At 42.9% G+C, this 71966-nt stretch overlaps 1 protein-coding gene across 3 annotated transcripts; it reads left to right on the top strand.

The window, feature by feature from the left end:
• Positions 1-5236: 5236 nt before the first annotated feature.
• Positions 5237-55332, top strand: KCNJ16 (potassium inwardly rectifying channel subfamily J member 16). Of its 3 annotated transcripts, none has more exons than XM_079965573.1 (2): positions 5237-5317; positions 53479-55332. In XM_079965573.1, the coding sequence occupies exon 2, from the start codon at positions 53573-53575 to the stop codon at positions 54875-54877; it is 1305 nt and encodes a 434-aa protein (XP_079821699.1). In that variant the 5' UTR covers positions 5237-5317; positions 53479-53572; the 3' UTR covers positions 54878-55332. The 3 variants fall into 3 exon arrangements, with proteins under 3 accessions (XP_079821699.1, XP_079821700.1, XP_079821698.1); XM_079965574.1 differs by lacking the exon at positions 5237-5317 and adding an exon at positions 20711-20777; XM_079965572.1 differs by lacking the exon at positions 5237-5317 and adding an exon at positions 38918-39044.
• Positions 55333-71966: the final 16634 nt, after the last annotated feature.

Below are 71966 nucleotides of genomic sequence, written 5' to 3' on the forward strand. Positions count from 1 at the left end.
AAGCTGCTAATTAGTGAAACAGAAACTTCAGGAGCACCTAATTGTGAGTCTCCTCCATCTTGACTGGTTAGGTGGCTCTCCGTATGAGGCAGATATTCCCATATGCTCCATGAGGGGAATGGAAACCAGGTGTAAAGATCTGGAAAGGGGCTGGTTCAGAACTATAATGAGAAAGATAGAGCAGGGAGGGGAGAGACATGAGACAGATAGCCAATAGCGCAAGTAGCTGTTTTAATTTCCAGTCAGTGTGTTATGCACATGCTGTGTAACTCCAGCTTACAAAATGAGAATGCTCATCTGTAATATCCCCCCCATTTCCCCTTTTCCAATACGATTTTCTTTTCTTTTTATATCTTGCGTGCGTCGTCGTTAGCGCTGCCTTTGTAGTGGTACGGGCTCGTCTTTCCTACAGGCGCGACGTTGCCAGGGAGAGGCACCCGGCACTGCGTGGTAATTAAAGCCTTTGTAGATCATGCATATTTTAATTATGACTTGTTTTAATGTTGAAAGTATTGACTCAAGCTGCCCACATGAGACACAGCCACACATTCCATGAGGGCCGGCAGTGACGGCCAACACATTCCTCAAGATCCCCAAATATTAAACAGACATTCGCTCGTTTTTGAGCCTTGTCTGTTTCTAAGCATCTATAAATCAAGCTGTGTAATGGGTGTGCGGAGAGAATAGCCTCCCATATGTTGGAAAGTTGAACCAAAGCACTAAGAGTGGCAAAAAGCGGTGGCGACACTAGAAGAGGGGGAGAAAACCCACAGGCTGTTTTGTTCAGAATATGAGCGCACCTTGTCTTTATTAAGGGACAAGCAGAGGCTGGCTTTCCACTAGCATAGCCTCCAACTTCCAGCCCGATTCCCCACAGGGATCCAAAAAGTTCTCGAGTTTCGACCTGCACAATGGCAATGTTCTAAGCTCTGTTGAGGTTGGGGAAGGTTTGGTGTTTTTTTGGTCAGTGAAAGGGGTGTCAAATAACACAGAAGTGCCCTAGACAAAACAAGATGTGTAGACAGGATGGAAACATCTCAATCTGACAATTACCTGATAGAGAAGGAATATGTGTCTACATAATAATAATAATAATACAAAAGTTCCAGGAATGGAAAATTCCCTGCCTATGCTTCCTGCTCTTTTTTTGTTATGCTGACCAAGGTAGGAAGGATTAGATTTCAGCTGCCAAAAGAAATATCGTCTGTATGCTTCTCATTCTCGAGAAGGAGAACGCAGACACACAGACCTTTTCCAGTTCCCGTCTTTTGTATTTTTCTCTCACGTAATGCCAGTCAGCCAACGGTGGGCACCACAAACCGGGGCTGCCAACTGAGTGAAATATTGCGGGGGCCCAGGTAATTATTCGCATGACACAGTGCATCCACAACATTTGAGTGGCATCAACTTTGAGAGGTCCTGGCCCCCTCAAATATTTTATCATTCATCATTAATCAACAGAAAGTGAAAGCAAATAAGGTGCCTTGCATAATGGCTTTGGCAAAGCCAGCTACTTTTTTCAAACTCTGAGTAAGAATTATTCTTTACATATTTTAGGGAGAATTCAAAATATTTTATTAGAAATTGCAAAAGAAAATTCTGAGAAAGCCTAAATCCCCCATAGAAAAATCTAGCTTTTTTAAAGAAATAAACTAAAATGTGAAGTGGTTTTACTAACTTCTCTTTGTACAATCAGAAGAGATATGGGCTTAGGGTACACTTGGCAAATAGACTACCAAGCTATGCTGCAGCACACAAATCAATTATTTTGCAATTCTTTCTTTAAAAAAATATTTAATCGTTTTTTCGATACAAACTACAACCGCAAAAGACACTACAACAAAAACCATAATACAATGGTACCTTGGGTAACATACACTTCATGTTACTTACGCTTCAGGTTACAGATTCCGCTAACCCAGAAATATTACCTCGGGTTAAGAACTTTGCTTCAGGATGAGAACAGAAATTGTGCTCCAGCGGCGTGGCAGCAGCAGGAGGCCCCATTAGCTAAAGTGGTGCTTCAGGTTAAGAACAGTTTCAGGTTAAGAACAGACCTCCAGAGCGAATTAAGTTCTTAACCCGAGGTACCACTGTAACAATAACACAATTTGACAATTCAGCTTTAAATAAACTGATATACCTATGACTGCACCCTTTTAACAATATTTTCCCACCTCTCTCTCCTCCCCCCACTTCCCCCCACTATCCAAGGTACCACTGTATCTCCCTCAATCAATTCCAGGTGAGTGGCCTGTCAGTTGAATCTTAACTTCAACTCTGGGGATATCAAAGCATCTTCCATTGCACCTGAGTGGAGCTTAGAGGATCCCACAAGCTCAGAGGGTGCATGAAAGGCTGTGTGGCACACAGTGTTCTCAAACCCAACAAAGTTGAAATGACAGGAGGCTCAGAGACTGAGATTTCATCACCATCAATTTATTTGTATGCTGCCTTTCCATAGTTGAAACTGTGCTCAAGGCGGCTTACAACATGACAAGATTTACATAAGTACAAACATAACAGAATTCATAAACAATAAATAAAACACATCAAAAAATACACAACCTAATGGAAACAATTTCCTCATAAATCATAAGATCTAAAACTAAAGATACAACAATAATATCAATAATGGCAACAGCTCTCTCAACAATACTAAACAATACTCCAGCCCAAGAATCTGTTCAACAACCTCAGCTTTTGTAGCTGGAGTCAGTCAGCACTCCACTTTCCCAGGCCAGATGGGAAAGGGCCAGTAAGGCAGGGTGCAGGTCTTCCAGGGCTCACAGTCAAGATGGTCTCTTTTAAAACAACACAGATAAAAATTAAAAACAATTTAAAAGCAGCAGCCGCAGTCCTTGTGAAGCCTGCTAAGCCCCGCCCCAAGCCAGGTGGAATGAGGCAAGGGCGGGGTCCTTTCATGGTGTGTTGAAGGTCAATGAAGCTGACCAGAAGCATTTGTTTGTTTGATTATTTTATGCTACTTTTTCATTAAAAATGATGATTAGAGTGGCTCAAAACAGAATAACAAACAATGGCAATTAATACATCCCCCCCTAACATTCAAATGCTAAATCATCTCAAAACATAGCCATTTAATTTTGTTTTGTTTTGTTTATATACCACCTGTATCTTACAAGGATCTCAATGTGGTGTACCTGGTTCTCCTCCTCCCCATTTCATCCTCACAACAACAATCCAACATATAACTCGGTCTGATTATTATCATAATGTTTTAAAGTCATCACAAAATTACTGGTCATTAAAACAGATCAGTTAATGACAAATAGAATACACATTCTAATAGGGCTATCATAGGCATAATCATAGGCATGTTTTATAATTTATGTTTTGGAATTTGGTGGGAGGGCAGTGCCTTGAAGCTACACTGATTTGTCAGCTTTTTGCTTTAATCAACTAATGATGAAATCCATTCCACCACCATCCTTCCCTTCAGTGTAAGGTCCCAGGGTAGACATGAGAAAGAGCATGAATGGGGGTTTGTGCGTTATGTGCAATTTGGAGCAAAGAAGTAACTAGGAGGTCAAGAGAGGGTTGGGAAAAATGTGATGCACACCAAGAGTTTTGCCATGTCAGGAAACATATACAGTAGTAACAAGAACCTACAAAAGCAATGGGGACGCGGGTGGCACTGTGGTCTAAACCACTGAGCCTAGGACTTGCCGATCGGAAGGTCAGTGGTTCGAATCCCCGCGATGGGGTGACCTCCCATTGCTCGGTCCCAGCTTCTGCCAACCTAGCAGTTCAAAAGCACACCAAAAGTGCAAGTAGATAAATAGGTACTGCTCTGGTGGGAAGGTAAACAGTGTTTCTGTGTGCTGCTCTGGTTCGCCAGAAGCGGCTTAGTCATGCTGGCCACAGGACCTGGAAAAACTGTCTGCGGACAAACGTCGGCTCCCTCAGCCAGTAAAGCAAGATGAGCGCCGCAACCCCAGAGTAGTTCGCAACTGGATTTAACTGTCAGGGGTCCTTTTTACATTTACCTTTATTTGCAAAAGCAATGTAAAATATTATTCTGCTTTTCCATAAATCCATCAGTAGGCATGGCTGGGATCAGCTGTCTGGGAATGTCTGTCTGGATAAAAAAAAATCTCTATAAGCATATGTTTTAAAACCTGTTTGGTGGAAATATTGTAAATACTTTTATGAGTTTCTAATTATGTTATTTTTTTATTTACAGTCAAACCTCGGTACCTAAATGCGTCCATTTTGGACCATTGTGGCTCCTGAACACTGAAAACCTGGAAGTAAGTGTTCCGGTTTTTAAACATTTTTTGGAAGTTGAACATCCGACGCAGCTCCTGCAGGAAGCTCCTGCAGCCAATTGGAAGCCGTCCCTCATTTGTCAAACATTTCGGAAGCTGAATGGGCTTACAGTACGTTCGACAGCCAAGGTTTGACTGTATTTTGAAGATTTATATATCACTTCACACCATAGCTGTGGTTCACCATTAATGAGCCATAAACACAAAACGTGCTTAAAATGCTCTTAGCATGTTGGGAAAAAAAATTTTTTTTAGCAGGTATGCAGTGCTTTTTTTAAATGTTTAGGGGTACTCTCATTTTGACTCAAGGAAATCACCATTTTATAGTTAAAGTCGGGGGAAATAAATACAATTAATGGACAAAAGTACAAAGGTTCACAAAATGTTTAGCGGTATGCATACCCCTGCGTACCCCCCAGAAAAAAAAGCACTGGAGGTATGTATGGAGTGTCTGAAGGTTATTGTGTTCCCCCTTCTGGAGCCGCCCTGGCACTGATTAACTGTTCCATTTAATGCACCACCCACCTCCTTAATAGTAGCTTAACCCCTTCCTTTTGCCTGCTCTGGAAATTTCCACTCCAACTTAGGGCAAACAGAGGAAAGAAAGAGGATCAAAAAGAGAGCTCTTTTGCGATGACTTTTCCCTTTAGTGACTTTTCAATAGGTAACACCAAACCAGGTATTTGTATTATGAATGGTGGTTGGATTTTTGTTTTTCTTGACCCAGGAAATCTTTCTCTTTTTCAGAGTTGTTGAAATCCTAGCCTGAATGTGCTCCAGTGACTTTTGTGAATATTTCAGCACACTTTTTTTTAATGGGGTGGGCATGGCGGCCTGTCACCTGATTCTCAAGATGCCAGGAGCGACCTAAGCAGATTCCTGGAGCTAGATTACAGCTGCAAATTGGGGTAAATGTTTAACTGGGGACTTTGGAGGCTGTGGCTTTGGAGATGTCTGATCCTTAATGCAACCCTTGTTTTCTTTTACAGTTTCGTGATTGCAGGCATGGAGGTAGCAAAGGGACAATGGTAAGTGGCTTCATATTTGATATCACTGTTCCCGTTACATCTATAAATTTGACGCCGATACTAGTGTTTTCCTGAGTGGCATTCTCTACAAAGAAACAGTAGAACATCAAAACTGTGCCAATATTCTCCCAGGGAAACGAAGGCAATGTTTTAGAGCAGAGAAAAGGGCAAGCACCTTGACTGACATGAAAAGGTTTTGGAGGGTGTTGTTGATTTGATTTACTTGGCATCTGTAGTGATTTGTCTCTTGGAGCAAGCTGGTTGAAAGCTCTGAAGTTGAGCTCTTGCCATTAGGAGGATCTCTCTCACCTGCAAATCGACTTTGCTCTCACAAGGAAGTTGTTGTAATCGTGGACATTTTATGGTGGGAAACAGACGCATACTGAAAACATGCCTCTTAAATACATAGGATTGATTCTGAAGGAATGTGTTTCCTCTATGCACAGATACTCTTGGAGTAAATCAGTTGAGAACTGCTTGAATATGAAATCCACATGGGTTTTTGAAAGGTTCATAATCAGGAGCAAGCAGGAAATCTAATCTAATGCAATGAAAGCAATCATAGAGAATGTGATGTGATGTTAAAACAAGGGCTTCAAGTGAGTGAGATCCTAATGGCAATGATAACATTTTCCATATGTGTTCCTCTGTAGGTATTTTTCCATGGGGAAAAATGTTCCATTGCAATGGGCGCCTAATGTTTTCTTTCTTTCTTTCTTTCTTTCTTTCTTTCTTTCTTTCTTTCTTTCTCACTGAGGAGTGGACAGGACAGTTAACAAAGCCACACAGGCAAGCCTCAGAGCAGAAACTCTCCTCGAGAAATATTTGTGGAGAGTTAGTGGAGATCCCTATTCCTCAGAGTTACAATTCTTGATTCTCCATCCCTCTTCCCAGAGAAGTCTGAGAATTGTAACTGTGAGAGGAATAAGGGCTCCTCATGACACTCAGCACTATTAACAAACCATAGTTCCCGGGATACTTAACAGGGAGGAGCAATGTCTCTTTAAAGTGGTATGATACTACTTTATAGTGCAGATGAGGCCTAATTCTAATTTTGCCTGCCTTCTCCTGCCTTCTATGAATGGCTGGCCAGAGGTCTTTTGTCACCTGAGCAAGGCCAGTCCTACCATGAGGCAAAGTGATGCAGCTTCCTCAGACGGCAAATTCTGAGGCATGGACAATGACTAGAAAGGTGTACCATGTGGCCTGCCCTGCAGCCCCTAGGCCAGCTTGCTGCCATAACATTGCTGGTGTACCAGTGAAGTGACCTGAGGTGACCCATCTTGGGTGGCCACAGGGAGCAGGAGATCACAATCTGGCCTCAGCGTCGGCGGCTTCCAACTTGGCTTTGGGTCAGCCAAAGACACAGCCAAAACCAAAGCTAGGGAGAGCAGTAACAACGCCTCCTGGAACATCCAATTTTCACATATGCTCTCAGTGAAAAAGGGAAGTTCCTACAAAGCAGATGCATTGCTACTGGTCTCCTTCCAACCTGGATCTGTGTTGGGAGCCATTAGTGGGACATATTACCTCAGGCACAGGGCCAGCTTAATATATTTTGGCACCTGAGGCAAACCACAAAATGGCATCCTCTCTCCACCAGGGAAGGGGTGAGTGAAGATCTACCTCAGGAACAAAGGGGCGGGGAGTAAAGCTATACACTGGAATCTGATGCCTCTGTGGATCCTGCTGCCTGAGTTGGTCTCCTCACCTTTCCTCATGGGTGGACCATCCCTGCTGCCGGTGGTGTGGTGGTTGGGGCTTCTGGGTTATAGAGGAAAGGGTTTTTGGACAGGCCTTAGCCTCAGCACCTCTCTTCTTAAACATGCATTTCAAACTTGAATAGCTCTGTAGGTCAGAAGGAGGGGAAAACTGAACAAAAAGCTATCTGCCCATTTAAAGCAATGTCTTCAACAGTTGTTGTTAAGTTTGAAAAGCCCATTAGGTTTCAGGATTTTCACTCCCATTTGTTCCCTCCTGGGTAATTACTGTTGGTGTGGGAAAATAAGAAAAGTTCTTTGTAGGTCATCACTTGGCAGCTAAGGAGGTCAAGTACAACTACAAGCTAACATGGTAATCAGCATGATTTTGGGCAAAGTGGGGCAAAAACGCCTTTCTCCTCGTGCATTCTTTCTGTTTTGAGCGTGAGCAACACAGAAGATGAGTTCTACTGATAAGAACTTGCCTGCTGTGACAATGACGGCTGAAGCTTTATGCCAAGGATGGATTTGGATAAATCTACTATGAATTCACAAATAAAACCCACAGGGGTAATTTTGAAAGTAATTTTTCCATCAAAATTAAAGTAACTGTTAACAGCGAGCTTTTCTCCAACTCTTTAGAACTCTTAAAAGTCAATTAATATAGCTCAACCATCAATCTGTATTCTAGGTGAGTTGTTGGATAAATTAAACGTGACTTAAGTTAAAGATGGTATCATACTCCTATCATTCATTAGTGCCTTAGATGGGTTCCTATTCTACTCTTTTATGACTGTTAGCACTCCACTTTCTATGAAAAGATTCAGGGCAGCAGTGAAAATCATTTCTCTTCTACCTACTTTTCTGAAAGAAAATATTTAAAGCCAATTCTGTGCATGCTTAGAGCTACTATACAGTGTGACTCTGTCCTGGGCGTGGGGAGGACACCATTCTCTGCAGTGCTTCAGGCTGCAAAATGGCTTAGAGCAGCCCTGCTTTGAAGCTAGAGACTTTTAGGTAGGCTTGACCTTCTAAGTCCTTTTTGTTTCTTCATGGACAATCTCTTTCCTGGGCCACCACAGTTTCACTTCATTCACATTTTCCACTGCAGACAGGGCAAGCTTATAGAAATCTCCTCAGAAGCAGATTGCACTGGTTTCAGTGGTGCTTACTTCCAGAAAATGGGTTTGGGCCAACTTAACATTTTCTGCTGTTGACCTTTCCTCTTTTTCCTATCCGTGATCTGGGATTTACATTCAGCAGAATGAGGTGCTAATTGAGTGGCGAAATAAGAGTGCTGAGGTGATAAAATTGACTGGATCAGTTCAGGTAGTGGTGGTGGTGGGGGGTGGAATCACTTTTTAACATTCTTCATTTTTTTTAAAGGGAAAAAATAAGAAACTAGTGCAGCAAAAGAACAAACTGGGATAGGACATTTCTCCCTGATTGGTTGGCCTCCTCCTCTCCCATCTTGTAGCAAGCCGAATAGTGGGAAAGTAATAAAAACAACTTTCTCCATCTGTACTCCAGTCCACTCTATCATCTCAGGAGTCTGCATAGACTAGACTGGTTTCACCTCCCAAGTGATCTGAGCAGAGATTGTGTCACATTTGTGATCTCCTCTGGGTTAAAGTTCACACTTTGGATGCGAACAGAAATGTTTAAAAGCAGTTTCAACTGTCCCATCCTTTTCATCAACATGCACCATAGACCACATTTCTGAACCCAGTTAGGTGGAACCCATTGAATTCAGTGGGTCTTACTTTTGAGGATGTGTCTCTAGGGCTGTTGAGATCCGTAGCAATGTCACTTCCAAGAAGTATCTAGGTGAAAGTGCTTTGACCAGCTGTTAACCCAAAGTCTATAAAAACCAGTGATTGTCAATAAAAAGTAGCCTCTGGAGCACTTCTTAATAGATGAGCCGTAGGCGGAACAGTCCATGCCAAAAGAGTGGGATTTCACACTTGCTTGTCTGCCTGGGGGTATATTTAGCAATTTGAATGCTCGTGATTTGATGAACAGTTGCTGCCTCATGAAACAGATGGCTTGCGAAATGATCTCTAGGAAGGCTATATAAGGTCAAACACCAAACGTCCTTTCTCACATTTAATAGCACCGACATGAATGCTGAGTTTGGAAAATGGTGCTTGTAAGGCTGAGGTGCCAAAACGTTCTCAGTTTTGGAAACAATGCAGTCCCGCTCTGGCCTTTTATTTTCAATAGCTTGTTGCCATGTTTTTATCACACTGTGGTAAGTAGGCTGGATCTGGCATGTAGGTAAGAGATTACCACTTGACCAGACCTGATCTGGGATGCCATTTGTATACAGAAGCTTCTTTTAGGGGGTGAATTCTCTTCTCTGGACTTAGATGTGGGAGTCTGCCATATGTCTTCATTCTCTGGTGAAGAACAATTCCCCACCATGTGTTCTGGTGAATATGAGAAAACGAAACTATCTTGATATTATTTTTCAAGTTTTAAACTCTTTCTTGCCCTCTTCAAATGAAGCTTTCCTGACAAGATGCTCAACTTAAAACAGTCATCTTGATGTAGTCACAAGCAATCTTTCCTCTAGAGGAAATAATCATTCTTGATCAAAAATGTCATTTTTTGAGGGAGGGGGAAAAGTAGAAGGCTCCATCACATAATTTATGAACAGAATCATCTGACACTTGATAGTAACAGAGAATTCTAACTTCTAGTGAAATTACTGGCTGCCAGTAAAAGATAATTCTTATGCAACCATTCCAGCAAAAGAAAAAAGAGAGGGGGGTGCAGGGAGAAAAATGAAATGAAATATTTGGCGTGTTATCTATTAGTCTATTGTACTTACTTGCTTTCTTTCAAAGTAATTGTGCAATAATGATAGTTCAGTAGATGTCATGCACTGATGGTGTTTATTCGCTATGCAAATTAAAATTAAAGTCAACTGAAAAATGGTTCTAAATTGTTGCAATTCTTGTCAATAGACTTGGTCTTTGGGGCTTTGAAATCCTGAATCACAGCTTACGTTCTGGAAATGGGGCTCCCGCAGGACTTGACATGAAATCATAGAATTGTAAAGTTGGAAGGGATCCTGAGGACCATCTAGTCTAACCCCCTGCCATGTAACTGTCCCATACAGGGATTGAACCAATGACCTTGGCATTATTAAAACCACGCTGCGACCAACTGAGCTATCCATGCACTGAAGTTCCTTAAAATGAATGGAGAATACGCAGCTGCAACATTTGTTGAGGTCATCCCTTTAACTGGTGGAAAAAATATTGTTAAGGTTGGTAGGATTTTATGATTACTTTGCTTTTTTATACTTAATAATTTATAGAGGCACCCGCAATGCATGATCCAAATCAGCCTTGTTAAGGGGTCGAGAGATTGAGATACAACAGCTGGCTGTGCTGTGGACAGTCAAAGGGATTTTTAAGGGATTTACTCATTATCATAGAAATCACATACTGTCTTGCCTTTCTCATTTAGTCTGATAGAGGAGGGATCTATTCCTTGCTGCTGCTCTTTCCCTCGGGCAAAAATTCCATTATCATAGCTGTGCCAGTTTTGCTCCTGTTGCTGTGGCAGAGCTGATCGGAATATTTTGCAGCAAAAGAAGCTTCTGCTGAAAGCGTTCGCTCTCATTAAAATAAACAAACGCTGACAGTGTACCCACTTACCCATTTAGAGCACAAAGCAGTAGTTTATTTGACATACACAATGCAGAATTCTTTGCAGTCATCCTCAATAAGCTGCTTTTAATCCAGATATATTCTAGATCTTCAGCCCACAAGAGAGGGTGTGGTTACTGAAAATGTGTTTCGATATCCTCCTCTCGATGAGGTTTCCATGCCTTCTCCATGCCCTCCAACACAATAAAGAAGTAGTGGTTGTGGTTTCGGTGTACACCGCCACCCACAGCAACACTGGGCAGGTATGACTACACCCCCTAAAGCTGGGGCCACCTCCATCTGTTATCAGTGAAGTCAATATGGGCTACTGAGTGGGCACTTCTGTAGAACCACAGCCAACTGCAGATCTCTAACATTTGAGCCTGCATAATGCATGTTGGGGGTGAGGGGGAAAGCTTCTTTGCCATGCTAATACATTGCATTTTTATAGAAGCATGTAGCAAATTGTATGCATGGCATCTAATGGAAGATGTGGAATGGCTTTTAGATCTGAAATTCTGAGGTCATTCACAAATCTGCTCAGAACAAACTTGCTCACAAATCACACAGTAAAGCCAGTGTAAAGGTAAAGGGACCCCTGACCGTTAGGTCCAGTCACGAACGACTCTGGGGTTGCGGTGCTCATCTCACTTTACTGGCTGAGGGAGCCAGCGTACAGCTTCCGGGTCATGTGGCCAGCATGACTAAGCCGCTTCTGGCAAACTAGAGCAATGCACGGAAACACCATTTACTTTCCCGCCAGAGCGGTACCACTTTGATGTGCTTTCGAACTGCTAGGTTGGCAGGAGCTGGGACCGAGCAACGGGAGCTCACCCCGTCATGGGGATTTGAACTGCGTCCTTCTGAATGGCAAGCCCTAGGCTCTGTGGTTTAGACCACAGTGCCACCTGCGCTGTAGTGTTGTGGATAGATCAGGCTAGGACTGTAGGGGCTGAGGTTCAAATCCCTACACTGTCATGAAGTTCACTGAGTGATCTTGGGCCAGTCATTATCTCTATGTCTAATCAACCTCATAGGGCTGTTGTGAAAATACAAATGCCACACCTGCTTTGGCCCTGAGCCACAGGGTTGTCAATATTTCATTAAGTTCCCTAAAGTTTGGACAAAATACCCTATCAGCAAAGCCTCTGTTGAAAAGCAGGGCCATCTTCTTAGCAGCCTCTTTCTCACCGCAGATCAACTTATGCTTCCACAAATAGAAAGCAGATATACATCACACACATACAATTGCAGAGCAATGCAAATAAGTGAACATGGCTAGTTAACTTAGTGGAAAATTTCCTCTTGATACCAGATACTGCAAATAGGGCAACCGATTGTTAAAAAAGATCCCCTGCAACATCTGTCAGTGAAGCTTGTCAAACACATTTCACTCAGAGCTTGAAACAAGGCAATGGAAAATGGGAAGATTAAACACAGATTAGACCAACCTGCTTTGTGCAATTTAGTCTCCTTGATTGCAGATGTTTACCTTACCATAACAATCACATCAGTTTAATAAAGCTCATTCATATGAACATAATTTATATTTTGAGCCGGGTGATGCTCATATTAATATTTTTAGTTAGTCCATGCTTTTCATTGGAAAACTCCTTCCTAGCTATTCTCATTTCTTCTTATCTATGGCATTTAATTTCAATAAGTAAGAAATCACTATCCACCCACCTGGTCTATACTGAAGCTGAGTATATACCGATGGAAAAGTGGCTCCCCATTCATGTTAATGAATAACATTTATACAATGTGGATTAGCTCTGAAGGCTAGAATGACCATATTAATATGGAGGTGCTGCTACTGAAAAGAAAGATATCTCAGCTTCAAGATACCTAGTGGCTTTGATAGCTTGAAGTATTTTTCGCCAGTTGCGACAGGTGTGCCAGTTGAAATCCTTCAAAGACATAAATTGCCAGGCCTCTGTTATCTGTGCTCAGGGAGCTTCTTGTTTAGATTATTTCAGGGCGTGTTGTATATAGGACTGTCTCTGAAGACTGGAAATGTTAGAATATGTCAGCACAATAATAAACTGGGCCCAAGTGTTTGGCGCATGTCACTCTAGTTTTGGAACAGCTACCTCATCTGCCAGTCCATTTCCGGACAAAATTAAGAACACTGGACTTTTTTTAACCTAAGCAGGTTGGAAGCAGGATACCTTAACATCTGCTTCTTCCCATGTGAATCTGCTGTTATTGAGATCAACCTCAGAGACCCTGCTTGGTGTCCCTACTCCCTACCAGCCCCTCCATCTGGAGTAAGGCAGAGAGGGGACCTTTTCAGTTGTGGTTCATAGGAATTTAGGCCTTTGGTCTATCTATCTCAGTATTGTCTACAGTGACTAGCAGGATTCCACACATGGAGTCTCTCCTAGGATCTCCTGTATGCAGGGCAGATTCTCTGCCCGTGAGCTATGGTTTCACACAGGCATCTGATTGGACATTCTGATAAAAAGGATGCTATATGGGCCTTTGGTTTGATCCAGAATACTTTTACTGTATTATGATCACCTATGGCCCTCTCCCTGAAGGAGCGTCTCCACCCCCATTGTTCAGCCCAGACACTGAGGTCCAGCTCCAAGAGCCTTATGGCTGCTCCCTCACTACAAGAACTGAGGTTACAGGGAACCAGGCATAGGGCCTTCTCGGTAGTGGCACCTGCCCTGTGGAATGCCCTCTTATCAGATGTCAAGGAAATAAACAACTATCTGACTTTTAGAAGACATCTGAAGGCAGCCCTGTTTAGGTAAGTTTTTAATGACTGATGTTTGATTGTGTTTTTAATATTCTGTTGGAAGCCACCCAGAGTGGCTGGGGAGGCCTGGCCAGATGGGCGGGGTATAAGTAATAAATTATTATTATTATTCAGTCTTTCAAGGTTTGATCATTTTTGTCCCAAGTAAGGACACTGTCCATATTTCTTCTTTCGGGTATCAGGTGAAAACATTTTAATTTGCTCGGGGTTTCTTGAGTTTTTTTCCTTTTTGTCTTTTAGCTATTTAGGCTAAAAGGATTGCTGAGGATGAAACAATGTTTTTAGATTCACTGTTGCTCATCAGCTTCTCAGCATGTGATAAGCTTTCATTCTCCAACTGTGAAGGCCTCTCTTTTCCAGGCTCTAAAGAGATCTGCACATAATAATGTATTTATCGATGTTGTGTTTATCATGGCTTGCTTGCTATTATGGTGCTGAAAGGATAGCGCCTACTCCTAAAATCTGTCAGGGTATAGATCGGGAGTAGCTAAACATCCTGCTTATTTGTTGATAGAATTAAATGGAGCCTGTGTTATAGCTCCAGAGGAGTGAATGTTACTTTATACATTCTTATGCCAATGTGTTTTTTTTTTGGGGGGGGGGCATCTGAGGACATAGCCTTGCCTAATATGTTGCAATATTTGGTTAGAGAATGCTGCTTCACCTATATGAGAGCAAAAGTTCCCAGAAGTTTCTTGGTAAAGCATGTATGCATTATTTAAAATTCAATGAAACAAAGGTGCAGTTGTTTCAGAAACAAAATCTGCTATGATCTTTCCCTGTCGTGGGCTTTGATTCGAAAGGCCAATGTATTTGTTAAGAAAAATAATAATGTACAGTGGTACCTCTGGTTAAGAACTTAATTCGTTCTGGAGGTCCATTCTTAACCTGAAACTCTTCTTCACCTGAGGTACCACTTTAGCTAATGGGGCATCCTGCTGCCGCCACGCCGCCGTACGATTTCTGTTCTCATCCTGAAGCAAAGTTCTTAACCCGAGGTACTATTTCTGGGTTAGCGGAGTCTGTAACCTGAAGCATCTGTAACCTGAGGTACCACTGTGATGCAAACTTCTTGGGCCTCCACCACTTTAGAATGAGGAAGAAGGATTTGCTCCTGCAAATCAAAAATACCCTTCTTCCTTTTTTGCTAGGCTTTTCATGGGTAAGCTTTTGCACACTGTTTTAACATTATGCATTTAAACATGCAGTTTCAGTAATATCAGAATTAATTCTGTCACCTGCGTGTCTTCATTCAAATTAGCACTGCCGTTGTATAGTTAGTGTGGGGACCCTGTGGCTCTCCAGATGTTGTGGTATCCCTGACCATTGGCCATGAGGGCTGGGGCTGATTGGTGATGGAGTCCAACAAGTCTCCCACTTCTGAACTGAAGTACCGTTCCTTCCCAAAGTACAGCACTACTAAGATCTGTTGACTTTTTTGTGGCTGGATTGGGCCTTGATATTTTACTGGGAAATTAAGCTAAAAAAAGCTCACCGCCAACAGAATGTAAACGGCAAAGTGGTCATGCAAATAAGTCTGTAAAGAAACTCAAATTGACACACAGTTTAAAAATAACGCGTGTAAAAATAGGAACACAAGCAATATGAAAGGTTAGGATCTAATTAATTTATACAAAGACCTCAGTAGTGTCTAGATATATTGGTGTTGTTTGTGCTAATCTTTTTCCAAAGCTGTTGAACAGAAATAGCCTATTATGCAACTCAATGGAAAGCCGTTCCATCTCACTGAACATGTAAAATGTTCCATCCTTCACCCCTTCTTGGTTTTTTTAGCTGTTGACACTGTTTACCTGAGACTATGCTACATCTTTATCCCTTTGTGGCTGCATCTACCAAGCCTTTGACCACAGAACTGAATTGATAATATTTGTGCATTAATACAGTTATCCTTTCCCAGGTGTTAATCTTTGCTAGAGGCTGTAGGCTGATAAATGATTTGGACAAAATGAATGCCAACGCCTACACTTGGCACAAATAGAAAGCAAATTGACATTAGATTTTAGGTGTTAAATGTCAATAGCATTTCACCCCTTCACAATCCACAGTGTGTACACACCAAGTTTCGACTGACTGATAATAAAATTGCGCAGATAGAAAAGGCAATCAAACCCATTGTTTACAAGGCTGCTATAACAGAATAATGAATAGGAGATGTGAGCTGGGAGTTTTATTTAATGAGATCAGTGAGTCCTTGGATATGGAGAGAAAACCAAACGCCATGGGATGTGTGTGGCCACATGATGCTGTTATCCTTGAATGGCGCACTTGACTCCTGAGCTAAAGTAGCAGTGATTTTTCATGCATGTTGTAGCTTAAGGAGAGGTGGACAAAGAGACCAATTCAACAAATGGGACTTACTCATAGTTATCTGCTGAACTTGAATTCTACCCTGCCTGAAAATAATAGCCGAGGAGGAAAACAACAACAGGAAACCCACAAAATATCATAAAATGACAATATAGTACAGAATAAAAATAGTTAAAAGGAGACTGGCAAAACATCAATCAAAACAACCAACTAAAATCGATTTTGACATAAGCTTAAGGGCAAAAGGCCTGACCTTTTCTTAAAAAAAGTATTAGGCAGCAAATAATTAGAAATGGACCTTCTTTGGGCACAAAGTTCTAGAGCCTGCAAATAGCTGTTAGAAGGTTGGAGAATGAGCTCAGATGCATATGGAATCACAGACAAGGCAGGGGTTGTCAGTAATAACCATCATCTGTTCATCATTTAAAGGTCACCTGGTTAGTTGTTGTTGTTGTTGTTGTTGTTGTTGTTGTTGTTGTTGTTAACCTCTGGTATCAAAAGGAGGCCAATTATACCTATAGCTCTTTTACCAATCCATGTTTTCTTCCTTCCTTGAGAAAAAGGAACACAGTTTGAATGAAAGACAAATAAATGGCAGTGCCTTTTCCTTCCCTTCGGAAGGAAAATGACAGGAAGATAGTTATTTGGATCAAGGGAAGAAACAGTTTGTTTCCCTCTGTCTTGAGACCTTTCTTAAGTTGTGCATGTGGGGTTTGTTTTGTTTTGTTTTGGTTACCTGTTACACTGAGAGAGAAAAATAAAACGAAGCCAAGTTAAAATTTGTTATATATTACAGCCATCCCCACAGTCTCACAGTCCTCTCAAGTGAAATCTTGGATTAAAGTGGCCATCGTAAGGATTTTTAAAATAGGTATTAAATAAGCCTGCCTGACTCATCATAGGTATATGGAGTGGACACGTGGGCATGCAAAATTGCTTATTTTGGAAGACATTTTAAGGCTTAGCCAAATTTTTCAGAGCAATGACGAATACAGGGGATTCCCTGCCCCCCATTCATTTAAACTTTGAAACAATAAATTTGAAATGAGCGGTGGCAACAACTTTGTAACAAATGCCACTGATCCAAACCTATAATCAGTTGAACATGTTATCCCCTTTCACATCTGAACAACAGGTTCTGAGTGAACATGAACCTGATAGTCTCTGCCTGTCTTAGGAGTGGTTTTTATCACCTGATCATGCCTGAAGCCTAGACATTCAAGAATCCATCTCTGACAACCTTATTCACTTGCTGCTGAAGCTGGCAGAGAGCACTTCTGCTAATAGTATTCAGTTCTTCTGCTTGTCTAAGCCAAAGGTCTTTCAAACATTAGCCCCATCTTCTGGCGCCGACACTTTCGGAGGCGTACACCCCGTGCAAGGCAGCTTGTGAAAATTAAAACCACAATGAAATGTATCAATAAAGTACAGGCAGGCAGGACAGATCGAAATAGTCATCAGTGCAGACCCTTACCTAAAGCAGTTCAGCAAAAGTCTGCTGGTGTAGGAAAGTCTCCACCAGCTGACAAAAAATGGTGAAAGGGTCGTGGGAACAGCAGAGGACAAGGTGTTCCACAATCTTGGTCTTTCCCCCCCACAAGGCAAATAAATTAAAAACAAGGGGGGGGGGGGCACCAGGCAAGCCTTCAAGTATTGTGCAATCACAGTAAGTGGACTTACCTACACATTCCTTGTGGGCGGAAGCCTACAAAAAACTAACAAGTACCAACCAGTTGGAACTGTAGAGAACCGGGTTCGAATCCTTGTTCCTATTGTAGGAGGAGAGAAGACGTTATGCCTGAGAATGTATAGACAGTGGTGCTGAAGTTGTTACTTGACATGGGTTTGTTTCTGTTAAGATGGTTATATTATTCACTGTTACATTGTTATGCCTGCTGTTTTACAGACCTTTAACTGTGAATTTTACTACTTAAGTTAACTCAGCGAGGCTGCTCACAGTTTCAATGCATTTTTCATAAACATTTTTTAATATGTTTTGGGGGTTTGGTTGTTTACTTTAAAAATTGAATTAACTTCTTTGTCTGAAGTACTGTTGTGTAATATATTTGCATTGCTCCTGCTTGTTAGGTTTTCATATGCTATACAGTGGTACCTCAGGTTACAAACACCTCGGGTTACAAACACTTCCGGTTACAGACTCTGCTAACCCGGAAGTAGTAACTCGGGTTAAGAACTTTACCTCAGGATGAGAACAGAAATTGTGTGGCGGTGGCAGCGGGAGGCCCCATTAGCTAAAGTGGTACCTCAGGTTAAGAACAGTTTCAGGTTAAGAATGGATCTCCAGAACGAATTAAGTTCGTAACCAGAGGTATCAGTGTGTGTGTGTGTGTGTGTGTGTGTGTGTGTATATATGAATGAAGATATTTTAGTTTCATTGTGGATCTGAAAGCAGAGAGGTGACAAGGGATGGATTTCTATCTTAAAGAAGTCCTCAGGAAAATGTACACACACATTTGTTGACATTTCCAATATACAGTGGTACCTCTGGTTGCGAACGGGATCCATTCTGGAGGCCCGTTCGCAACATGAAAAGAGTGCAACCCACAGTGGCACATCTGCACATGCACGGGTTGCGACTCGCCGCTTCTGCGCATGCGCACGGCGTCATTTTGTGCATCTGTGCATGTGCGAGCGGCAAAACCCAGAAGTAACCCTTTCCAGTACTTCCAGGTCACTGTGGGACGTAACCTGAAAGAACGTAACATGAAGCAAACATAACATGATGTATGACTGTATACATTTCATAATTTTGCCCTCCAAGTCATGGAAGGCTGCAAACATAGCACAGGTGAAGTGCCAAAGGGGGCAGGACTTTTCCCCCAAGTGAGTAAGCAAAATGTGTGGGAAAGTTTATTATATGGATTTACATGACACGTGTCTCTGACATGGCTTTTTAATGTGAGCCTGCAGTGGAGCTGGCTAAGGGAAGAAAGGGAGGAAGCTGCCTGGAGGCTCATCCTACTGTGCCAGGATACAACATATGAAAAAAGAAGAGAGGGCAAGCAGCTGTTTTCTGGCCACTGAGGGGGAATACAAACTTCAGAGACCCGTCTCCTCTTCCTTCCCATCTTCTATCCCTCTGCACTTTCTCTCTGCAGCTTGAGTTTGCTCCAACATTTTCAGAATCTAGTCCAGTTGCTGTCTCTCAATGAACCTCTCTTGCATGCCTTAAGAATCCTGCATTACCTGAGATTATAGGGACAAAATGTTCCATTTGGTGGGTTTACGGCGTCCATGAAAAGCTGTGCAAACAGTTTACTCTGGTTTCATGAGGAGGGCTGAGGAAGGATGAAAAGCTGTGAGCGGATCTGAACCGTAACCGATGAATAGTTCAGATTTGTGGTTGTCTTGCCAGCACACCTGTAGAGAACCATACTGTGGTGAATAGATTCTATTTATTCAAAATAGAATAGAATAAGAAAGTTGCAAGCAATAGATCAGCCCAATTAACCGAATAAAAAGAGAGCCCAGGCAGTGAAGTTTCCTAAGGCAAGAGGGATCAGCTCTCTCCCAACTTCTGGGCACATTTACAAGCTCATCCTGTGGCTCTGCAACAAAGGACTGGGAAGAATTCGTCCTCCTTGCCACACAATCCTTGGGTATGTGAACTTGACTAGAGCCCTGTGGCCCCACCAGGTCAGTGCTCACCCCAGAGGAGCACATGCCAGACCTCCCTCCATTTTGTACCCCTAACCTTTGGTTATAACAATGTCAAATGGCTGCTGCTTGACATGGCTAGAGGCTCTATGGGGATTTACAGAAGCCATCTTGGTTTCTGATTTGATCCTGGACTGTCCCGCTTTCCCTTAAGACGTCCCTATTTTCATCGGAGAAATGTTGGAGGGTATAGTGTTATGTGATCCCTGAAACAAGGAAATAAATAACTATACAGTGGTACCTCTGGTTGTGAATGGGATCCATTCCGGAGGCCCGTTCGCAACATGAGCAGAACGCAATCTGCGTCTGCGCGTGCGTGGGTCGTGATTTGCCACTTCTGCGCATGCGTGTGACATCATTTTGCGCATCTGCGCAAGCGCAAGCGGCAAAACCTGGAAGTAACCCTTTCTGGTACTTCCGGGTCACCGTGGGACGCAACCTGAAAATGCGGAACCTGAAGCAAACGTAACATGAGGTATGACTGTACAACCTTTAGAAGACATCTGAAGGCAGCTCTGTCTAGAGAAGTTTTTAAATGTTTAATTATGTTTTTAGATATGTTGGAAGCCACCCAGAGTGGCTGGGGCAACCTAGTCAGATGGGCCGGGGTATTATTATTATTATTATTATTATTATTATTATTATTATTATTATTGAATAGAATGTCCCTCTATTCATCAGAGAAAAGTCAGAAGGTTAATATATTATTATTCCATGTGCTATAGACACTGGCAGCAGAGCACGGTGGGGGGGGGGGGAGGACTGACTTCTGGGCTCTGGCTTATGCAAAGTGCCTCTAAACAGTAATCTGACCTTTTTCATGATATAGTTTCCTTGTTCTGAAACTTGTGTCACCAGCTTTCCTTCTTGTTTTTATGTAGCAGCATTTCACTTAAGCAAGTGGGTGATGTATCTTCTTCCTTTCAGCTACCTGAATGAATAAAACTGAGTCTGTGCTCCAATGGAGTTGCACGTTTTTAAGGTGGCCTAGGTCTCTTTATCATTTTCCTTGCTCCAGAGGTTGTTGTTATTATTTCCATTGTGCGGAAGGGAAAATTAGGCTAACTGCTTCAAGGCTATTACTCATCAGGTATCTGAACCCAGCTGTAGGGTTCACCTGCTGACCAGACTGGTGCTCTTCAAGTCTACTCCTTGAACAGATCATTTTTACATGAATACTTTCAGAGTGTTTCCAGGCATGTGATGTTTGTTTAACAATATGAAAGAGGGAGGGATTGTACCTACTAGCAAAATACAAGGGGGGGAAATCAGTTTGTTTGTCATGCCAGAGACCAGGGCTATGAATTCCCATATGCGTGCTGCAGCAGGTAACATTCAGTTTCTCTTCTTACAAGTAATTATTTTATTGTTTCTGTAAATACAGTGAATGTGGCATTAAAGCTGTTTGAATTTGTGTCACAGTGTTAAATACTTACCCTTTGCAAATGAAACGTTTCTCGGGAATCTGGAAAGGCTGTACTTTCTCTATATTTCCTGAAGACATTTACACAGCGCACCATTAGAAAGAGGAAGCTTAAAAGATGTAAACAGCCTAGGCTGTGATTTTTGCAAAATGAATCCATGTAATTTGCAAATAGATAAATAGGATAGGCATTCATGAATGGCAAATGCAAAAGAGGCAGCCATTTTAGTCTGGGTGTTTGTTTTTTAAAAAAGTTAATGTGGCACTTTAAAGATGAACACATTTATTGTGGCATTTAGTTATTGCATCAGACCTATGCTACAGAAACATATGCACCTTATATTGTTGAGAAATTGATTTTTCCTTTTCAGGTTGTAGGGTGAATTGGCTGTTGTGTGAACAAACAGTTTAAATTAGATTAGTAAAAAATAGCACTGAGCGCTTAGTTTGTATCCAGTGCTGTTTAACTTTTCTCAGCTGTTGAGCAGAAGTACAACATATACACACCTCTCAGAAAGTATATTTCGAATGCTTACCGGTTTTAGATATAGTTGTGAACTATCGGACAAGCAAAACCTGCTTGCTGCTGTATCTACTGGTGTCATGGGAAAGCATGTTCTCCTTCATAGAGAGCACGTGTTGCGGTGGGGTCTGACAGGCCCCCCCTCTGTTGCTGGGCGGGTTAGTATGGATGACCATCTGCAGTGATTGGGCGGTTGGGTTACTGGGCATATTTTGGTGTTGCCATTTAGGAGGACGGACCAAAGGTTATAAAATCAAGTCACGCAGCACTGACTGGGCTCTTTTGCTGTGTGCATTGGATCACTCGCCCACCCTCCCTAATCTAGGGCTATTGCGTTGACCTTGCTATGCCTGTCATGGGGTCGTCTGCTTTTGGGGCAGGGGCCTCGTAGGAATTTTGTCCATTTGGCTGATTGGCTGGTGCCATTTGGTTTTTGCCTACTGCGTAGCAAATCGTCACAACTTGTAAGGTTGCGGTTAGGCATTGGTTAAAAAATTGGTTGGTGGAGGGGTAAGGATTGGTGGTGCCTGCCCCTCCAATGCTGCTGCGGAAAGGGAATCCAGGGGCTTGCCATTCTTTTGTCCATACCCCTGAATGGGGCTTAGGGTCGTGCAAGCCCCCAGGAACATGTGGGGGGGGGATGGGGGTCTGGTGCCCGGCTCCATGCTCTCCCCAATATTGTTTTCCCTTACTGGCTTTCGCTGGAATTTGGAAATCAGTTCTGTCCCGGGGCATGGGGACAGATAGTCACAACCAATGCCTAAGCAACCACTCACATTTATGTTTTTTAATAAAGTTGTGGCCAAAATTATGCCAAAAACCTTAAACAAAAATTATGTGTGAATTGTGAATTTTTTAGGGGTAGCTTGGGGGACCTTGACATGCAAATTGTGGAAAAGTGTATACAAGTCAATAGAAAGAGAGGCATTTATTAGTTGTAAATTCTAGAACGGTAGCTCTTTTAGCCAAATGAAAAAACAACAACAGACAAACAAAAATGGTCCTGTGGCAAATTGATTGTGGCATTTAAGCAATTGCATCAGGCCTACATGATAGAAATAAACACACATAAAATTTTACAGTGCTCTTATTTTGTCCCACTGTGAATTTTGACATCAGAAAATCAACACTAGGACCTCTACTAGGCTGGCCTGTACTGGTTGTTTGATTATATTTTTATTTCAAACATCTGATGGTTTCTCTAGTTGCTACAAGGCACCATGCATTAAATCATCTTGACTTTCATGGTGCCTATAATGGAGAAACTATTCAGTTCCTTTCACACCTGGGCAACACTTCAGTTTCATTCTGCTGCTTTTTGCTCTCGATGAAAACCAGACTGATTTTTCTGCAGTTTCATGAATCTCAACTAGTTCTTTTCAAAGCCAAGCTTTCTGATTGGCTATCCATTTATTCCATGATAAGTTGTTTCACAGATCAAAGTATGAAAACAGTATTCTGCCTGTTTGTTTTAGACTTTAGGTTAATGTGAGAGGGTCCTCCATATTTTTTTTGTGTTAGAGGAAAGGGTACGAGGCAGCTGTTCTCTATTCATTCCTCCCCTCCAGACAGTTCATGAATAAATGTTCTTTTCAATGCAATATTTGGACTGTCTCTCATTTTATTTATGTGGGAGCAAAAGGGTGGCGCAGTTTCCATAGCAATAATCCAAAATGGAATTGGAACCTTTTGAGCAACTTGTGGAATGCGGTTGTACAGGTGTTGCAACAGCTCTAAGTATTTTAATTACTATGAAAAATAGCAGTGCCAGAGCAGCTGCCGGTGATTTATAGAGTCTCTCCTGATGGGACAATGCTCTTTCTGTAAGGGTGGCAATTCTTAATGGGACGCAAAGTGTTTGGTAAAATAATTTATAATGAATGACTGCTTTTGGACTTGGTTTTAAGTCAAGCCAGAATACCTAATAGCTGGAGTTATGGATGAGGACAATGGACTCCAACCAATGTTTATGAAAGCTGAATTGTAGGGTCCAGTACTACAGAGTTGCAAAAACAGCCCCACAGCTTGCCCTAAATGGGGACTTTGGGGACTGAGCCTCTGCATTATAGCCAATTGCAGGTGGGATATAGTCAGACCTCTCTGGCATGCAAGACCCCCTCAAACATCAATAGCAGACCATAGCATATCACTAGAGTACATAATGTGCCTTGGCCTGAAATCTTTGTACTGAGAGATGATTAATCTTTACATGGGAGGGGGAGGAACCTGTGGCCCTTCATATTTTGCTCAACTACAACTCCCTACTACAACTTATGCTGGCCGAGGTTATACACCAAACCTTAGTTTTACAGTACAGTACATCCAGGTCAGGTCAAAGCAAAGGACAAATAATAAAGTTAAATTAACTAACATCTTATTAGGTTTTGAATAAACCATTGGTCTAATCATCAAAGAAAGATACTTTCAACTTGTAACAAGTCTCATTGAGACAATTAAGCCTTTTTGCCTTCTTTTACAGCTGGCTTATTGGTTTTTCCATGTCTCTAGAGCAAGCATCCCCTGCCCACCCCTTTGTGGGCAATACAGATCCATCCTTGCCCAGGAATCTTTGCTCTTTCCTTTGACTCATTCTGCCATTAAGAAAAAGTACCAGTGAGCTAGACAATGGCCATTTTTTTTCTTTTTTATTGAATGGGAAGTGTACTTGGAAGTTAGTGAAGAATTCATAAACAGTTCAGGGTGTGTGATTGGAAGAATGCCCTCATAATAGATTTTGATGGGTAAGAACAAAGAGATCCGAGTTCCTGGTTTGAAAAACACCCAAAGTTTCAGCGGCTGTCATTGGGACATAATGGGTCATAATAACGTCAACCTGTTGCTCACTTGTTGACACTTGTGCTGATGCACTTTGCAGGTTGGCTTGCAAAGAAGCATAGAGATGTCTGTTCCCTTAAGGAATGTTTGCTAACAATGAGTTGCAAGATAACTTCATCCATTTAGTATTTGTTGGAAGCAAAGATCCCCCCTTTTCTGTTTTCCTCAGGATGCTTTGTGACGTCACCACCTGCAGCTTGTTTTTCACTTCTTATAACATTGCTGGCCCTTTTCCAAATTGTTTTCTCTTATCTGTGCTTCCTGCACAGAGTGCAAACTCCAATAAACACGACAGTTGTCTTCTGAAGCAGAGAGATTCAAGTGCTACAAGAGCTCCTTGTGTTCTCTACTTAGTCCTTCCATGGTGATAGACCACTTGATACTCTTGACGTACTCTGTTTCTGAAGAACATAGCCTTTTCAAATCTGCCAGTGGTATCTGATCCAGGTTGCCAAACAAAACCTACAAGCCATGTTTCAATATGGTTTCTATAAAACTAAATAAAATATTCAGTCATTCTAGAGGTGATCCTTCACTTTGAGGACATAGAAAGGGGAGCTATGCCTTCTCACTGTTATTATGTAAATTCAGCAGTCAATTTCTCCCACCTAAAGGTAAAGGGCCCCCTGACTGTTAGGTCGAGTCACCGATGACTCTGGGGTTGTGGCGCTCATCTCACTTTATTGGCCGAGGTAGCCGGTGTACAGCTTCTGGGTCATGTGGCCAGCATGACTAAGCTGCTTCTGGCAAAGCAGAGCAGTGCATGGAAGCGTCGTTTACCTTCCCGCCAGAGCGGTACCTATTTATCTACTTGCACTTTGATGGGCTTTCGAACTGCTAGGTGGGCAGGAGCAGGGACTGAGCAACGGGAGCTCACCCTGTCGCGGGTATTTGAACTGCTGACCTTCTGGTTGGCAAGCTCTAGGCTCTGTGGTTTAACCCACGGCGCCACCCACATCCCCTTTTCCTACCTAGTGAGATCTTAATTAATGATATAAGTATATATGTAGGTAAGACTACCGAACGTTTCTGATGAAGTCTTTGCATCAGCACTAGCTAGGACTGCACATTTAAGCGTGAGGCAGAAGCAGCAAAGAGACTAAGTTCATAATTTGGGGTGGCTCTGATTACTTTCATGAACTGAGCCACAGACAGCTTCCGTTTATTGCCTACATGTGATCAATTGTAGTAGAAATGAGGTTGGGAACATCAAGGACTTCTGGGGCCAGGATATAGGGGCCCTTCAAACAAAGTAATCCCAGTGCGCCCTGTTAACTTAAAATAAGAGAGGTTTTTCATCATACTATTGTGACCTATCATAGAATTGTAGAGTTGGAAGGGTCATCTAATCCAACCCCCTACAATGCAGGAATCTCAATTCAAGAATCCATGACAGATGCCCAGCCAACCTCTGCTTAGAAACCTCCAGGGCAGGAGAGCCCACAACCTCCCGGGGGAGGCCGTTCCACTGTCGAACAGCTCTCCCTATCAGAAAGTTTTTCCTGAACCTCCTTGAGTTCTCCATTCCGAGTAAGAGCAGTGGTGGGTCCTTGGGGGAGTAGGCCCTTTGCTGGTTTTGGGGTCCCAGCAAATTCTTCATCTCTGCTACCAGGAGCATCATAGCCTAGAGAAGACAAAGTTTGGAGCCAAAGATAATCCCTGCACTCAGGGGCAGCCAGGGGAAGATCCCGTGGAAGCTGGCTACATCTATGAAAAGCCTCAATATTTATTTATTTTTACTTTGCTGTTGAATACCTGAGTTAGGCTGCTGAACTGGACACCTGACTATGTGCGGAATGACCATTTTATGACTAAGTGTCTAGTCCATTCAAACTGGGTGAATGACATGATAATCTTGATAGGACATTGGATGTGTTGGATTGTTGTAGGCCCAGTCTTTCTTTTAAAAAAACCGAAACAAAACAGGAAGACCATTTCAAGATAGGCTAGAGATTCTTCCATTCACATACAGCACATGAAGAGTTTAAAAAAAATATTCTTAAAGGTGTACTCCTGGCATAAATTCATCTCACTTTGGTGGGACTGTGTTCCAGCAAAACACTTTAAAACTGTTAATCTGTAATAAATTGTATAGACTGTAAAACATTAGGCTGTAACACATTAACTTCTCAGAGATGAACTGTATCTATAAGGAAGGCCAAGAAACTTTTTGTTTCCCAAAACATTCTTCAGGAGTTGCTTAATGGCAATAAAACCACTTCAAGGCCGGTTTAGACCGATTTTTCTTGAGCCTGTTATTTCTAATGCTTTATTTAGATATCCCAGTTAAAGTCCTTTGCGATAAGATCTGCTCACTCATTTCATCATGTTTGCCTTGGAGGAATAAAGAGAGTCTCTGACTGACATAACAACACTATAAAGCAAACCTATTCCAATCCAAAATTAATTAGGGGTGGAGCAGCTGACTTGGTCACCTCCTATTTGCTCACTACAAAGCCAACAATTATATACCGCAGGGCTCAGCAAAGAGATTGTTTTTTTTTTTAACAAATAAGTTGGCATTATTAATTATTACATGGGTATCTTGCTTTTCTCTCTCTTCAGGCAGCTCAAGGCTGTGTACATATACAATTTTTACATTTCCACATGCCCTCACAATAACCTTTGCTTGAGGAAGGTTAGGCTGAGAGAAATATTGAAAGGATCAAGGTCACTCAGTGCAGGGATTTGAACCCAGGTCTTCCTGGCCAAGAGCCAACTGCCACATCTCACTGGCTGTGGTGCCAGGCAAGAATTCCATAATATTGATGGAGCACAATCCTATCTGTGCCTGTTTGTTCAGAATTAAGTCCCATTAAACAACAACAACAACAACAACAATTTATTATTTATGCCCCACCCACTCTGGGCGGCTTCCAACAAAATATTAAAATGCAATAGTCTGTTAAACATTAAAAGCTTCCCTAAACAGGGCTGCCTTCAGATGTCTTCTAAAAGTCTGGTAGTTGTTTATTTCTTCAACATCTGATGGGAGGGCGTTCCACAGGGCAGGTGCCACTACCGAGAAGGCCCTCTGCCTGGTTCCCTGTAACTTGGCTTCTCGAGGTGAGGGAACCGCCAGAAGCCCCTCAGAGCTGGATCTCAGTTTCTGGGCAGAACAATGGGGGTGGAGATGCGCCTTCAGGTATACTGGGCCAAGGCCATTTGGGTCTTTAAAGGTCAGCACCAACACTTTGAATTGTGCCCAGAAATGTACTGGGAGCCACTGTAGGTCTTTCAAGACCGGTGTTATGTGGTCTCGGTGGCCGCTCCCAGTCACCAGTCTAGCTGCTGCATTCTGGATTAGTTGTAGTTTCTGGGTCACCTTCAAAGTAGCCCCACATAGAGCGCATTGCAGTAGTCCAAGCGAGAGATATGTAAACATGTATAGGATTGCAGTCAAAGTGTGACCATTCCCATGAAATGAATCATAGTCTCAATCCAATGCTGCCCTCTGTATATATTTGTAAACATATAGAACATGATATTATAAAGGTGATATTGGCGGGCTTTAGAAACTACTATGCCGCTCACATGCCTCTGCAGAAAAAGCAGAGAAATGTTTCTAGAATGGAAAGTGAAGGTAGTTATTACAGCAGTACCTTGGTTCTCAAACTTAATCCATTCCAGAAGTCCATTCCAAAACCAAAGCATTCCAAAACCAAGGCGTGCTTTCCCATAGAAAGTAACGCAAAATGGATTGATCCATTCCAAATTTTAAAAAACAACCTGTAAAACAGCAATTATACATGGGTTTTACTATCTAACGAGATCATTGATCCATAAAATGAAAGCAGTAAACAATGTACTGCAGTCACACAATCAGTCAATCAGTAGCTGAACTGGGTTCCGCAGAGTCACAAGAAAAAGAGAGCTGCAAAAACAGACAGACCTCAGCATAACACTCCAAACAGAAGCGTGGCACTCAAATAGGAAGCGTAACACTCAAAGCAGAAGTGTGGCACTCAAAACAGAAGTGTGACACTCAAATCGGAAGAGTAACCTCAAAACAGAGCACATTCGACTTCCGAAAAAGGTTCGCAAACCGGGACATTTGCTTCTGGGTTTTCAGTCTTTGGGATCCAAGTTGTTTGAGTACCAAGGCATTTGAGAACTAAGGTACCACTGTACTGAACACCGTCATGTATTCAAGAAATGTTACCTACAAAACTCCAGCATATCACCTGTAGTTCCACACAGAACTGCTAAGCATAGACATAACAAGGCTGACATCACTCTCTATGGAAAATGTTACAAATACTCAGCACATTAAACAAGAATCAAAGCGAACAGAACCTGATCTGTAACCATGGAACTTCGAGAGCATTTGGCTTGCACATTTGCAAATGAAGAATGAAAACAGTTTAGCTGCACAGTGTTTGATGGTAAAAAAAGAAAGAAAAGTTTTATGACCTTTCAGACTGTGAAATGCATGTGTATACTTAAGGCTCCAGGCTCCGCTATGCGAATTAATGTAAAATGATTTATTTTGCCATTGGGGGTTAAGAGATGAAACTTTGAAGCAAATTCTTAGTTTAATAGCATGCAGAGCAATTGCTTAAGTAATATAAAAGATCTCAGTTCAGCGACTGTGGACATGGTACAGTATCGTTTGACCAATCCTAGCAGTACCATTGAGAAAAAGATTTGCTGTTCTTTCCTTCTCTTACCTTTGAGGCTGAGTGAAATGCTAAGTAGCTGGATCCCAGCATCTGACAAAGGAATATGTGTACATAAAAAGGTAAAGGTAAAGGTACCCCTGCCCGTACGGGCCAGTCTTGACAGACTCTGGGGTTGTGCGCCCATCTCACTTAAGAGGCCAGGGGCCAGCGCTGTCCGGAGACACTTCCGGGTCACGTGGCCAGCGTGACATCGCTGCTCTGGCCAGAGCCAGAGCCGCACACGGAAACGCCGTTTACCTTCCCGCTGGTAAGCGGTCCCTATTTATCTACTTGCACCCGGAGGTGCTTTTGAACTGCTAGGTTGGCAGGCGCTGGGACCGAGCAGCGGGAGCGCACCCCGCCGCAGGGATTCGAACCGCCGACCTTTCGATCGGCAAGCCCTAGGCGCTGAGGCTTTAACCCACAGCGCCACCTGCGTCCCATATATATACCTGTGTATATTTTGCAGGTGAAACCAACATACAGTGGTATTTCGGGTTAAGTACCTAATTCGTTCCGGAGGTGTGTTCTTAACCTGAAACTGTTCTTAACATGAAGCACCACTTTAGCTAATGGGGCCTCCCGCTGTCACTGCACCGCCGCTGCACAATTTTTCTGTTCTCATCCTGAAGCAAAGTTCTTAACCCGAGGTACTATTTCTAGGTTAGCGGAGTCTGTAACCTGAAGCGTATGTAACCCGAGGTACCACTGTACTGTAATAGAATCTAGCTAAAACTTATGAGAACACTTACTCTGAAAATTGTGTTGCCAAGAAATGCAGGAACTTTTTTGGCAGAAATATATTAATCAGACCTCATTGAGAATGTGTTCAGAAATATTAAAATGACAGATGCATGAAGAGTCAGATAAGGACAAGCGGTTTCAGCATCAGTTCAGGACAAGTAATTGAGATTTTCTTCATTGTGAATGCTTCTCCTTAAATTTTGCACTTCTTTCCTGCCTGGGAAAGCTGAGCTCTATGGCTTGGAAGAAAGTGCATTGCGTGAGCCGCCCTGAAAAGAGAGAAGTGGAACACTGCATCCATTGTGACAGCTTTGGGAAAGGACAGCAGCAGCAAGACATTCAGGAAGAGATGTCAGAAGGACAGAATGGATAGGATGGGAAGCCGTAAGTCATTAGAATACAGATGGGGTGGGATGGAAACATTCATGCTGAGATGTTCCAGCAATTTGTCTGAATGGGATGACCCAACTGGAAACTGTACAAGGGGAATAGACAAATACACCCCCCACCCATGCCATTGTGTTACTCAAATAAGTAAAATGTAGTAAAATGTAGTTCTAACACCATGAGTAGTATAGTAAAATAATCCTTGTGGGTTTTGTTTTGTTTTTGTTTTTGTTTTTGTTTTTCTGAGCAACTGTAAAACTGCCCAGGAAATTTTTGATTGAACAAATGCTTTGAATAAATAAATATACTGCAAGCATATTATGCAAGCAGTTTACTGTTAGCAGTGTGTTATGCATACTGTTTCTATAGTTTATGCTTTGCCTTAAAACTTTCAATTTCCATTAGCCCTCCTCCCAAACAAAACTGCTGTGTCTGAGATATCCACTGTCTTCCTCTCTTCCTAAGCCATGATTACCTAGCTCCAGTGGCGTAGCGTGGGGGGTGCAGGGGGGGCCGGCCACACCGGGCGCAACATCTGGGGGTTAGGGTTAGGGATAGGGTTAGGGGGCGCAAATCCAGGGTTAGGGGGCGCAAATTACTTGCCTTGAACCGGGTGCTGACAACCCATGCTACGCCACTGCCTAGCTCAGAAAGAGTCGGCTGGGCACTCCATGTGACACATTCCATTTCTTCAGCCCGCTTTGCCCAATCCCTGATGGGAAGGACCTGTAAGGCGCCATTTCTCTCTTGCAGTGTTTTCTCTCTCTCCCAGGGTGACCTCTTTCATGAGTTGGGAGGGTGACACGCACCCGCCAGGTGAAAGTGGCACCCTGGGAAATGCTTTAGGTCCAGGCAACCCTGCCTCCTCTGTGATTTTCCTTGGCAGAGGATGCTCGGCAATGGAAGATAAAAGGATTTCTCTCCAGACAGGTAGTTGTGATATTGGAGATCAGTGCAGAAACTAGTGCATCATTACAAAATTCCCTCTGGCAGTGGGGTGCCCACGGGCTGCATAAGAAGTAGTAGTATCTTGGGCACTGCTTTGACATTTGCTTGCACCTCTTTTCCCTGGGTCAAGAAGTGGTGTGGCTGCTCCAAAAGCTGGCTGCGAGCCTGTCCCATGAAAATGAAACCTGCACCTTCTGCTTGGCTTGCAGGGCAGAGAGCAAAACAGAGAGTAAGGCCATGCGCTGCACACGGCACTAGTGAATGTGTGCAGTGCATCTCTGTTCTGAATGTTTAAAGGTAAAAATAAAGGGACCCCTGACCATTAGGTCCAGTTGTGGCCGACTCTGGGGTTGCGGCACTCATCTTGCTTTATTGGCCGAGGGAGCCGGCGTACAGCTTCCAGGTCATGTGGCCAGCATGACTAAGCCGCTTCTGGCGAACCAGAGCAGAGCACGGAAACACTGTTTACGTTCCCGCCAGAGTGGTACCTATTTATCTACTTGCACTTTGACGTGCTTTCGAACTGCTAGGTTGGCAGGAGCTGGGACTGAGCAACGGGAGCTCACCCTGTTGCGGGGATTCTTTTTTTTATAATAATATTTATTAAATTTTTGTATAACCAATAAAAAACATACATAATAACAAAATATTTTCCATTATCCACATTTCATTCTCAACTTTGGACTTCCTCACATCTCTTGTTCCTGCTTTCTAAACATAGATTTTAACCAGCAAATTATTAACTTAATTTAATTCATATAATATAATTTTCCAATATTTAATGTCTCAAATTTTGGGATTTAACATACTCTTATTGAAGCTTAATCATAAAATATTACTTATCCAAAATTTATCTTTTCATCTACCAATTAAATTTAAATTTATATTCTTTATAACTAGTTTGTTGGAGCCGTGTTTTTGCTAATCTTACATCTTTCTTAACATTCATACAATTTACAATATTTTTGTAGATAGTCCTTAAATTTCTTCCAGTCCTCCTCCACCAGTTCTTCTCCCAGGTCTCGGATTCTGCCAGTCATCTCCGCCAGTTCCATATAGTCTATCAGTTGCATCTGCCATTCTTCCAGTGTGGGTAATTCTTGAGTTTTCCAGCTTTTAGCGATGAGTATCCTTGCTGCTGTTGTAGCGTACATAAAAAAGGTTCGATCCTTCTTTTGCACACTCTGACCAACAATGCCCAAGAGAAAGGCCTCTGGTTTCTTAAGGAAGGTATACTTAAATACCTTTTTCAGTTCATTATAAATCATTTCCCAGAAAACCTTCACTCTAGGGCAAGTCCACCAGAGGTGAAAGAATGTTCCTTCAGCTTCTTTACACTTCCAACATTTATTATCAGACACATGGTATATCTTTGCAAGCTTGACTGGGGTCATGTACCACCTGTATATCATTTTCATAATATTTTCTTTCAAGGCATTACATGCCGTAAATCTCAAACCTGTGGTCCATAACTTTTCCCAGTCAGCAAACATGATGTTGTACCCTATGTCCTGTGCCCATTTTATCATGGCTGATTTGACCGTTTCATCCTGTGTATTCCATTTTAACAGCAAATTATACATTCTTGAAAGTATCTTAGAGCTGGGTTCTAACAGTTCAGTTTCTAACTTTGATTTTTCCACCTGGAATCCTACCTTTTTATCCAACTTAAAGACTTCTTTAATCTGAGCATAATGTAGCCAATCTCGCACTTCATCTTTTATTTTCTCCATACTCTGCAACCTCCAGTTATCTCCATCTTTTTCTATTATTTCCCAATATTTCGGCCATTTGGCCTCCATATTGAGTTTTTTCAAGGCCTTAGCCTCCATTGGTGATAACCACCTTGGGGTCTTATTTTCCAATAAGTCTTTATATTTCAACCAGACATTAAATACTGCTTTTCTGACAACATGGTTCTTGAAATTCTTATGTATTTTAGCCTTGTCATACCACAGATATGCATGCCACCCAAACGCATTGTTGAATCCTTCCAAATCTAAAACATCAGTGTTCTCAAGAAGTAGCCAGTCTTTCAACCAGCAGAAAGCTGCTGATTCATAATACAACTTTAGGTCTGGCAGGGCAAATCCCCCTCTTTCTTTAGCGTCAGTTAATATCTTAAACTTAATTCTGGGCTTTTTGCCCTGCCAGACAAATCTTGAAATATCTCTCTGCCACCTCCCAAAACACTCCATTTTGTCCACAATCTGCAAAGTTTGAAACAAAAATAACATTTTTGGCAATACATTCATCTTAATTGCAGCAATACGTCCTGTCAAAGAAAGTTTCAGTCTTGACCAAGCATCTAAATCCCTTTTAATTTCAGACCAACATTTTTCATAATTGTCTTTAAATAAGTTCCTGTTCTTCGCTGTTATATTTACCCCTAGGTATCTCACTTTTTTAACCACATTTAATTCTGTCTCTTTCTGAAACCTTTCTGATTCTGAAGAAGTCAAATTTTTTCCCAAAACCTTAGTTTTTTGCTTATTAAGCTTAAATCCCGCCACTCGACCAAACTCATAAATCAGTTGTAATACCCTTTAAGTACTGGGCTCTGGCTCCTGTAGGGTCAAAACTAGGTCATCTGCAAATGCTTTCAGTTTGTATTGTTTCGCTCCGACCTGGATACCTTCCACCCACCGGTCTCCTCTGATCATATTCAAGAGCACTTCTAGGACCGATATAAATAACAAAGGGGATATAGGGCAACCTTGTCGTGTTCCTTTTTCAATTCTAAACTCTTCTGTCACCACATTGTTGACTATCAGTTTTGCCTTTTGCTCTGAATAAATTGCCTCTATCCCATTATAAAACCCCCGCCCCACTCCCATTCCTTCCAAATTTTTCTTCATAAACTTCCAGGAGATATTATCAAAGGCCTTCTCCGCGTCTATAAATATCAAAACTGCTTTTGTATTAATGTTTGTTTGCAAGAGTTCCAAAATATCAATAATGTTCCTTGTGTTTGCAAACAAATGTCTACCTGGGAGAAAGCCTGCCTGGTCCTTGTGAATTACTTCATTTAAGACTTTTTTAAATCTACTTGCTAAAATGTCTGCAAATATTTTGTAATCCACATTTAGGAGGGAGATGGGGCGGTAATTCTTAAGTTGTGTCTTTTCAGTTTCTAGTTTAGGTATCAATGTGATGAAAGCTTCTTTCCACGACTCCGGTGCCTTCTTCCCCTCCATAATTTCATTGCAAACCTCCATTAATGGATGTATCAAATAGTCTTTCAATGTCTTATAATATTTGGAGGTAAGCCCATCTGGCCCTGGAGACTTGCCCAATTGCATGTTCTGAATGGCCTCCTTGATCTCTAATTGTGTTATTTTATAATTCAGGATTGTTCTATTCCGAAGAGTCAACTTTGGTAAACCATTCTTCTTTAGAAACTGTTCTATCTCTGATTCATTTTGCGGCCCTTGAGTATATAGTTGTTTGAAATATCTCTGGAAGGACTTTCTGATTTCCACTGGGTTCTGAATATTTCTTCCCTCAATTTCTAAATTTGTTACTGTGTTCAGCTTTTGTCTCTTTTTCAGCTGCCATGCTAGCAGCTTTCCACATTTATTTGCCGATTCAAAGGATCTTTGTTTCATTAACTTAAGTTTCCATTCCACTTCCTGGTTTATCAGTTTTGAATATTGTGCTTGATGATGTTTGATTTCTCTTAATATCTCCTTTGATTTCGGTCTCGATCTTAACTTCTTCTCGCCTTCTTTAATTTTCTCCAAGATCTTATCTTTCTTATCATTCTGTACTTTTTTCTTGATAGTATTCTGTTGTATCAGAAACCCCCTCATGACCGCCTTACTTGCGTCCCATACAGTTCTTTTTTCCACCGTAGTATTCAGGTTTATCTCAAAATAGTCCTTCAAAGCTTTTTGGGCCTTTTTAATAGTGTCCTGATCTCTAAACAAGTTGTCATTCATCCTCCATCTAAAGGAGCCGGTTGGAGTTAATCTCATATCCATCTTCACCGCATTATGGTCGGAGCAAGTCTTTGGGCAGATTTCCACTTTTTTTATCTTGGGTGCCAGGCCTCTGGTTATCCAAATTTGGTCGATTCTTGTCCATGTCAGTTGGGCTTCAGAAAAGAATGTTCCTTCCCTTCCTAGAGGGTTCTTTGTTCTCCAAATGTCAATCAAGTCCATGTTGTCAGTCATGTCAAAGAATGTTTTCGGTAGTCTGCCGTCTTTTGTTACGTTTTGGCTATGTGACTTATCCATATTGGTTGATACCACTCCATTCAAATCTCCCATCATGATGATGTTATCATAGTCCAGATAGTCCAGCATAATCTCATGCAGCTTCTTGTAAAATTCCGATTTTCCCTCATTTGGCGCATAAATTCCTAATAACAAAAACTTTTCTCCTTGGGTCTGGATCTCTATTGCCAAAATTCGTCCTTGTTCATCTTTAAATAAAAATTTTGGTGACAGGCTCTCTTTTGCGTATATCACCACACCTCTTTTCTTTACTCGGTCCGATGAAATAAATTCTTGGCCTAATCTTTTGTTTATTAACACTTTTCTATGTAGCCTAGTCACATGTGTTTCTTGCAGTGGATTCAGATAAATTGCTAATTGCTTGAGCGTTCGAAATAACTTGTTCAGTTAACTTGTTAACAGAGTCTCTGGTCTGATCAATCTTTGCCGTTTGTTCATCCACCTTTTTATCTAAGCCTTCCAATTTTTCAAGTATTTTGTCTAATACTGAAGCAGTTCCACCTGCTGCCATATCTTCACCCGACAGCTGCTCCCTTTCTTCTAGTTCCAAAACAGCAGGGACCGATGATCTGCGCGGCTGGGAAAGTAAATTCAAAGTTGTTTGCTTTTTTGCTTTACCCGCTCTTGTTTGTCTCCCAGTGCCGCTCATTCCACTTCTGTCTACGAGTCAAGGTCAAACTGAGTATGTTCTCATGGGAATCCACAAGCCCATGAGATAAACAACCACATAGGAGGAAAGGAAACCACAAGAAAAGTCACATATAATTGTAAATCCAAAGATCCTCTAGGGGGAGTCCACTTGTATTGTAGGGAAGAAGTCAAATTAATTAATATCAGTTATTAAAATTTTCCAAACTTCAATACTTTAAAAAGAATGTCCAAACAGCCTTTAATTTCTTGAAAAACCTTCAGCAGTTGTATTTAGCAGAGTTGGTCTCAATATATAACAATGTCTCAATAAGTGCAAGATGTAACAATTCAAAGCAACAGTTCCATTTAGGCTCAGCTAATACTAGCTCCAGTAACAAAATATCAAAGTCTTGCAATCTGACAGTTCTAGTGTCTAGGCAGTCCGACTGCCTGGGATTCTTGATCAATTTGTAAATCCAACAGTGGAGGTATCAGACAGTTCATAAATTAAAATAAAACTTTCAAAAGTTAAGTCCTGAAGTAGCTTAAGTAGATGTAAGAATTGATTGTCCTTTGACACCTCTTCAAAGGCTCCAAACGTCAAAGCCTTTGCTTTAGATCTTAAGCAGTGGCAAGAGACGGACTTCCTGGTTGCGTCTCTCGTTTTTAGCCAAATTAGCGAAAATTTTGGTCCCAAACCTTATCTTTTCTTGTCTTACTCACGAGTTGTTGGTTCCGAGCCGAATGATTCCAGGAAAAGAGGACAGCGCTCGCCGACAGCAGCTACGCGGCTTCACTCCGCAGAAAGAGCGGTTGACTCACAGCACCGCACCCCCTTCTACGTTCCGGAGCCTCTTACGAGGTCCCTTCAACGTTTCGGGGAGCGCTCCTGGTGCCCGCCGAGTCCCACGGCCACAGGCTTACGCTGCCTGTGGTTTTCCGGTGTGGGTCTCCGCTGCGCCGTAGCGGACGACCCGTTCCTGCGGAGCTCCCTCTTCGCAGTTAGAAGAGGGCAGCCATTGCCGGACGCGCCGCCTCCGGAAGTGTTGTTGCGGGGATTCGAGCTGCCAACCTTCTGATCGGAAAGTCCTAGGCTCTGTTGTTTAACCCACAGCGCCACCTGTGTTCCTCTGAATGTTTAGGCTGGTTGACATTCAATAGCTTATGGCAAAGGTTTTCAACCTATTTGGGTCCATGGTTCCCTTAACCAACTGCATTCTTTCTGCTGCACCCCTGTGGGGCTCAGGAACCCAGTTATGTCTCCCCTTGCTTGCAGAGCTAGCAGCCCCTCACCCCTTTTCAAACACTCTCCCTTGTTGAGTGTTCCCTTGGCCTCCTCTCCAATCCCCTCTCCTTGGGGGTCCTTCTGGGCAGCTGCAGCTGCTGTCCCTGGTCTCTGAGATGCCCCCCATCTCCTCACTGCCTTGCAGGGGCCTGAGAAGCACCCCCTAGCCAGCCCCAGATGCATCATTCACCTGGGGAGCTTGTAGCCAGGGCTGCTGCAACAAACAGCTGTGCAAGCCTTTGGGAGGCAGAGACCTGAGAGAGCATCAAAGGAAGGAAGGGGATGGAAGAGGGGCAGAGGCCAGTGTTGCCTGTGGCACCCCTAACCAGGGTGCCACAGCACACTGGTTGAAAACCACTGGGCTATGGGGATGTCATTGGACCAGACCCATGATCTATTTGTAATAAGTCTCATTGGGTAGGACAGCTGTGCCTTGCAAGGGAAGAGGGGAAGTGTTGGTGTAGCAAAAAAATACAACTGGGTTTGCATTGAGACCAGACAGTTGTAGAGTCTGGGGCTGTGCCAAATTTTCACGGCTGTTTTTGGTGGGGGAAGGGGAGTCTGCCTCCCCGTATGTTCTCTGAAAGCCTCCTTTTTCAATCAACAAACTTGGCATTCTCCTGTTCATTGCTGTTCAATGCCACTTTGGCTCACCTCACCCCTGAAATCTTCTTGCTATGTGATCCAACCAATCAGGGGTCAAGGCATCAGAATTATGATGTCACAGCTGCACATGGCTGCTCAGGTTTGACTAAGGCATCACAGGGACAAATCGGAGGGAAAGCACTGCTTCCTGCCTTCGCTCTGAATGGGAATACATTTCTTTTTATCAGTTTCAATCCCCCTACCCCCTTTCAAATGATCACTGAAATGTGACACATATATTTGTGTGAGTTTTTGCACTGGGAAAATTCCAGAGAGAGAGAGAGAGGAGAGAGAGAGAGAGAGAGAGAGAGAGAGAGAGAGAGAGGAGAGAGAGATGCATGCTGGATTCAGCTCGGCCCTGGTCCAGTCCTATTTCATCTTTTGTGGTGTAAGAAGAGTCTTGGAGACTAGTTCTAGGGCAGCTTTAATCAGAAGCAGTAGAAACATTGAAACTTTCCTTTGGGATGGTCACATGTTCAAGCAGAGCCTGACACAAAACAAACACAGATTATTTTAATTGTCTGCCTCCTAAAAGGCTGGCATGTTGTATATTTTTAGAGAGCCAAACTTATTTATTTATTTCAAACACTTGTCTGTCTCATCCTCTGTCGTGCTGATGCTTGAAGTGTTGCCCAAAATACATAACTACAAAATCAATTAAAACTCAATCCATGTTTCGTTTTGTTTTGAAGGGAGGGGGGGGTACATAAAGCATACACATTTTTTTAAAAATAAACAACAAACCAAAACAAAACCTGAAGCAAAAAATAAAAAATACCAGCAAAAGTTAAAACATACGAAATCAACCAGAACATCAGAACCAAATTTAGGGAGAAGATCCCATTTTCAGGAAAACGGTTAGGAGGATTTAGCAAAGCCACAACAATGATTCAGAGTTGAACTGACCTTTTTACACGCAACTTTCTCTGTCTGTCTCTCTGTCTCTCTGAGTTTTGTTTTGCTTTCTTGGAAGTATCTAACACTTTAATGCGGAAGCAGAAGTCTGAATGGCTGCCAGGGTTATTGTGAAGAGCCTGTTTGTCCTAAATGCTCAATGAGCTGTGGGAGCCAAGGTTGCTTAGCACCCCATAGAATCAAGACCTCAAAGATAAAAAGGCTAGCTTGAGCTCTAGCTTTCTGGGGTGTGGTGTGGACATAAATAAGAAAATTAAGGAGAGCGCAGTTTTGTTCCACTTCAGTAATTGCCGTGGCTCCTTAGCTAGCGAGCTCTAGCTGGTACTTGGTGGATGCAGCAGCCCTCTTGGCGAACAAACTGGTGAGTGTATTGGGGACCCCCAGAACTGAGATACAAGAGGCTTCATCGAAACGGCAGGCTTCGTAGCTGGGCGGAATGAAGGTTTTAGACACCTTTGTGAATTTTGCACTGATGAGATTGGGAAAAACTGCCCATATGGATTCATTCTTCCCGCAATAACCAAAAGCCAAGGGAGAATAAAATTGGGATTGAGTATGTTTTGTGTGATGCCATTTTGTTCAGGTTTGTAATTCTTGCAGCACCCGGGCTCCGTTTCAAAACTGCAGGCAAGAGAGCTGACATGTGTGCAGATGTTTGTTTTGCACGTGATAAGAGAGTGCGGGGACAGATAAAGAGGGGCTTGGAATCACATGCTGCTCCTAAACCATTCAAGGGATTGCTCCTGTGTGGAGAGAAAGGTTTCAATGTCAAGTCAGGACTGCTCTCACTAGTCTCCAACTGCAGGTGCTCCAAAGAGGAGAAAATTGTATTGGTAACAACTTGGTCCATAGAAGCACAACATGGCAAGGTTCTTGGGGGATCACAGGCTGGTAGACTGGGAAAAGGAAGAGGAAATGGGGAATGGAAATCTTGGAGAAGAGCTGCAGTGGTACCATTGTGGAAGGACGGAGGAGAAGCATGACATTTCACAGACTTGTGGAATTGTAGAGTTGGAAGGGACCCTGTGGATCATCTAGTCCAACCCCCTGCAATATAGGAATATGCAGTTGCCCCATAAGGGGATTGAACTTGCAACCATGGCATTATCAGTACCACACTCTAAGCAACTGAGCTATTTGTGGACAGGTACCTGGTGACGTGGGTGGTGCTGTGGGTTAAACCACAGAGCCTAGGACCTGCCGATCAGAAGGTTGGCGGTTCAAACCCCCGCAACAGGGTGAGCTTCCGTTGTTCGGCCCCAGCTCCTGCCAACCTAGCAGTTCGAAAGCACGTCAAAGTGCAAGTAGATAAATAGGTGCCGCTCTGGCGGGAAGATAAATGGCGTTTCCATGTGTTGCTCTGGTTCACCAGAAGCGGCTTAGTCATGCTGGCCACATGACCTGGAAGCTGTATGCCGGCTCCCTCGGCCAATAAAGCGAGATGAGCACCGCAACCCCAGAGTCAGCCACGACTGGCCCTAATGGTCTGGGGTCCCTTTACCTTTACCTTTATCTTTACCTGATGACAATAGATGTGTTGTGGTAGCAAGGAGATTCAGATCAAAATCTTGGACCTTCTGAGAGTGGTCCCTTGTACCAGTGCTCTTCTGCCGGGCTTTGTAATCCCCTTGGGCTCAGCTTGCTATTATTTGTTCTTCTCTTTGCTCTGCCCCACCCAGTTATTGTGACAGAGCTCCTCCCTTTTCTGATATCACCCTTGATTGCCTTTATCATGCAACAAGTCAGAGCAGAGCCCCTGCCTTAATCTTCTTGATCTCTTTCTCCACACTTTGGTCCCCTGAACCTTTCACCAGCTTCCACGGCCTGCCCATTCCTCTCTTCACTGGATTCTGTCCTCAGCCTACCATTTGACCTCTGGATTTTGTTTCACCCCCTCTATCCAGAAAGCTCAACTGTCCTCCCCACATTGCCCCAATCCCCAGTTACATGACACTGCATCTCTTGGTCCGATGAACATGTTAATTCACAGGCTCACAGTGTGCCTCTACTGGCTAATTTTTAGATGTCTGGTCTTTCCAGTATACTGCTTGCACTATTATTTATAGCATGCTGTTAGTGCTTTTGTACTAGGTTAGTCTTCCTATGTCACAAAACAGCTTTTACATCTACAGAGATGCCCCTTAGCATTTCCTGTTATTGTCTGAATAAACTTGTTTTGTTTTGTTCCTTCCACTGTGAGGACTTACAAACTTTCACATGCTTACAGCCTGCTCTTATATCTCTGAATCAGGGCACTGTGTGCATAATCTTGAGAGTGTAGAGCAGACAATTGGAAGGGGGAGAAAAGAGTTCAGATGTAAGTTCTAGGAAGAACTAATTACAGTGGAATTTCCCAAACATGTAACTGGTGCCTACTGACATTTTAGTAATAAGAACATGAAAATAGGATCCACATTAATTCCAGCTCACACTCTTGAGCATCTTAGAGAACATCTATTACATTTCCCTTGTCTCTAACCTGATCCAAACATCACTACAACATGCTCATATGCTTTTTTTATATAAAAAGGGGGAGGGGGAGGAAAGAAGAAACTTCAGTGGCTTGTGGTACTTTGAAGGAAAAGTTTTCTAGCATCAATGGAATAATCTGCGTAGAGTGTGTCACATATATCCAGTGCTTTTTTTCTTTTTTTTTTAAAAAAAACATGTTTAAGAGTACTCTCATTTTGACTCAAGAAAATCACCACTTTATAGTTCAAATCGGGGAAAATAAATACAGTAAATGGACAAAAGATTCACAAAATGTTTAGGGGTATGTGTCTCCCTGAGTCCCCCCAGAAAAAAGCACTGCATATATCTTTTATGTAAAATAACTTACTTCCATACTAATGTAATGGGAATGTTGACATTTCCGAAACACCACCATTGATTTTATATTTTATATGGCTCTGTTCACCAGCAAAGAACTTTCCTTTTGTACTAGCAATTATGAAGCTTTGTTTTGCCTTCTCCTGCAGCCTCCTTATTTGCTCTGAGTTGTTCTATTAAACGATAACTCCTATATGGTACCTTCCTTGCTTCTACTCATGCCTATGAAACACACTTTCATTGGGATAATAGGAGTTCATCTGTAGGAGAGGGGTCATTTTGCATGGCCGCTATGACAATGCAGGCTCATTAAGATCCCACTTTGGGGTAAAGGTTATCTTAGATTATCTACGGGCTTCTACACCATTGTTCTGTGATGATTCTCAGTTTGGCAGATGTTTCATACTTTATAGAATGCATCTCATTGTTTTTAATGCGAGCGGTCTTGGGAACATATATATCCAGAAAAGCCGTATACAGTTTCTGACATTAATAAAGATGCCAGAATGAATCATTTCTACAGAACAAACAATTCATCTGCTTTGTACTTTGTGAAAGAACTGGCCCACCTGATTGGGGCTGCCAGTTTTAACATCACTTGCTTGTGGGTTGATGGACAGTATGACCTCTCAAGTTGCATTGTCGGGTACAGAGTGGCAATTGCTTGTTCAGTGACAGTGTGTGTGTGGTCTTGATTCAGCAGGCAACCCCACAAATTGGATATGAAGGTTTGTTGGGTTTTATATTTAAAAAGTTAACAACAAGAAGACAAAAATCAGATGTCCATTAGACACATCCCTGTTGGTCTCATTCCATTATCTCATGAATCTTTCATTACATAATGGAAATTATAGCCTCCTCTAAGTTATATTTCTTTCCAAAAATCACATCCGGAAATCACATCCACGCCTCTGCTAGCGCTGGAAGTAAATGTTTCACAAAATGGGCAGAATTTTTAAAACTGAATGAAATTTTAAACAATTTAGAATATGTTCTAAAAAAAAAAATCTTACATATTGTATTAGTTTTTTTCAACAAAAGCCTAAATCTTGTTTTTGTTGCTGTTGTGATGATAATGATGATGGAATAGGATGTCCCTATTTTCATCGGAGAAATGTTGGAGGGTATGCTGTTCAAGATTGGCCAGGACCCTGAAAAGGAGCAATCCTCTTAGAAGTCATTTTCCTGCAGCAGGAAATACCCTCTGTCCCAAACAATTGAGTGCCTATTATATACATGTTCTGAATAGCTAATACCCAATGTATGCATTTTCTAACTTATAGAAATGCAAGTCTTGAAATGACCAATTAGCAGTTTCAGTTATACAAACACACTACGAGACAAATGCCTTTCAGCTGCTATGGCCATTCACTGTTGAATCAGCTAAGCACTGCTGGTTGAAATGTCAACGAAACAGCCTATTAATTATAATTTTTAAAACTACTTGAGAATTCAGGCTACATTAACAGAAAACGGGCTACATTAACAGAAAGTAGTCAAACCTGATCCTCTGTTTGTTGGTGAGATGCCTTTTACCTGTTATTCAATGTGCTGTTATATTACATCATGTCTTGCTTAGAACTGCAAGAAACTCATTTACTCTTCTCTGCCAGCAAGAGCTGGAAGTGAGGATTGGTGTTTTCTGTGTTCCAAAAGCTGCATGTAACCCATGCGGTTCCTTGGGAAAAGAAATCTGGAGAGAAACAGTCAAGTTCTCTACTTCTGGCAAAGGGGCAAAAATGTACATATATTGATTAGACATACAGTAGTACCTCGGGTTACATATGCTTCAGGTTACAGACTCCGCTAACCCAGAAATAGTACCTCGGGTTAAGAACTTTGCTTCAGGATGAGAACAGAAATTGTGCTCCGGTGGTGCTGCAGTAGTGGGAGGCCCCATTAGCTAATATGGTGCTTCAGGTTAAGAACAGTTTCAGGTTAAGAACGGACCTCTGAAACAAATTAAGTACTTAACCCGAGGTACCACTGTATAGTATTTGGTTGTATGAACTCATGATTTGGTTAAGGGTTGATGAGGCCTACAGTTGGTGTGGCATAAGAGCCACTCACACAGATATGGCAGGACGAATTTTTAGGAAACAGTGTTTCCAACTCTTGGTATTGACAAAATCCTGAAAATATAATGATGATCAGAATATCTACCTAATAGATATCTAGATGTGGTGGAGAGGAACTTTAGCCATGAAGCTCCTTAGGGGATCGTGGGCCAATCACTTCCTCTCAAGGTAGCTTACCTCACAAGGTGATTTATACCCTGCTCTGTTGTTTTGTTCCAGGGGATTAGCCCCATGTCCCTTAAAAGGTTTTAAAAGTAGACCACATAATGGCTCCAGGAATAAATAATAGAGTGCTGAAAACAACATTAAAATACTTAGTTTAGCATCAACAATAAAATATATTGAACTCCTTAGAGAATGGAAGACACAAATAATGCTGATTTTTTTTTAAACAAATGCACACATAAACACACATTTCTGTATTTAGTGTATCTTTTAATACTGGGAGACATCATAAACTTTTTTATGGGTGCAGATCTGAGCAAGTGATCTTAATCAAATCAAATTTGGGCTGGAATCCTAAACCTATCTACAAGGGAGCAAGCACCCTTTAAAGATGCTTAGGATCATATGCTGTCAGTCTCCACTTCTGACCTTAGTGCAGAAATTGGTAGCTACATCTTCATGTCCCATCTAATTTAGGAGGTCAAATCAGTTGAGAGCAATGGTCCCTTCTGCCTTTGGAGGCCATGGATCTGACTGCCAAAGGAACCAGCTGCAGTCAACTTCTGTGCACTCCCCCATCCTTCTGTCAATCATCATTGGCCAAGTACCACCTCCTCCTTTTTTTAAAACAGGATCTGGTTTCAGTTATGTGAATTAAATGGTACTGTAGGCTGTTCTAGTGTGGATGACAGCACCGTTGCATGACATTCAAGTCTGCATAACAGCCTCCTGCTCTGTGCTATTTATGTCTTTCTTTCAAATGTTTAATAAACACTTTTATATTGACATATTAAGGCGTCTCTATTGAGACCAATCCAAGTAGTATTTTGCTCCTACTAAACATAGATTCCAGCTCATTTCAAGCATATTTATATTCCCATGTTCAAACTATTGTACTTTACTTTGATCTATTTTTAAAGCACAGAAGAATAAGGCAAATTTCAAAATGAAGGGGCAACTGAGTTCTCTGTTTCCTTTTCCCAAATCTCCCCACTGGTTCTTGAAGTTGTTGCCACCCTTTATACATGCAATATAAGGACCTCCTTAAATGGAAGGAATTACGCAACTGGTCCATACATGTATGGAGAAGAGAGCAACAAAAACTCACTATAGAAGGATATAGGGTGCAAACCATTTTTACATTCCACTAACTTTCAAGTATTTTATTGTCTAATATTCTGTTGGGAGCTGCCCAGATTGGCTGGGGAAACCAGCCAGCTGGGTGGGGTATTGATATTATTATTATTATTATTATTATTATTATTATTATTATTATTATTCTCACTTGTCTTGCTTTCTACAAAATCTAGCATTCTTGTGTGGGCTTCTTTCCTAATCTTAATTTTTAAAAAATTATCTATATTCCCAATGCAAGAATAGCATGATCACACTCCCAGTTTCCAATGGAAAAAAGTACTAAGGTTTATTTAAAGCTGTGTACACACCATACATATGCCACAGTGTATACAAAGTCCTACTGCAAAAGAAGGCAGGGAGGAAAAAACGTGTGTTGCAACAATTCATTTCCAATGTTACTGTAGCTCTCCATCTAAAGCCACCAAATCTTTACATGGTGACAAGGCCACAGCTGTCAGATTGTTTTCAACCAGAATCTGTACAGGGTAAATGGTGGGTGGTGCAAGTGGTATGTATTTCATTCATGAGCATCTATGGTATCGGTATCTTCCATCATCTATATTTCCATTCATGAGCATCTATATTTTTGTTAGATATCAACCGTTGGTTCCATAGTTATTGGATTTCCAATAACCGGAATGCGTCCAGTGAATCTTGCATAGCAAGGTGGTATCTGGGGCAGCAGTGGCAAACAATATGCATTTAAAAATGAAAATTAAGATTATGCACAGAGATAAAAGGCTTTGTCAAGAGGAGTGTCTAGACAGAGCAGCAAGTGAAGATGGAAACACAGGACAGAAGCATTTGTCAAGGATGCTTTATATCAGGGGTGGGGAATCTCTAGGTCTCTCTGGCCCTTGGGACTTTCTCCAGGCTATGCCCCCTCCCAGACCACACTCTCTCTTTCAAGGCCACAGCCTTTGCCTCACACTTTCTTGAGTGTTTGCCTGGCTCGAATGTGTCATTGAATTCTGATAATGCATCTTGCTTGTTTGTTAAAGGATACACAGGGGAGTCGCCATGTGTGTCGAAACTAGCCTACAGAACAAAAGTAAAATTTATATTCATTGCTCTCCCCACTTTTGCCTCTGGCCTCACCCCCCACTGGTATGTGGTCGCTATAAGGTTTCCCACAAGGGAAAGTGGTCCTTTGATTGGAAAAGTTTCCCTAAACCTATCTTAGATAAATCTTTGTAACACATAGGCTACGAAATTGTGTTCTGCATTGAGTAGAGATGCCTATCTCAATGCAGAAGTTCACATTTAGTCGCTTTTCTAGCTCTGTAATTTTTATATCCGTTCATCTTAGGCATGTAAACTGTTGGATGAATTCAGAAATAGATGAGCAGAACTTTGCTCAAGCAACAGGGGAACTCCCAAAAGTCTCTGGAATAGCATGTGATGGGGATAGAGGACTTCAGTGCAAGTCATCTCTGAATTCAAGTCTGCATATTTCCCCTCTCCATAAGTTCAAGGTGTCATTTACTAAAACCAAATGCAGTGACCAAAAGGGACAAAGCAATAGATCCAGTCTTGTTGAATCAGATGCTAGGCCCCAGTTCACCATCCCTCATAAAAATCCATGCTACCAAATGTCATTTCAAAGAGATGTATTTCCCAAAGGCCAGGAGGAATTCCACAATTTGAACATTGTCATTCTAGTGTAGACTTTTCTTTACCTTTTACAGCTAATATGAATCCCACTGGAAGTAAACATTGACCAACTGGGTGCAAAGCTTGAGACTTCTAAGTTCATTGGGCACCCTCAGAAGAGGAAGGAGCCCATTTAAGTCAGTGGACCCTAAGGGCACTGAGCTCTTAGGTCCACTGATCTCAGTGGGATGTCAGCAGGCCCCATGAAAGCAAACATTTATCTCCTCACACACAGAATAGAGTCTGTATCTGTGTATACATACCTGAAGTCTTTGGAGCACAGTCACTGGTTCCATAGAGACCTGGGGAAGTGAAAACAAAATTCACATTCACATATAGCCAATCAGAGAAAGGGCTTCATTTGAGATGCTGCCTTCTGAAACAAATTTATTTTTCTTGAAAATGAGTAACCAGTGGATGGTCCGATTTCAAAACAGGTCAAAATGTTCCAGCTCTTCACATTTCTTAGTCTCAGAACAGAAAGTCTCGCAAGGTTACACAACTTCACTGGGAAAGGATGAAACAAAAAGCACTAAAGCTCATTCCAAACCCTCACTGATGAGTAGTGCGAAAGTGTGATGCGACTACTAAACCAAAGCTTGAATTCATTGCATGCTTTGGAGATTACAGAGGGAAAGCCCCCCATTTCAAGCAAAGTCCCAGGCTCTTTTATTTATTTATTTATTTATTTATTTATTTATTTAATCAGATTCTCAGAACGGAAATACTTTGGAACATAGGTTTCGTGCTGCTTTCTTCACTTTTTCCCTATGACCAGATTCTTGAAAAATTCAAATTTCCCACTTTCTGCGGTGACTAGACAATGGCATCACAATGGCTCTTTACAGGAACTGCAGGTTTGCATCAAGGCCTTTTCCAATGACAATGCTTCCATGACTAAGAAATGTTTCTATTTTCAAGACAGCACAGCAGCTTGGTTTTACACAGACTCCCCCAATTCTAAACTGGTGATCTGAGGGCAACATCTTAGTGCTGCTGCAGACCCTACAGCAGCACCCAGGTCAAGATCACAGCGGAAGAGAATGGCAAACAAAATTTCCTGTAGAGTTAGATCATGGATGGAGAAACCAATGTCCTTCAACTCTCAGTGCACCCAGAGCAGTCATTTCATGTCCATGCCACAAACAACAAATCTTCAAAAGCCTTCCCTTCATGTAGTCTTCCTCCTTTCAGAACAGAGGAGTCAATTTCAGTAGACAGTTCTCTTGTTTGAAGGGGCTGTCTGGTCCAAATCCAGTTTAAAGAACCGTAAGAAGGGAGGGCAGGGATCACGGTGTGATCCATCTGTCGTATGCAGGTACACAGGTTGCGTGTTCACAGTCCTCCCTACCGCGGGATATACTGCATTTCTCTTTTCTCTTTCGTGTTTTATTTTGCAATTTTATGTTGTGAAGTGCCCTGTGATCTTTAGGTGGAGGACAGTATGCAAACAACATCACCAACAAAAATATTTAAATCCTTACGATTGTTTTGAAACTTGCATCTATACCAGTGCCGGATTTACGTGTAAGCTAAACAAGCTATAGCTTAGGGCCCCACTCTCTTGGGGGCCCCCAAAAAATTAAAGGGAAAAAACCCCTGTATGTACATTTCCAAAATACAGTGGTACCTCGGGTTATGTACTTAATTCATTCCGGAGGTCCGTTCTTAACCTGAAACTGTTCTTAACCTGAAGCACTACTTTAGCTAATGGGGCCTCCTGCTTGTGCTGCACCGCCAGAGCACAATTTCTCTTCTCATCCTGAAGCAAAGTTCTTAACCGGAAGCACTATTTCTGGGTTAGTGGAGTCTGTAACCTGAAGCATATGTAACCTGAGGTACCACTGTATTAGATAATAAACAAATAAAATAAAACCTACATACAGCAACAGTGGCAAATGGCTCTAGATACCTATTAGGTCCATAAATTACCATATAGCATCTATTCAACACAAAAAACAGTGACAATTTTTTTTTGTAGACAAAGGACAGCTGGACATATAAAGGGCCCCATTACCTTAAGTAGTTTAGGGCCTCATCAAACCTAAATGTGGCCCTGATCTATACATATCAATCAGCATATGCATATGCTTTGCAAATGCCATAGAATCCATCATAGAATCTTAGAGTTGGAAGGGACCCCGAGGGTCATCTAGTCTAACCCCTGCAATGCAGGAATCTTAGCTAAAGAATCCATCACAGATGAGCATCCAACCTCTGCTTAGAAACCTCCAAGGAAGGAGAGTCCACAACTTCCCAAGGGAGATATGTGCCCTCTTTTCTCCTTTTTTTGGTGATACATTTCCTCTCTTTTCATGCATAGATTCCTACCTTATATATCCCATAATACCAAGAGTTATCCTGGGACGCAGGTGGCGCTGTGGGTAAAAGCCTCAGCGCCTAGGGCTTGCCGATCGAAAGGTTGGCGGTTCGAATCCCTGCGGCGGGGTGCGCTCCCGCTGCTCGGTCCCAGCGCCTGCCAACCTAGCAGTTCGAAAGCACCTCCGGGTGCAAGTAGATAAATAGGGACCGCTTACCAGCGGGAAGGTAAACGGCGTTTCCATGTGCGGCTCTGACTCTGGCTCTGGCTCTGGCCAGAGCAGCGATGTCACGCTGGCCACGTGACCCAGAAGTGTCTCCGGACAGCGCTGGCCCCTGGCCTCTTAAGTGAGATGGGCGCACAACCCCAGAGTCTGTCAAGACTGGCCCGTACGGGCAGGGGTACCTTTACCTTTACCTTTACCAGAGTTATTGTGAGCAGATGGTGCAGAGGCTGCTGGTGTGCTGGTGAAGCATCACAGAGCAGCCATTTCAACACTGGCATTGCAGTTACAGTCATACCTCCGGTTAAAGACGCTTCAGGTTGAGCGTTTTCAGGTTGCGTTCCACTGCGACCCGGAAGTAACGTAACGGGTTACTTCCGGGTTTCGCCGCTCACGCAGATACTCAAAATGACGTCACACGCATGTGCAGAAGCGGCAACCCGCACACACACAGACGCGGGTTGCGTTCTGCTCAGGTTGCGAACAGGGCTCTGGAACGGATCCCGTTCGCAGCCAGAGGTACCACTTTATTTATCTGGGCTATGTGGGTGCATCAGCACAGTGGCGTAGTGTGGGTTGTCAGCACCCGGGGCAAGGCAAGTAATTTGCGCCCCCTAACCCTGGATTTGCGCCCCCTAACCCTATCCCTAACCCTAACCCCCAGATGTTGCGCCCCGTGCGGACGGCACCCCCTGCACCCCCCACGCTACGCCACTGCATCAGCAGAGCCAATTTTTCATTGCTACTAGTGCAGCTTCACAGTCCAAACTTGCCACCAGCCTGCAGCAACGCTGGTGTTACGAGAGCAGCTCTGGGTTATCACCCCACTGCGCCGGCCACTCCGGAGAGGGTTTTTCCTCAAAAGACCACTACTCAGGCATCTGTTTAGGCAGAGCAAGCCTTATGCAGAATGGCATGTCAGGCGATGAGAAGCTTCAGTTGCTGAGTAACCTCAATATTGCATTTCTAGCCCATTTCATGACATTGATGCAAGATTTCCCCATCATAGACTTAGGCTAAATCTACAAGCATGGATCTGATCAGTTTGTTGACTGTGCACCATGTTGGAAGTGAACCCCAACACAACACTGTCCAGTCATAAGTGCTGTCAGATTTTAAAAATACTGTAAATATGAACTGGTAATATTATTTATTTCCGATGTTGCGTGATTTGGCGGCTGCTCCTTGGACCAAAGCAACCATTGCAGTTGGCATACCCTGCAAGATTTCTCCGATGAAAATAGACACTCTATTCTATAAGAAGAAGAAGAAGAGTTTGGATTTGATATCCCGCTTTATCACTACCCTGAGGAGTCTCAAAGTGGCTAACAATCTCCTTTCCATTCCTCCCCCACAACAAACACTCTGTGAGGTGAGTGGGGCTGAGAGACATCAGAGAAGTGTGACTAGCCCAAGGTCACCCAGCAGCTGCATCTGGAGGAGCGGGGACGCGAACCTGGTTCACCAGATTACGAGTCCACTGCTCGTAACCACTACACCACACTGGCTTTCAACAACAAAAACAACAACAATTTTATTATTCATACCTCACCCATTTGATTGGGGTTGCTCCCAGCCACTTTGGGCGGCTTCCAACTTATATAAAAACATAATAAAACATTCAACATTTTAAAAAACCCTCCCCTATCCAGGTATCTTCTAATGGTTGTAAAGTTACTTATCTCCTTGGTTCAGGGTTCTCATAACGCCAAACATACCCTCCAACATTTCTCCAATGAAAATAGGGGAAAGCGGGACATACTGGGATCAAATCAGAAACTGCGACGGCTTCTGTAAATCCAGGACTGTCCCTGGAAAATAGGGACATTTGGAGGGTCTGAGTTGACACTCCTCCAGGTGTTCTTTTTGTTGCGCATTCATGATGCTCTGTGCTCTTGTTACCATTGGGGTTGTCACACATGATCCGGCTTTCAATGCTGTTCACCCCTGCAAAATTATGGGGTGGTCACACTGTTTCATTTCCAACTGGTTGATACCCTGCTGAAATCAGATAACTTTTTAAACAAAAACAAAAAATGTTTTGGTTTATTTTGGTCCTTCTTTAGCTCTTCTGGAGAACAATGATGTGGTAGCATTGAAGCAACATAGCATAGCAGACTAAGGCAGAATAAATCCACTACTAATGCAATATTTCTGTGCCAAGAACATGTTGCAGAACAGAGCCACACAAAGGCAGCAGTCTGGAGAGGCCCTCAGTCTCTTTCATTCTTGAAAAGCCCATCATAAATACTTATTTTGAGATTTTCTTTCCATATTATTGCCTGCCTTGTCCTGGATTCCCTTCCAAGACAATTACTCCTTTTAGCTGTGGCTCAGGCCAGCATTACATTTGTTCTCACATAAGCTGTTGTCTGACCTAGTCAATATGGTGGGGGGAGGGGGGAGAAAAACAAATTATAACCCCAAGCATGTTTTAAAATGGGAGGTTACTGGCCTTTGGTTGCAGTGCACTTCCTTTTCACACCTCTTAATGTGCAGCTCCTTAAATCACCACCACGCTTTCCAATTGCTGTTTGTTTTTCAAAGACAGCGTATTAAAATGTCGGTTCACGAGAGAGCAATGGATGAAAAAAAAATGAGGGGGGGAAAATGGCGAGGGGTGTTTTAAAGCTGCAGTTACAGCAAGTCATATGAATATTTCCAATAACTGTGTTCCAAGAAGTATTTTTGGAAGCATGAATGTTGTGTTTTTTAATGAAGGCCATATTCTGAGGATACGACACCATATGTCACAATCATTCTTCGACCAAAAAAGTAAAAGGAAAGTATGCTAGGCTTTAAAGTGTTTTGGAAAACTGTCTTTGCACGGCTGTCATTACTTGCGTGGCTGAGGGATTCTTTGTTTTTTAGCACATCCTAAATGAGATGTACTATGTGCCTCATAGGACGGAGCCTATCCAACTTGCTGCTTGGGTAGAAAAAAATGATAGCTCACTTGTGATTTTCCTGGGTGACCCTTAGGGCAGCTAATCTGTGGCTGATGTAGTAGAACAGGCATTGCGTACACAGTGATCCATGCGACAGTCACCTCCAGGCTTGATTATTGTAACTCGCTCTACACGAGGCTGCCCTTGAAGCTGACCCAGAATCTCGACCGGGTGCAGAAGACCGTGGCGAGGCTCCTTACAGGGTCCTTGCCGCAGGATCACATTCACCCAGTGCTTTACCAACTGCACTGACTTCCAGTGGAGTACTGGGTCAGGTTTAAGGTCTGGTTTTGACCTTTAAAGCCCTATGCGGCCTAGGACCCATGTACCTACAGGACCGCCTCTCCTGGTATGCCCTGCGGAGGGCCTTAAGGTCCACAAATGACAACACTTTGGAGGTCCCAAGTCGCAAGGTGGTTAGATTGGTCTCAACTAGGGCCAGGGCCTTTTCAGTACTGGCCCCGACTTGGTGGAATGCTCTGTCACAAGAGACTAGGGCCCTGTGGGACTTGACATCTTTCTTCAGGGCCTGCAAGTCAGAGCTGTTCCGCCTGGCCTTTGGTTTGGACTCAGTCTTTGGTTTTGGACCCTTATGTTTCCCTCCCCTTATGGTATTGATCTATCGGATACTATTAAAATGAGGCTGCATTTTAAATTGGTTCCCCCCCCCCTTCCCCCCTCCCTGTAATTTTACTGGTGTTAGCTGCCCTGAGCCCAGCTCTGGCCGGGAAGGGCAGGTATAAATAAAAAATTTTTATTATTATTAATCAACCTATGGCCTTTTAAACTGTATGTGGCGTTACTGTTTTCGTTTGTTACTATGTTGAATATGTACAGTATTTAATAAATCTATCTCTTGTGAACTCCCATCATCAATGGCTTTTGGGCCATGCTCCCAAGGCTGATGGGAGCTACAAGGAGCAGACAGAGCTGCCAGACCAGAATGCAAAGCCTCTTGTGGCTGTTTTCTCCACCCTGGGCCCCCGAAATGTTCACCATATGGGCTGGATATGCTGAATGGAGCTGAATGAATGAGGTGGTACATGGAGTGTACCGCTTCAAATTACATGTAGGGGTTGCCACTTCTGAACATCTCCATTTGCAACACCCTCCCATCCAACCCCACACCAGACTTCTGCAAATGGAAATCTAGCACACAATGGAGAAAGGTTCTAGCCCAGGCCTTCATCTGCTGTGTTGCTTTTCAATTCATAGGTAGAAAAAACACAGGGGAGCACTAAGAAATTCAACGTCTTGCCTGTTACCTGTGGTCACGCTGTACATTTTGCCTTCTCATTCAGCAGTAAGTGTCAAATTTCACAATCTGCAGCAGTGCACACTCCTCATCCATGCTAACCACGCACACTGACACTGATATATATGCTTTTGTATTTACTTAGAGGCAAAAATATGAAATCTTTTCTCTTTGGTTTCATCTGCAGGTTATAAATGAAGAGAACAAGAGCGAGACCAGCTGGTGATTGGCATCTTTAATTGCATCTTCTGAATTAATCACACAGCACAGATTAAAGAAGCATGGCTGAGCCTGGCGAGAAGCTTTTAAGTGTGGAAACGAATAAACTCAGACATGCACACAGCTACCAAGACACAACTTCGATTGGGATTAAAAGAATGCAAAAGCGATTTCTCCAGAAAGATGGAAGCTGCAATGTGTACTTCAAGCACATCTTTGGGGAGTGGGAGAGCTATGTGGCCGACATTTTCACCACATTAGTGGACATTCAATGGCGCCATATGTTTGTGATCTTCTCATTGTCCTACATCCTTTCCTGGTTGTTCTTTGGCTTGGTCTTTTGGTTGATTGCACTCCATCACGGTGATTTATCACTCGATGAAGGAACGACCCCTTGTGTTGTCAGTGTCCATAGTTTCACGGGGGCATTCTTATTCTCCCTTGAAACCCAAACGACCATAGGCTATGGATCCCGTTGTGTCACTGAAGAGTGCTCTGTCGCAATCCTGATAGTTATCATACAGTCAGTGTTAGGCTGCATCATTGACACATTCATCATTGGTGCTGCCTTGGCCAAAATGGCCACTGCCCGGAAGCGAGCTCAGACCATCCGCTTTAGCTATCATGCCACGGTAGGCTTAAGAGATGGCAAGCTCTGTTTGATGTGGCGGATAGGTGATTTCCGCCCTAATCATATGGTAGAAGGCACAGTGAGAGCCCAGCTCTTGCGGTATGTGGAAGACAGAGTGGGAAGGATGACAATGGAATACAAGGACTTAAAACTGTTAAATGACCAGATCATTGTTGCAACCCCAGTGACCATTATCCACGAAATTAACCAGGACAGCCCATTGTATGATATGGACAGGAAGGCTCTCGCTAAAGACAACTTTGAGATCCTGGTTACATTTGTTTACACTGGAGATTCAACGGGGACATCCCATCAGTCAAGGAGTTCATATGTGCCTCGAGAAATCCTTTGGGGGCACCGGTTCAATGACGTCCTGCAAATGAAGAAGAAGTACTACAAAGTCAACTGCCTCCAATTTGAAGAAACCACAGAGGTTTATGCTCCTTATTGTAGTGCCAAGCATCTAGACAGGAAGGAGCAAGAATACACCACCTTGGAAAAAGCAGTGGATGGAGAACCTGGAACGTCGTCATCTTCTTCTTCCTCTTCATCAGCACCAGCACCAGCACCAAGATTAGGACTAAGAGCCCGGTCCTTTAGTGCTGAAGCATTAATCATCCACTCTGAAATTTCTGAAGAGTCAGCCAAAACTTCTAACCAAGTCAATGTTATGGAGTTGCCGTATGAGAGAGCGCTGGTGACTTTAAGTAGAATCTCAATGGAATCCCAGATCTAACAATCTGTTGCAATGGCTGCTCTTGACTTTGCAGCAGTTTTCAAGGCGCACAAGTTGTGGACCTGGTATCCTCAAATCATAAAACGGAAGAACAGACTCGTTGACACTTCATCGAGACTTCGGTCTAGCTGGTTTTCTTGTTTTAGTAGATAATGCTGATATTACTCATCACCTTTAAAAAAATCATTTTTTTGCAAACAATAGAATTTTGTGCCCTTGTATTTTTAAAAAAGAATGCTTAACAATATTCAGCATCAATACTGAAAATGGAGGAAACCTGTTGATAAGAATTTCAAAGTTGCTTTATCACTGAAGCCATGACGTCAGATTATTTGAGTTAAAACTGCTTCAGGACCTTATAGTCCTATGGTTTAGGCGCATTAATTTTGGATTGTTCAGTGTGACTGTCTTTTGGATTAATGTACATTTCAGTAAATTAAAGAATTGCAAAATAATTGATTTGTGTGCTGCAGCATAGCTTGGTAGACTATTTGCCAAGTGTACCCTAGGCCCACATCTCATTCAAGTAGCTCTTTTGATTGTACAAAGAGAAGTTAATTAAACTACTTCACATTTTTGTTTATTTGTAAAAACTATATATATATATATATATATATATATATATATATATATATATATATACACACACACACACACACACTAGATTTTTCTATGGGGGATTTAGGCTTTCTCAGAATTTTCTTTTGCAATTTCTAATAAAATATTTTGAATTCTCCTAAAAATATGTAAAGAATAATTCTTACTCAGAGTTTGAAAAAAGTAGCTAGCTTTGCCAAAGCCATTATGCAAGGCACCTTATTTGCTTCCACTTTGTGTTGATCAGTGATTTATTTGTTACTAGACATTACAAAGATGTGAGGTCTATCACACTCAATTTTATGGCTTGTTCTTATTTAGTTACTTTCATTTCTTTTCAACTACCTAATCATTTCATGTTGAAAATATGTTTAAAAATTGTTCTGCATATCTGGAAAGAGGATTTGTAACTTACAGATAACGATGTGATAGCTGGTGTACTTTTTTTTTAAAAAAAGAAAATAATATATAAATATATTTCATCCAACTATTTTGGATCCTCTCTCACTTTGTTCTTCATTCCTAAGCACACAGATAGATCAGACCAATTTTCTTTTCTTTTTGTCTGAAAATTGCATCATTGTACTTTTAAGTTGATGGATCTCAGTTTTCCCTCAGTGCATCCTCATCCTAGGTTCAGATAACCCCTGTTGTCATAATTGGACCTTGCTGCCTAAACAGATTTCCTAGTCTCCCTTGGTTCCATGGTCTGTTGTATTCTTCCTTAGGTTGTAGCTTTCTGTTCTGCAACTGGCAGCCCATAGACCATGTCATACTGTCAGGGGCTGGACTGAGGAGGAAAGGTGGGGGCCGCCCCTCTTCTCCTGAACCTCCCTGAGAACAAGAGGACAGTATCAATATGGAACAGTGGTTTGCAGAAGGACATGGTTCAGAGACTGCAGAGGGGTAAAGCTGGGAGAAGAACAGGAGGAAGAAGAAACACCGGGGGAGGGACACCTGACAGACTCAGGTTTTTTTTGAGAGTATTCCTGAGCCCCCCTCTCCCAGGACTGGGCATGCATTGAGAGTAGTAGAACAGAAAGCTCAGAGGCAGAAAGCCCAGATCAGCTGGCACAGGGATAATGTAGGATAAGAGAGGCAGAGGGGGTGGCACGCCCAGGGGCAGGCTGAGCCACCTATAGGGGTGGGGCACACTGCATGGCCTCTGGAGTCTGCCTGCCTCCTCCCACTCAGCCACCCTACAGCTGGGGGGGGGCAGTGGGTGGACCATTTGGACAGCGCGGAGCCTGTGTGTGCCCAAGCCACCACGTCTCTCCCAGGAGAGATGTGTGGCTTGGACGCGCTGCAGGCCCGGCGGTGAGTGCCGCCCAGCATTTTGTCAGCTCCCTCAGTGGTGACACCTGGGGTGGCCTTCATCTACCGCACCCCCTTCCTCCGCCCCTGAGAGGGTGTTGTGCTTTACTCAGAGCAACACCATTACAATGATACCTCGGGTTACATATGCTTCAGGTTACAGTCTCCGCTAACCCAGAAATATTACCTCGGGTTAAGAACTTTGCTTCAGGATGAGAACAGAAATCGTGCTCTGGCGGCCCGGTGGCAGTGGGAGGCCCCATTAGCTTAAGTGGTGCTTCAGGTTAAGAACAGTTTCAGGTTAAGAACGGACCTCCGGAACGAATTAAGTACTTAACCCAAGGTACCACTGTATTGAATAGGGACAACATTCCTCTCTCTGTGTAAATACTGAATAAATTACAGTGGATGCTCGGGTTGCGAACGTGATCCATGCGGGATGCATGTTCGCAACCCGGAGCATTCACAACCTGCATCTGCACACACGTGGGTTGTGATTCAGCGCTTCTGCACATGCGTGACCACTGAAACCCGGAAAAAAACCATTCCGGTACTTCCGGCGGTCTGTAACCCAAAAGAACGCAAGCTGAAGTGTCTGTAACCCGAGGTATGATTGTACGTGGTAAGGACTCTCTGTGTTTATCTGCTTTTTTGGCTGCCACCGCTGGAGGGATAGGATTCTCTGAACCTTGACTCATACCTGCTTTATAACAGGAACCACATATAGAGGAATAGATGTAGAGATGCCTTGCACTGAAACAGGCTGTTGGGTCATTGTTTGCTCTGGCTGAAGGAAGCTCTCCAGGACTTCGGACAGAAATCTTTTCCATCAACACTACAAGTTCCTTTTAACAGGACACGCCAGAATTAAACCCGAGAACTCTTGTCATGCAAGCCTTGTGCAAGGTAAGTACAGTATAATAATAAAATATTATTATGGCAGCCAGGAGTCATGGGAACAGATCTAGAGCAGTGGCTTAAGGGTGTGACTAACTTGGGAATATTAACTAACCTTAATGCCTTCTGGTCCCACCAGCCTCTACTTTCTTGCCAAATCTCTACATCATGGGTACAAAACATAATAATACCCCAAAACAAAAATAAAGTAAATGCAGACAGCAAGGGATGCTAGGAAACTAATTTGAGAAGCACGTTGCTAAAAACATTAAGACCAGCAACAGGAAGCTCTTTAAATACATTGGTGGCAGGAGATCATCTAAAGAAGCAGCTGAACCCTTGGATGACAAGGGAGTGAATTGTGTGCTAAAGGAGCACAAGGAGATTGCAGAGAAGTTGAATTAATTCTTTGCATCTGTTTTCACAGAAGAATATATAGGGCAGATAGTACCTGAATTAACTTTTGCAGGATTGGAGTCTCAGGAACTGAGGTAGATAGCAGTGATGAGAGATGAAATCCTAGACCTAAAACAAAAACTGAAAAATTGCTGGGTCCACACGGCATCTACCCAAGACCAGCCCAGAAATCATTAAACCATTAGATGTCCAGGAAGCTCTGAACACGTTACACCCCTTTTTCCCATGTGAGCTCAAATCATTGAAGAAATTTGCTTCATATCTCAATGGATTCCAATATCATGCACCACACTGAAATCAGAAGAATGAATTCAAAGTATTGCCCCCACTCGATAAGTCCTGAAACACTGGTCTGGATTTCTGCTGTTAAGACCAATTCTTCCTCAATTTTGAAGCACCCCTTTAAAAAATTGTGGGGTTGAACTAGATGACCCTTTGATGATGACCCTTTTAGTCACTTCCAAATCTACAATTTTACAATTCACAAGAGGTCAAGAGGCATTGACTCTTAAGCACTGACTCTTATACAGAGTGGAGAGAAAGTCCTGCAGTTTCCCAAAGAATCTTGCCAGACTGCATGAACATACCATGTACATTTTCTGTACATTTCCAAAATATGTTTTCACTTCAGGGCTCTTCACCTCACCATAGCATGGATCCCACATAGGTTCAGAGAGTGCACACTGCAGGGAGAAAACAATGCCTGACAATTTTCATTCTGAATTCCAGTTCTTATGCTCCCAGGCATATTTGAAGCACTGTCATACTTTTGGCCCCCTACAGTTTTGCAACTATACATTGCAATCCCGGCTTATAAATCCCACAGCTGTAAAACAATTTACTTCCACAATACAACCAGGTAGTAGCAGCAAGAAAGGAACTCTGTGGCACAGTCTGCAAAGCAGGCGCAAACACAGTGGGAAAGTTGCTAGATCAAATGTATACAGAGTTGGGTTTAAAAAAATGGAATGGAATGGAACTATAGCTGCCATAAACTATAATCCTAGGGACACATGGGTGCTGCTTGCTAGAGGTTTATTGAATAAAATACTTGCAAATCTGTGATCATGCTCATCATTCTCCCACCTAAAAGAAATCTCTGTTGAACTGTGGAAAGAAGGATGAAAATGAGTAGTGGTGCACTATGCAGAAGTGTGGGATTATTTTTAATTTAACTGAAGGGTTCCATTGTGCTAGCTGGGGTATGAAAGTGTGTGGGTAAACTCATTTGTGCTTTGCAGGCTATGGTACAATATCCTTCTGTTCCATTCAAACTTACGGGGTACGTTAATATGTAAACTTTCAGAGAAAAGATGGATAGTTCACTGCTTACTACATTCACTAGTTACCATATTATGGGTAAAAGGCAAAACAGAAAACTGTCTTCTCAAAAGTAGAAGCGTGAGATGATAGCTCTCCGTTTTTATTTATTTTTAAAACACATATCCCATCTTGCCAAAAACAAGATATACAGAAATACAAGGGTAAGGTGGTATGTTTATGACTGACTTCATATTAACATCGTATCTTTACAATACATAACAAATAGGCAAAAAAAGTTGTTTTAAAGGATGTTGTGCCAGAGTCTGTTCAAGAGATTTCTACAAGTAACTAGTGGCAACGATAGGGAGAAAGAGAGACTGGCTTCCCTATCTGTCTCTTTTGAGGGATGTTTTTAAATGTGAATGGGCAATAATAGAATCTAAATGATGTGGAAAGTAACAAAGACTTTTCTCACCAGCACATTAACTGTTCTAAGGGAATTCTGCCTGCCTCATATTCTTGAGACATGGAGAGAGTTTGTCAGTCCCACCCTAGAGCTCCATGGCATTGAGGAAGTACCCCTTCATTTCCCAGAAGATGCCTCATTGTGTTCATTCCCATTTTCAGCTATCTACCAAAAAGGTGGTGAAAGGCCATGGAGCCCTGATCACTCTGCCAAGGCCAGTGTGATGTCAATGGGTGTGGGGAAACCAAGAGTCCAACGCCAATCCTGCATTCAACCAAGCCTGCATTGAACCAAGGGCAGACAGTAAGCTTCTGTCTAGGACACAGTGGAAGGTGTGGTGAACAACAGTGTGTAGCCATTCTCTAAAGCTGAGTGGGTGGACTGGCAGGAACACTGGATTGGCTGTGCCAGTGCTCCTGGGTTGCCATATCTTGAAGAGCAAAAAAGAGGACACTCCAAGCCACTGCCAGCCTGAGCTGGCAAAAGAGATGCACAGGTGAGCGGGGATGCCACCACTGTGCCTGTGCGCATCTTTTCCCAGCTCGGGCTGGCAGTGGCTGAGGCATGCAGAGTAGCCCAAGCCTGAGCCTGAATTGCCCGAGCCCAAATACCCCAGACATTTCCTTTAAAATGTAAACATCTGCCCAGATGGACATGTTGCCCTCCCCCCCCCCAGAGGATATGTCCGGGTTTTCCCGGACGTATGGCAAGCCTATCCCACACAGCCCCAATCTTCCTTTCTCTGTCCCAGTAAGCTGCAGGCCGCTGCTGCTGGGAAGATAATGTTGTGACTCTGCTCCACACAGCAAGCCAGTTTTGTCCTCAAGGGTTTTGGGGGCTTTGAACAGAATGCTTGAGGAGCACAAATACTTTTGAGGAGGAAGCAGTGGGCATACATCCCCAACATTCAACACAATAATGTTTAGAGATGCGCTTTGAAACATCCTTGAGGAGTCAGAATCATCAACCTGTTCCTTGCTTCACATCTAACCATTGCTGACATTCAAGTTTGCTCAAAACTCTTGTGCAATGGAATTGTGGGTTTCTTGAAAGCTCCAAATCCCCAAACCAATCTGACTTGTCATACTTAATTTTTTCCTAGTGTTAGTTTCACTTTTCTAGGCAAAGAAGGAGGGAATCTCTGAGTTTTACATAGTTCCATGGAGGTTGTGGTTGGTTTGTTTTGTTGCTCTGTTTGATTTTTCTTAAAGGTAGATACTTTTACATGAATCCCAATTCTTCTTTTTCATACTGGAGTGCCCCACCATGTCAAAAGAGCAGGGACAGAAACAAACATGCAAAAGACCCGTTCTAACCTGGGCTCTCTCGCAGCCACTTAATGGTGGGATATTGTGGGTCATCAGTCCGCCACCTTGTGGACATTAAAAAAACACGGGATTCAACATGCACAGAATAGTTCAGAGTGTTTGATTTATGCTTCAGGATGAGGCATTCAGAGCATCATTGCTGGGAAGCACTTACTAGTGGAAAAAATGGCTCACTCTGATTCTTGCTTCACACCCCAGGGAAAGTTTTTGCTCCTTAGGGTCCCAATGGCCTCGTTATCCGAGTACTGTACATACTGAAGATAGAACAAAGGTGCAGACTGGCCTGCCACCCAAATGCACGTTCAAAGCCTCCTTCTCCTGCAGGGAGTTCTTCAAATATGTCACTGCATTGTCCAATGCAGGACTGAAGCATGCAGAAGCTCACGGAAACCAAGAGGCTTAAGCAGACTTAACCTTTATGGACTGACCTCAAAGGGGCATATAGTGTGCTCTCCGAACTACGAGGTGACTCAGGGTGATTCAAGGCAGACTCAGGTCTCGCTACAAACAAGGCGTGTCGAAACAGATTGGGGACTCTCCTACTTTCCAAGTAACTCTGCAGCATCAGTTCTTCCAACCTCCACCCAAAAGATCGGACATTTTCTTTTCTGAGAAACTTCTCCAAGTTACCTGAGGAAACTCTCAGAGCTCATGAGAGGAGCCAGTGGAGAGCAGGGAGGTGTGGTGGAGAATGGAGGGTCTTTTGTTTTGATGTATGGGCCTAGTTTTTAATCACAATTACATTGTTTTCTGAGGACACTCCAATCACCGTGATTGGGGGGGGGGAGGGATGGTGAAGTAAAGTTATTCATCATGTGGGTCCTCTGAGTAGTCAGTCAGTCAGTCAGTTTAATTGCACATAGCCCAAGGCTGCCACAATGTATACAGGATCATTCAACAATTAAAAGAAAATATGCTGGATTAATACAAAAAAATTAAAACATTTATATTATCAAGACATTACCTACTCTAAACAGAGCTATAAAAGTACCTTAATATACAGGTTAAGACAATAAAATTTATAGGGACCTCTGAGTCTGGCTGTGAGAACAGAAGATAAGTCGCAAAATTTGACTATTGTGGTGGTCCACTTCTTTCCCTCTCCCTTTCCCTCTCCCCTTCATGGAGGATCCTTTGGGGGGGGGGGACAATGGGGGACAATGACTTTTCGATTTTTTTGAGCAAAGGAAAAAAAGAACCTAGCACGGCAGCCTCTGGACCTATTTGTTTGCACTCCGGCAGGTTTCTTAAGTAGGGACACATCCGTCATGCCCCCAGTTTTGAAATTGACCTCTGTGGGTGGGGAAACTGGGGGAAGAAAATGTGGTTTCCATCCCCCCCCCCAGGGTGAAATCTGCCCTTGCAATAGAACTGCTGCACTTTTCTTTCTGGAATTTGCCAGGCCTCATCCCCTTGGAAGGAGATGGATTTTCCAGTGGATAAAACAGACGATGCTGCTGAGGCCCTCGTTTCACTATGGAATGGCAAGACTCATCGGACCATTGACACCATCGCCCTCTCAAGCACATTGGAGCCCGTTTGGTTCCTTGGTATATGAGGAGCTGCAGTCAAGGAAATGGACTAGGAGATAATTTTGGCATCTGATCTATACAAACCCACTGATTCCCACAGTAGTTTAATACAGTGGTACCTTGGGTTACATATGCTTCAGGTTACATACACTTCAGGTTACAGACTCCGCTAACCCAGAAATATTACTTCGGGTTAAGAACTTTGCTTCAGGATGAGAACAGAAATTGTGCTCCGGCGGTGAGGCGGCAGCAGGAGGCCCCATTAGCTAAAGTGGTGCTTCAGGTTAAGAACAGTTTCAGGTTAAGAACAGACCTCCAGAATGAATTATGTACTTAACCCGAGGTACCACTGTAAACTCCCTGTAGCCGGGGCGTAGAGCCTGTGGCACTCCACATGTTATTAGACTACAACTCCCATGATCCCTGACAATTAGCCCTGAAGACTGATGGGAACTGGAGTCCAACAATATCCAGAGGACTGTGGGTTCACTATTGCTGCTATATATCAAACTACAGTGGTACCTGTAATTCGTTCTGGAGATCTGTTCTTAACCTGAAATTGTTCTTAACCTGAAGCACCACTTTAGCTAATGGGCCTCCTGCTGCCCCTGTGCCACCAGAGCATGATTTCTGTTCTCATCCTGAAGCAAAATTCTTAACCCGAAGTACTATTTCTGGGTTAGTGGAGTCTGTAACCTGAAGCGTCTGTAACCTGAAGCGTCTGTAACCAAAGGTACCACTGTACTGGTGCAAATGGCTTCTATTAAAGTCACTATGAATAGTAATTATATTATTTATAGATTAATTAATATCAATCATGGCTGTATATGGCAAGCGGTCACTGGCTTTGTATACAAACTGTATGTAGGGAGCATTTATTGCATAAATTCAGTCCCTTGCTATTGAGCCAGTAACCAATTGTGCCGTGTTATTCAACCTGAGAAATAGAACTTGATGAAAAATCTGATAATCAGTTTGGTTCAATTGCTCACTGTCAACACACAGCACATTAAACTTAGCTAAGTAGGTGATGCCATGAATACCAAGTCTTGAATTCCCTGACTGACAGCATAACATTTCCATTCCTATTATACATATATAGAAGCAGAAGGTTGTCAGGGGTTGTTTGTTTGGCCAGGCTCAATGTATAAGCAAGTTAATACCGGTTGCACTCTACAAGGAACATCTCAAAGACAGCAACAATCTATTTGTGGCACAACATAGTGACACCAAGGGAGTATCTATTACAAGAAACTAAATGCTGCCCGTCTACTTACACTTGCACACTGCGATAAAAGAGGAATGAAGTTTCAGTACTTTTAATCAAACCTTTTAACAAAGCCAAATGAGGTTGTTTACAATGATTTCCAGCTCAAAAGCATGCATGCTGAGCTCCTATTGCGTATTCAAGCCACAAGCCATGGAAAAATAATAATGGTTCTGAGCATGCTTGATACACAGCTGTGCACTATACGGTCATATGCACACATGTTTGTGCATTGGCCACAGCCAAACACAGAGTTAAGCTTCCTCAAGACCACTGAAATCACAATCATGGCAATAATGGATGTCCATACACTCAACTCCTACTTAAAGGTAAAGGGACCCCTGACCAATAGGTCCAGTCACGGATGACTCTGGGGTTGCAGCGCTCATCTCGCTTTATTGGCTGAGGGAGCCAGCATACAGCTTCTGGGCCATCTGGCCAGCATGACTAAGCCGCTTCTGGTGAACCAGAGCAGCGCATGGAAATGCCGTTTATCTTCCCACCGGAGCAGTTCCTATTTATCTACTTGCACTTTGATGTGCTTCCGAACTACTAGGTTGGCAGGAGCTGGGACCAAGTAATGGGAGCTCAGCCTGTTGTGGGGATTCAAACCGCCGACCTTCTAATCGGCAAGCCCTAGGCTCTGTGGTTTAACCTACAGCGCCACCTGCGTCCCTTAGCAGGTATTAAATCATTACTTTTTAACAAGACAGTAGAATGCGCTCTTCCACCTTGGTCTTCTGATGCATGGCATTTCTTCACAGTCCAAGCTGGTCCTCCAAAAAGGGTCTCATGGTCTCCTCTGAACTGAATAATCCACACTGAAAGAAGTCTGTCTGGGGGAGCACATCCCAGGAGTGGTGCTGAGGGATTATTCTTTAGCCTCTTGGCCACTAACCCATGGGGCCTCTCAAGGGCAATTTTTATCCCCGATAGGTTATTTAACATTTACATAAAGACACAGAGAGAGGTCACCTGGAAAACTGGCCTGAGTTGTCACCAATACGTGAGTGCCTCACTTCTTTTAATTTGAAACTAGAGAACCAGTAAAAATTCTGAATCAGTGTCTGCAATCGGTGGAGGATTAGATACGGGCTAAAACATTGAACAGCAGAGGTGCTTTGGGTCAACAGGAAAGTTAATCTGGGATTAAGTGTACACAGTCTGTTTTGGACCAGTTTTGAACCATGTCAGTACTCCTAGAACTGGTTTTGTTCCTGGACATTCAAGTGTTGCTGTGAGTAGTAGCATGGCCCTGCATCGTGCACTAGCGTCATCTTTTTCTAGAAAGTATTCCTAGTCCAACATCCAGACTGGATGACTCTCCTGAAAAGCATACTGAAACTCCAGCATGTGCAGAATGCTGCAGCTCATGTCATGAGATGCCCTTTAATTAATCAATTTGGATCATCAGTACAGAGGAGATTTCTGTGGGGAAGTCAGAAGCAGGGACGACAGAGCATAGCCATATCTGTGGTCTGGAGGAGGAGATGGTGTTCTTCCAGGAATACTGAGATGTAGGGTTGTTCTGTGTCCTATATTGCAGACGATAATCATTTGCCAGGCAGGGGATAGTCTTCTGTCTAAATGTGCCTGCTATTCAAAGGGTTCTGCACTCCACATCCAGTTTAAAGATAAAGAGGATAAAATAAAGAACTCTAAGAAGGGAGATCAGGGAAGGCCTTGAAGTTGCTCAACAACTGGTAAACACCTGGATAACAGACTGAGCAAAAGGTGTTTAAAGGGACCCAAGGCCTTCTGCCATATCCAGAATTTGCTCCCTAGTAACGATGCTTAGGAAGAGAATTGCAGAGAACTCATCAGCTGAAAACCATTTGAATTTTAGATACACATTTTACATTTCCATTCATCTGGAAAACAAACTCCTAATGAATCATTATGCTAATCTAAAATGGCCACTTATGGGAAAGGTGAATGGAAATCTGATCAAAAAGTTTTTGCAATTCAGCTGCATTGCCTTTACCTTTCTAGAGGAATATGTTAGCATTTCACGGTCTTTAAAATAGAAATGTTTCAGGTACCAAAGATCAATTGGGCAAGGAAAAACAGACTTTAGAAGGCTATTTTCAGTGAAAAGCGAATGAATAAGAAGTGTTCTTTTAAAAATCAATTGCTTCCTGTTTTTTACTTCTTGTTTCTGAATCTGCTACCTTCATATGGTAGCATCCGAAAATGCCGAAACTTACCACTTCATGCTTATGAGTATAGCTGCAGAACCTGCAGGTTGAGATATGCTTTGTATCTTTCACAGCAAACCATTCTGCTAAGAATGTTCTTGATCCTTAAGAACAGGGAAAATAGTGAATTAAAAAAAAGAATGTTCTTGATCTTTTTTTCCTATTTGAATACTTGGTAAAAATATGACATTATACTTTGCCCATTCAACCTTTGTAACCCATAAATTGCTAATAGGATTTGGGCATTACCCCAATTAATGTAAGACAATCAAAGCTGACTTTTAAACCATTAAAGGTGATTATAAATATAATGCCTGACTCAAGCCTACTGGCTGCAGTAGGAGGAAGGATGATCAGTAACATGGAAAAAGTTACCGTATTTTTTGATCTATAAGACACACTTTTTCCCTCCTAAAAAGTAAGGGGAAATGTGTGTGTGTGTCTTATGGAGCGAATGCAGGCAGGAAGCTCTGCTCAGTGCTCCCATTAAAGAGCCGTGTGGAGTATGTGTGTGGCTCTTGGGGGCTTTTCCCCGAGGAGGGAGAAGGGCAGCCCGTCAGTCCCTTCTCCCTCCTCGGGGAAAAGCCCCCAAGAGCCGCACACGTGCTCCACATGGCTCTTTAAAGGGAGCGTGGCTCTTGCGGGCTTCTCCGCAAGGTGGGGGAAGAGACTGAGGGGCTGCCCTCTGTCCCTTCCCCCACCTCCTGCAAAAGCCAGCAAGAGCCATGTGGGGCCTGCAGTGCACCTGAGCCACGCATCTCTCCTGGGAGTGATGCAATGGCTTGGGCACCCGCAGGCTCCACATGGCCCCAGACGATCCGCCCGCCACCTCTCCCTCAGCTGAGTGGGAGGAGGCAGGCAGATTCCTTGGAGGGGTCCCACAGAGCGTTCTGCCCTAGGCGCCTGATTGGCTTGCTCCACCACTGATTATCTGAGAGGCCCTGCGGAATATTTCAGTTAGGAATGTGAAGAGAGGAAACTGCTTTCTTAAATATCAGGCAAGACCTATTGCTTTTAAGCTTGTGTGCTATTTAAGCCAATGTCTAAGACCTTATTATCAAACAGGTAAAGTTCCTTCCTGGCAGGAGAACATCAGCTCCTGTTGCAACAGGTTCCTCATACTCCACACAAGCTTATCGTTCAAGTTCCTGGTTCTTTGTGAGAAAGTGGCTTTGTTCAACAAACTTTTGAGAACCTCAACAATCAGCGTGCGGGTTTGCCACAGGCAGAGAACTCTGCTTTGATTCAAATTCAAACAAAGTGCACACAAATAATAATAATAAAAAGCTTGCAAACCAGGAAAAGACAATTACGGTTGTGTTCATCTCCACTCTACATCTTCATTTTCATGCAACCTTTTTGAGTAGTAGAACTAGCATCTGGGGGGTTTAAGGAAGAGGATGAAAGCACATTCACACACTGTGCCATGTGTAAATTGCTGGCTCTTAACCCTATTCCTTCCAGGAATTGTCAGCTCACTTATGTCAGCTCAGGAGAGGGGGAAGGGTATGTTCCCACCACTCCAGCAACTTTTATTAACCATTAGCTTGGTTTCCCTTGGTACACACGAAACAAAATCAATCGTTTCCTTTTATAAAAAGTATTATACCCACTGAATTTCAGTAGGTCTGGAACAATAAGTGCTCACACAGTCTCCTCGCTTCCTAGTCTTTGAAGATAATGCATTTAGCACCCATTAGGACACACTGTCCTTCCAAACCATTTCAGCAAAGACTTTTATTGGAAAGTAGATGGCATCTTTCACTTATGGTTGTCATCTTTTTACTGCCCTGGCTACCACTGCTTCCTATGCCAAGGCAGTTTCTCTTTCCCTTTCTCGCTGTTTTATTTTTCCAATCCAATTTCCATTAATGGGAGGGAATTAATTAAGACAGCTGTAGGGTTGACAGAGTTTAGGGCCCATTGTTTGGGCCTGTCTGGCAAATGAAGAGGCTTATTTATGACCTTCCAAATCCTGTTCCACTGCTAACACTCCATTTCTCATTGCCAGCATCTACAAACGGTGCTTATTTATTTGCTTATGTATTTATAATCCACACTTTTATACAAAATATATCACGGCAGTGTACAACATATAAGAATGAAGTCAGCCCAAACGATTCATTAAAACCATCAATAAATACTGATTGGATGAAAAAGAGAAAATCCATAGTGCATAGGCCTGTCAAAACAATATGGTGGGGAGTTGCACAGGGCAGGACCTGCCACACTCAAGGCTTGGCTCCTAGTGAAAGCTTCCACCAACCTCGCAGTTTGAAAGCATTCGAGTGCAAGTAGATAAATAGGTGCAGGGCCGTCTTTACCCAAGGGTGCAAGGGGTGAGGGGCACCCGGGTGCTAAATTCTGGGGGGCACCAGGTGCTCGCTGCTGGAGCCGCCTAAGCTCTTAACTACCTACCTGTTATGAAATATTAAATAATTTTGATCAAGCTAGAAAAACAAAATACATATATACCTAGGTACTACCCAAATGTATACCTATTGTTTCACTAAAGGACTTTCGACTTTGCGCACTCATTTACCAAAGACGTGCCACGCCAGCGGTGGCGCTTGTCATTAACAACGGCAGTGCTTTTCACACTCAGTGATGGCGCTTGTCATTCTCAACAGTGCCACGCACGCGAAATTAACTCTTACATCAAAATATTATGTTACGTATTGTAGTGAGCTGCTATGCGGCAGCGGGGTCAGCAGCACCTTTGACATGACTGATGTTTCTCTTAAGTAGGTGCCTAAACAATACTTATAAGTTTAAGTGTGGTGGTGTTAATTTAGGGGCTAAACTAAATTTGGGGGCGCTGGGTGGATCTTTGCACCCCGACGGCGCACATGCTAAAGACAGCGCTGAATAGGTACCGCTGCGGCCTGCAGGTAAATGGCGTTTCTGTGCGCTCTGGCTTCTGTCATGGTGTTCCGTTGCACCAGAAGCTGTTTAGTCATGCTGGCCAAGTGACTTGGAAAGCTGTCTGTGGACAAACGCTGGCTCCGTTGGCCTGAAAAGTGAGATGAGTGCCGCACCTCATAGTCACCTTTGACTGGACTTAACTGTCCAGGGGTCCTTTACCTTTTACCTTACCCTAGTGAAAACCAACCAGAGCTCTGGGATGTGCGGAACCACTAGAAGTGCCCCATGAGAGGGCTTGGTGATTGAGGTGGAGCATAAGGAATCAGATGGTCTTTAAGGGATGTGCTTCTGACTCAATTCTTTGGGCCGAGTAAATTAGCACAAGTGCCTTGAACCTGCCCTGGCAGAGCTTTCCACTCTGTTGCTCTGTTCTGCACTTATTCGGCTTCCAACAGCCCCTGAAATGACATTAGGGTTGATTCATTACTTTTCTGTGTGCTTCTTTTTCTAATGGCGTCATATTTACTAATGGCAGATTCCAAATGCCTATCCTTATGTAGCTGAAACAGCACCAGCCATACACAAGAGGAAGACTTGGGGAAACCACAAGTTTTTCAGAAGCACCAAAAATAATAATAATCCCCACTTCTGTGCAAATAAGGGGTGTGGGTGGTGCTGTGGGTTAAACCACAGAGCCTAGGGTTGCCGATCAGAAGGTCGGCGGTTCGAATCCCTGCAACGGGGTGAGCTCCCGTTGTTCGGTCCCTGCTCCTGCCCACCTAGCAGTTTGAAAGCATGTCAAAGTGGAAGTAGATAAATAGGTACCACTCCGGCGGGAAGGTAAACGGTGTTTCTGTGCGCTGCTCTGACCCAGAAGCTGTACGCCAGTTTGCTAGGCCAGTAAAGTGAGATGAGCGCCGCAACCCCAGAGTCGTCCGCGACTGGACCTAATGGTCAAGGGTCCCTTTACCTTTACCTATGCAAACAATCCTAAAGTATTAAACAAACAAACAAGTACTGAATGATGATTCAGCACACTTAAAGGGCACACAGTATTGATTGTCAGGGAGAGAAAATGGAAAACTCAGGGTGGTGGTGGTGGAATAGAGCGTACAGCTGAAGCTTTGAACAGCAGCATCCCATGCGACAATGTTTTGTTCTAGGTCCCAATTATACTAATTCCAATTAGAGTAGCAAACTGAAGGATAAGAAGAAGGGAATTCCTGTCTATATTTGCTATAGCTGTACAGGAGGGGTGGGGGAGAAATTTGATTCTGTTGCAGGAACCCCCCCCCCCATCACTCAGTTTGTACAAACTCGACACACACACACACACACACACACACACACACACACGACATATGCGATGCTTCATTTAATGAAACTTCCGTGAGCATACCAACACGTCCGCAGTGAGCCCTACCCAGTTGGCATGCCAACATTGATGGTCCTAGACAGAAGATCATTACACTCATAAAGGACCTGCATATGGAAGTGGATTCAGTACGGACTGAAGCAAAGGACAGTGACCAGCCCTTCCCTCTGGGGACAGGAAACAGTGAACTCCTCTTTGTCCTCAGGAATGTAATCATGAAGACGGGGAAAGGAGGAACCGGACAGGTGACAAGACACTCAGATTACCACCACAATTCCTCCCTGAACCTCTCCTCTTTGTGATGTGTCAGTGATGTAGTCATGATGTAGTAATGATGTAGTCTTAGGGGTGTAGCATGGGGGATTAGTAGCTAATAAAAGTTGGGGTCTTCTTTTGTTCAGGGCTTCCATCTTGCTTCATCCTGTAGTGAGTTGGAGTCCTGTCACAACAGTCTCAATAAATACCAAGCCTACTGTCTGCTGTTTTGCTCCAATTGTCCTGGTTGGTGTCTTTGCTTTTTGTCCAAGGGAGCCCTCGGATTTCTCCATTAACAATTCACTTGTATTTATAGGTGTACCTACCTAATTCACACTTTTCACAATAATACACAGCTTAAGCACAGCCATTTTTTGGTATAAAAAAAATGTGTATTTCTGAATTTTGCAATGTGTACAGAAATGTGCCAACCACTGAAAACAGCATACAGAAATAAGGGGGAAAGTGCTTGGGGAAAAGTGCATATTAGGCAAAAAATGGCATACAAAGCTGTGCTTATATTAGGATAACTTTGCACTAAAATGCAGATGAATTTCCATGGGGACTTTTTGGGGGGGGAAATTCAAACTGATTTGGAAATGGGAAGAATTTTGGAGTGAAAAAACAAGAAACTAAAATTTAAAGATTTGCTCATCCTTACTGTACAGTGAATTGGACAATGAGTTTTAAAACAAAAGCAATAAAGAAACAGAATTCATTTTAAAGAATACAGTGGGTGCAACTCTTCCTATATTCTAGGATGTGAATGGATGGATGACAAGATACACAGCCAATAAGTGGAGGAAAACAAACCTTCACCTTTCAGTAAGAGTTAACTTTTCAACTGTATCTCACCCCTTCTTTCTCAGTCAAGTAAATGCAGCAGGAAGAGGGTTTTTGTTTTGTTTTCATGTAACATCAACTTCCTTGTGTGTTGGTCATTAAGGAAACATTTGTCTTCAAACAGATGGCTTTGCTAAGCATTTGACAACAGTTAGCCTCTGAATCTGCAATCTTCAAACTGCTCTTGGGCTTGTAAATCTTGGGAAGCAAGGGGCACACAACATTCGCTTCCATGCTAGAGGAGGAAGAGAATAAAAATGCTTGGCAAGAGCCTTTATTTATCTGTTGGCATTTGCATCCTCTCCTTCCTTCAAGGAGGCCAGAGTAATATCTGAAGCCTGACGACAAGCCTACCAGGCAGCTTAGGCTGCCGACACAAGGAGTTGCCTGAGGCCACTCAGGTCACCGGCACACCATGCATTAAAACCATCTTTAAATTAGTTTTTATTGAAGATTTTCTTATGTTACAGAA

The sequence above is a fragment of the Podarcis cretensis genome (assembly GCF_951804945.1).
Source record: "Podarcis cretensis genome assembly, chromosome: 2".
Taxonomy (NCBI): Eukaryota; Metazoa; Chordata; class Lepidosauria; order Squamata; family Lacertidae; genus Podarcis; species Podarcis cretensis.

Excerpts from the sequence above, each read along its gene's own strand:
- KCNJ16 (XM_079965573.1), top strand. The coding sequence starts at position 53,573 with ATGGCTGAGCCTGGCGAGAAGCTTTTAAGTGTGGAAACGAATAAACTC.